The sequence below is a fragment of the Physcomitrium patens genome, chromosome 21, assembly GCF_059467195.1.
Source record: "Physcomitrium patens ecotype Gransden chromosome 21, ASM5946719v1, whole genome shotgun sequence".
Lineage (NCBI taxonomy): Eukaryota > Viridiplantae > Streptophyta > Bryopsida > Funariales > Funariaceae > Physcomitrium > Physcomitrium patens.
In genome coordinates this window covers 8,949,821-9,013,161 of record NC_143430.1, presented here as the reverse complement: position 1 = coordinate 9,013,161, position 63,341 = coordinate 8,949,821, and the positions used below count along the sequence as shown (strand labels likewise).

General features: G+C 34.1%; 2 protein-coding genes across 4 annotated transcripts; one reads left to right on the top strand and one right to left on the bottom strand.

Moving 5' to 3' along the window:
* Window positions 1-28,207: 28,207 nt before the first annotated feature.
* LOC112274515 (putative AC transposase) lies at window positions 28,208-33,118 on the bottom strand. Of its 2 annotated transcripts, XM_024504128.3 has the most exons (4): window positions 32,856-33,118; window positions 31,613-32,333; window positions 31,046-31,234; window positions 28,208-30,637 (listed from the first exon to the last, which is right to left on the bottom strand). In XM_024504128.3, the coding sequence occupies exons 2-4, from the start codon at window positions 32,325-32,327 to the stop codon at window positions 28,350-28,352; spliced, it is 3,192 nt and encodes a 1,063-aa protein (XP_024359896.3). In that variant the 5' UTR covers window positions 32,328-32,333; window positions 32,856-33,118; the 3' UTR covers window positions 28,208-28,349. The 2 variants fall into 2 exon arrangements, with proteins under 2 accessions (XP_024359896.3, XP_090101922.1); XM_090245796.1 differs by lacking the exon at window positions 32,856-33,118 and having other exon boundaries at window positions 31,613-32,849.
* Window positions 33,119-37,487: 4,369 nt separating this feature from the next.
* LOC112273969 (uncharacterized) lies at window positions 37,488-42,170 on the top strand. Of its 2 annotated transcripts, none has more exons than XM_024503082.3 (10): window positions 37,488-38,238; window positions 38,977-39,097; window positions 39,300-39,377; window positions 39,568-39,648; window positions 39,858-39,972; window positions 40,119-40,259; window positions 40,381-40,442; window positions 40,540-40,981; window positions 41,149-41,625; window positions 41,796-42,170. In XM_024503082.3, the coding sequence occupies exons 1-10, from the start codon at window positions 37,868-37,870 to the stop codon at window positions 41,927-41,929; spliced, it is 2,022 nt and encodes a 673-aa protein (XP_024358850.1). In that variant the 5' UTR covers window positions 37,488-37,867; the 3' UTR covers window positions 41,930-42,170. The 2 variants fall into 2 exon arrangements, with proteins under 2 accessions (XP_024358850.1, XP_024358851.1); XM_024503083.3 differs by having other exon boundaries at window positions 37,569-38,238; window positions 41,152-41,625.
* The last annotated feature ends 21,171 nt before the right edge of the window (window positions 42,171-63,341 follow it).

Here is a 63,341-nt window from a genome sequence, read left to right as displayed (position 1 = left end):
GTTGATCTATTTCTTCAAGCTGCTGATGGAGAATTGCAAGAGAAATTAGAACCCCTTCTTGAAGACAAAGAAGAAGATGAAGGATTGACAACGAAGTGGAAGAACGTTGAAGATGCGGTGGGGTTGCTTACAAAAAAAAGAAAGGAGGAAGGATAGGAGTAATATTCCGAAAACAGTACAAGCACCCAAAGCTCCAGTACGTACTACACCACCGACAATGCCTACAGTTCAACCTTCGACATCCTTGTCAAAGAAAACAGATATGGGTATGGAAGAAATTATACAAGGAATGCGAGATCTTCAAATCAAATTGGCAAGACTTGAAGAGAATACTTCTATAAACAATTCGAAGAATGTTTCAAAACAAGGATATGTACAAAGATGCATTTGGTGTGATGATGCTTCACACACTAGAAAAGATTGCAATGAATTTAATAATATGATACGGCAGGGAATTATTTGCTGGAAAGATGGGAAGATAGCATTGAAAGATAGGGAGGATCTTCTTCAAACCAATTTTGGCAAGGGAGGAATGAGAGCATTGGTTCAAGATTACTTAAAAGGGCATGAAACAATAGCACGAGAAAGTACAAGTTATGGTGCTAGAGTAGATGATGAAATTGGTGGAAGTACGGAAACTAGTGAGTTTTGGGCTTCTGCCGTTTCTACAATGCAAGAAGGGAAATTACCTCGAGAAGCGTTATTGAGAACTGCAGCTACAATACGAGGAAGAACAGGTTGGGAGGATCCTGTTGAGTCTCTTTCAGTTCATGCATATATTGCTAAGAGCCAACATGAAGCTTTGATGGAAGAAAAAAGACGAGGAAATTTTGATGATACTAGAGAAGGAAATTTTTCTAAGAGGCAAACTCGAGGAGACAAGGCTCGGGAGGCAGCTTCACAAGAATTGCCTGTAAAGGATACCTCAGCATCATTGGGAGAAAAAACAACGGAGACAAAAGATAAGGGCAAATCAATTGCTTATAAGCTACTTTCTGACATTGAAGCAGCAACAAATTTGAAAGGGGTGTTGGAAGAACGTATATTAAACGCTAAGGTGGAATTCACATTGAAAGAAGTCTTGAGAATTGCAAAGAAAGAGTTTCATGATGTTATCATTGACAGCATTAAGCGAAAGAGGCAATTAATGAGCGAAACTGGAATGAGTCATGCTATTGACGCAAGAATATGTAGAGATGAAGAAGAGGTTGATATTGGTTACAAGCAACCAACAAATGAAAAGAATGGGTATAATCAGCGAGTACATTTCGAAGATTCTAGTGACAAGGAAATAGAAACTTTGAGCCATTATACTCGAAAGCATTGGGCAAGGGCAACTACTGAGGTATTGGTGAAGGTAGGAGATATAGAAGAACCAATAGTTGCTTTGGTGGACCATGGTTCTGAAATAAATCTCATGTCTAAAGATCTTTATAAGAAGCAAAAATGGCCAATTGATATGGAACATGGATGGGCAATACGAGCAGCTAATAACACACGAGGCGAATTATATGGAGCTTGTCCAGATGTCAAAATTCGGATTGGAGATGTTGCTACGGAGCAACATTTCTTCGTTCAAGATACAACGTCTTATCCGTTGATTTTAAGACAACCTTATATCACGGCAACACGGATGGAAACAAAGGTATTTGACGATGGTTCTGCTTATGCAAGGGTATGGAGCGAAGATGGGAGGAAAGCTGTACAATTTCTAACAGTACCTCCTAACCATGAACGGAATCGAGATAGGTTGAGGGAGAAACCATTGCCAAAGATTGTTGAAGGATTTAAGGATTTTGGGGAGGTACCACTGTAAAGCGAGATTATGGAGGTACAAAAGAGGAGGTACTCTCGCGAGATGAAGGTGCCTTTGATGCGAGTTTTATTGGTATATTGGAGAATGGAAATATTATGTATAAGAAAGTTGAAGATTTTAAAAGAAAAGAAAGAAAAAGATTATATGATATTGAAGGACAGTTACGCAAGATAGGTACATTCCAAGATGATGAGAGGATTTTGGGTGTTTATGAAGAAAATGGGCTGGAAGATTCATTGGAATTGATTACATCTATTGGGTTAGGGGATAATGATAAGATTGTTGAGATTCATTCGAGAGAGGTTTATACCATGCTTGAATCTTTTCAAGCACCAGAAGTCACAATAGAGACGAGATATAAAACGGCAGATAAGAAGGTAAAGCCTGTTGCCAGACCATTACCACAGGATTCTAAAGAACAAATGGGAGAAGCATCAAAAGAAGCAAGTTTAAGAGATCCAATGAGTATTGGACATCAGTTTACTAAAGAGACTTTTGAAGAATTGAAGATTGGTTCTGATGGTTCTTTATTGCCGGAGGAAATTACTTGCTTCAAAAAGATGTTGGCTAAACAAGGTAGATCGTTTGCCTTCGAATCTCATGAAATTGGGTGTGTGGATCCAAATATTATAACACCTATGGTTATCTTCACTGTACCGCATGTACCTTGGAATCTAAGGCCGATTCCAGTACCGAGGGCACATTTACCTAAATTGGTCGAACTATTGAAAGAAAAGATAAAGATGAAAATATTAGAACCTTCATTTGCGCCGTATTCTAGTCGATGGTTTACGGTACCTAAGAAGAATGGGTCACTGCGGTTTATTCAAGATATGCAGCCGGTGAATGCTGTAACTGTCAGGAATGCAGGAATTGGACCTATTGTGGATGAATTTACTGAGGCGTTTGCTGGAAGGGCGATCTATTCAATGGGTGATTTGTATTCAGGTTATGATCAATTTCAACTTGCCGAAGGAAGTAGAGATATGACAACGATGAGGACACCGCTTGGATTGGTTAGAATGTGCACTCTTCCTCAAGGCGCGACCAACTCGGTTGCGCATATGATGAATGGGATGAATAAGGTATTGAGAGATTTTATCTCGGAAAAGACTATGCCTTTTCTGGATGATGTTTTTATAAAAGGGTGCAAAGAAGGAGACAAGGATGAAACTTTAGATACGAGGGGGTGTCGCAGATATGTTGTTGATCATATACAAGATTGTGAAAAGATTTTAACTCGGCTTGGAGAAGTTCATCTTACATTATCGGGTATGAAGTCCGTATTTGGAGTGCGAGAGGTTGTAATTGTTGGACATTTATGCGGATCTTATGGAAGAAAACCAGATCCGACTAAAGTTGATGCAATTGGAAGGATGAAAGAGGATTGTGGTTCTTTAACAGAGGTTCGCAGGTTTTTGGGTGCATGTATATTTTATCGAATCTGGATCCCTCATTTTGCTCACATAGCGGATCCATTATATGAACTGTTACGCAAGGGTTACCGATTTGAATGGGAAGAAAGGCATATTCAGGCAATGCAAAGATTGAAGAAATTATTGATGTCACCTCCAATATTGAGGAAGGTTGATTATAAGTGCAATAGACCAGTGATTCTTACTGTAGACGCTAGTCCAATTGCCGTTGGATGGGCTGTGGGTCAAGATGATTCGAATGGGAATAGATTTGCAGTTCGATTTGGAGCTAAAGTTTTAAGTATTCGTCAACGTGCATATTCGCAAGTCAAAAGAGAACTTTGGGAAGTCGTTTCGGCTATGAAAGCTGAAAAAGACTATTTGATTGGGGCAGTAGTAGTAATTGAAACAGATTGCTTGCCATTGCTTGGAATGATTATTAACTGTTCAACGCCAGATATTGCAATGTTGAGATGGATTGCTTATATTAAGTCACTAAATCCAGAATTTAAGCATATCACTGGAAAGGACAATTTAGTAGCAGACATGCTATCTCGAGCAAGATACGAGAAGGAAGACGAAATGGTTGAAGACATTGATGATGTCGGATTGAAATTCTATTCAATATCAAATCTCAACAGAGAAGACAAGCTATTTCTTGAAGAATCTTATGAAGGAGAATTATTGGATATTGGTCATTATTTGAATACCTTGTCTAAGCAGGGGAATTGGTCTACAGAAAAATTCAAACAAATAAGAAAAAAAGCATATGGATTTTTACTTCGAGATGGATTCTTATGGAAGAGACCGAAGAAAGGAATTGGGATGCCACAACAAGTGATAGGCAAAAGGGAAGAAAAACTAAAATTATTAAAGGAGTTTCATGATAGTTTATGGGCAGGCCATAGAAGAATCTGGGCTACTTTTGCTAAACTCAAGGAACGATATTGGTGGAAAAATATGTATCGAGATGTGCTCTCATTTGTAGAGTCATGTGAAATCTGTCAATCGTATTCTAATATCCGACATCGAGATGGTCTTCATCCTACGTATCCTCTAGCTATTCATTTTAAATGGGTTGTTGATTTGGTTATTATGCCGGTTGGGTTATGGCAGATGAGATATTTGGTTTTAGCTCGTGAAGATTTATCAAATCAAGTAGAAGGAAGAGCATTGAGGACAAAATCTACAGAGGGGATTTGTAGGTTTTTGCTTGAAGATGTCATTTGCCGTTACGGGTGCGTAGGAAAAATCACTGCAGATCGTGGAGAATTAAATGCACAAGAAGCTCGTAAGTTCTTTGAAAAATGTGGAGTTAAACTATCACTTACTACTGCTTATAATCCGGAAGGGAATGCGAAAAGCAAACGCGGTCACCCGCCGATTGTGAAAGCATTGGTTAAAGCTTGTAATGGGAAGGTTAAAGAGTGGCCACGGCTTTTGTCATTTGCATTATGGGCTGATCGAACAACACATAGTTCGGTGACAGGATATATGCCAGTAGAACTTATGACAGGTCAAAAACCAATTATGCTGATTGAAGAAAAGGTACTTACTTGGAGTATGCTACCATGGGAAGATGGATTGACAAGAGAAGAACTTCTGGCTATTAGGATTCGACAATTGGAGCAAAGAACGGAAGATGTCCAGATAGCATTGGAAAGGTTAAAAAGAGCAAGATTACTAAACAAGGCGCGATTCGATAAGCAACATCGATTGAGACCAAAAGCAATCGAGGAAGGTGACTGGGTACTTGTTTATGACAATAGTCTGGATAATCAACATAGTACTTTGCGGAAATTTTCAAAACGTTGGTTTGGACCATATGTTGTAACAACTGTTCATGATAATGCGACTTACTCATTACGGGAGTTAGATGGTACAAAATTGAAAATACCAATTGCAGGGAAGAGAGTAAAAATATTTAAACGAAGACACGCAGAGATGGATATGGAAGACCTTAATGAAGATACAGAGATTCCGCAGCAAGAAGATGAAAGTGATATGGATAATGAAGGTGACGAAGACGAACTGGACAAAGACGTAGGGGATATATTCTGAATCAAACAGCAATTGGGTAAATTGGTGCATACCGGAGGATGCACAGGTTCAGAGGGGGTGGATGTCGTGTTGTAACACGAGTATACAGTGAAAATAAAAAGAAAGGGGAATTTTATTAATATTCAGTTACCTCGAATATTGGGAGCATCGACCAACTCCAGTACAAATACTGAGTGGTCAGGTTCAGTGACTCCGTTACAGTCAGTCGGGGCATACTGGAATGCCCCATTCGATTCCAATAACGGGAGTCAGCAGGAAGAAAAGGACCAATTCACACGACGGGTTTGAGGAGCCAATTGGATCCAATTTCGATAATCCAATCCGGGTCCTCTTACCCAATATGAGACCTGTATTGGTGGGGCAACCCAATGCAGTCTAGTTACGGGAAATCCAGGTCTTACTACGGGTCTTAGCCAATCTGACGCGAGGACCAATTGGACCCAATTACGGGAACATCCAGGTTACTACGGGCATCCTTCCCAATATAGGACCTGAATTGGTCGGGCGACTCAATGTGGTCCCGATTACGGGGTTCGATTCTGTTTCAGGCTGTCCTGTTCTCTGTGCCGTCTCAAGGAACGTTGTTTTCGGTAAATGGATTTCTTAAAGGTAAAAACGGAGGAGAAAGCTTGGCGGTGAGAGCCAATTTCGGATCCAAGCTTGAGGTGGGAGCCAATTCCGGATCTAAGACGGAAGATTGAAGAAATTCAGAGGATAAGGTTAGGGGGGAGGCGAGTTTTTTTTTTCAAGCTTCTGCAAGGTTACCAGTTCGGGTTTTCATGGGGGGTTTTTTTTTTTGAAGATCAAGGAAATTAGAGAGAGGAGCTTCATGCTTCGGGTCGGGGAAGGAAAGACATAGAATTTGGATTTTTCTTCTTCATAGAGTTTTGAGAAGACTGAGGCAATCGCGGCTGAAGTCAGTGTTGTAATGGTGAATCGGGATTTTTAAATAAAGTGGGTTTGAATACTCTTGACTGTTTTGTAAAATCGAATTACGTCTGTGATTGAAGGATTAAAGGGGTGTCTATAGGATTGAGTATGCGGAGTGAATGAAATTTATTGGGTTAATCTAACAGGACAGTCAGTGGATACAAGATCGTAAGTACAAAGGGGTATTGAAGATTAACAGTTTGGGTTGTTCGGAGTTCTCTGTAACGTCTAGAGACCTATCGGTTGGGAAAAAAAAAAAAAAAAAAAAAAAAAAAAAAGACTTCGACAAGCAGTCGAAGAGCATCCGTATAGATTTACGGTGCATTGTTGCAGTCGTTTATATTCCAGCAGTCAAAAACTGATAGACTGCTTGACTATCGGCGAATCTCCATACTACCTTCTACAGCCAGACGCCCGGCGCATTCTCGAGCAGGAAAGCACGTAATACGACAACGTAAATGTGCTTCTCTTTCTGGAATATATAAGCGTCCTTCAAAATAGAGTAGGTTGTTCTTGAATTCAAATTTAGAGGGATCATGAGATTTAGAAGAATTATTCTTGATATCATAAACAAGAGGGTCAGAAGACATACTTAATTGGACTTTCTTAAGAAAAGTTAAATCAATAGTCAATATTGATTTTATTGCTCGAAGATGAAATTGCTCCGGCTTCAAGAGAACCATTTTTTATTGCTCAAAAGCTGCATCTCCTTCTTTTGGTGTAAGATAAGAACGTCTAGAGAAGGCATCGGACAAACCTTGTTGTTTTTCTGGCCGATAAGTGATGATGAACTTGAATCTTGATATAGACATTCTCCAACGAGCTTACAGTAATTTAATACACGTGTTGATATAAAATATTCGAGGTTCTTAAGATCCGTATACATGGTGATTGGACAGGAAGCGCCTTCTAGACAATGATGTCATTCTTGAAAAGAATCCACAATTGCAAGAAGTTCTTTATCATAGATCTCATAATTGATTTTTACTACTGAGAATTTTCTTGAATGAAAGGCTACTGGATGAAGTTTGTCATCTGTTCCCATTTGAGATAAAACCACACCTAGAAGAAAGTCTGATGCATCTATTTCCATAAAGAATGCTTTAGAAAAATCAACACGATACAAGATTGATGCAGAAACAAATGCTGTCTTGAAAGATTCAAAAGCAACTTCCGCTTCTTGATTCCATTGGAGTTTGTTTTTACAAGTCAAATGTGTAAGTAGAGCTGCAACTCGAGAGAAGTCTTTGATGAAGATCCAATAGTAGTTGACAAATCCCAAAAAACATTGGATATCTCTTACCATTTTTGAGATCTTTCAATCTATAATAATTTGAACTTTCTTAGAATCCATCATAAGTCCATCATTTGAAATGATGTAACCTAAGAAATCGACTTGAGTAGTGTGAAATACACACTTTTTTATCTTGGCATAGAGTCCTGCATCTCTTAATTTTTGTAACACACAATGAACATAAAATTCATGTTCTTCTTGATTCTTAGAATAGATCAAGATGTCATCTAGATAACATACCACAAAATCGTCCAAAAACTCTCAAAAAACATCATTCATTAGATGTTGAAAAGCTGCTGGTGCATTTGTAAGTCCAAAAGGCATGACGTTGTATTCAAAATATCCATACCTAGTTCGAAACGCAGTCTTCTATTCATCTCCTTCTTTGATGCGTACTAGATTGTATGCTTCTCGAAGATCTATTATTGTATAGATCTTAGCTTGATTCAGCTGATCAAGAAGTCCAAATATTAAAAGTAGTGGATACCTGTTCTTAATGGTAATCTTGTTGAGTCCTCGATAATCAATACACATCCGCAATGATCCATCTTTTTTCTTCACAAATAGAATTGGAGCTCATGCTGGAGATTTAGAATGGCGTATGAAATTCTTGGCTAGATTTTCTTCAATATACTCCTTGAATTCAGTCAACTCATTTTGTGATAAACTATAAATTGGTCCGAATGGTGGTTGTGCTCCTTCTTCAAGGTCAATTGAGCAATCATAGAGACGATGTTCTTGGAGTGTATCCGCATTCTTTTTTTTGAATACATCTTAAAATTCTTGATATTGGCTTCGAATACCACTTGAAGTCTTTTCACTAGTAGAAACAGGTGTGGCATAAATAATATATGGTGATTCTTTCATAGCAGCATGCAAGAAAGATTTTGCACCTATAAATATGGGTTTAATTGAACGGGACTTATGACTCTCTACTTGATTAACTACACTGTTAGTTATACTTTTAGAGAAAATAAGAATTCAAAAAATCCACTCTATTTGAGGGTTGTATTTTTTTAACCACGATAAACCTAAAATGACTGGATTAGAGGGAGATCTAATGATATTAAATACTACAAAACTATTATGACCATTGATTATTACTTCTATAGGAAGAGTTTTGTGAGTAATATCTCCAGAAGATAATGGAAGACCATCTATGACTTCTACATGAATAAGTTTAGTTTTCTTTACTAAAGATATGCTATGTCTTTTAGTAAATTCTTCATCTAAAAAACACGCTGAGGCTCCTGAATCTAACAAGGCAGAGACTTTGTAATGTTTAGGTCCTAAAATAATATTTAATGTAAAATAAGGAGAAAGCTCTGAGGAGAGAATAGGACCTTTACTAGATGTTGTGCAAGGTTCCAACCGCACGGTCCCTATTGTAGCTAGACAAACTCGTTTTCTGACATATTATCTTCTTTCACAGCCATACTCCTCATTTTGTGATTGCGTCATTTCTTTGGACAATATTGAGCAGTGTGCTTTGATTCTCCACAATATAAACATAATCCTTCTTGACGACGATGAGTCTTTTCTTGCTCAGTAAGAGGTTTGAAATGTACTGCATCAATTTCCATATCCTCTACTTCCGAATGTATGTGTTGAAGAGGTGTTGGTGTTGCCATTGAATTATAGTAATGTTGAGGTCCACTTGTACGATTCTCAAATCGGAATTCAAAAAGGCGATTGTCACACTTCACAACAAAGTCAATTGCTTGACTCAATATTTGAGGATCAGATAAGTTGAGCATTAATTTTTTTACCTCATATTGTAATCCATAGAAAAATTGGCTAGTAAGTGCTGCATCATTCCACTTGATATCAATTATAAGTTGTCAAAATTATGAAGCATACAACATTACTGATCGATTGCTTTATCGTAAAATACGGATCTTATTGGTTGCAACATGAATTGCATTATGTTCTCTATACATGGATTGAAACTCCGCCAAAAAAGCCTCTAGATTATCCAATATTAGATCTCGTCGTTCAAGAAAAGATGAAAACCACGATAGTGCTGAACCTGAAAGAAGCGTACCAATGAATCTAACTTGCGATCCTAAAGTTGGATAGCTTTAGAGTTCAAGTTCAATCACAAGTTGCACTTGATTGATAAATCCTCAAAACTTAGATCTGGTGCCATCAAACTTCTTGGGTAGGGCAATTCTTGATTCTCTAACATTTGAAGGACGTTCCACCATAGAAAGAAGGACATGGTTTGGTGCAGATGTTGAAGCAGCTCCAACTATTTCTATATCTTCACTTCCTGCCAATCTTGTTGCTCTTTGTGGTGGTAAATTGAGTTGATGCATCACAAGCATTAACTCCCTCAAGTAATCTTGCATTTGTATCATTGCACTCTTCATTTCAACAAGTTCTGTCATGATAAGACTTAGAAAAGAGAAGATGTCTAATATCGCTCAAGATAAATAGAAAAAAGGACTTGGAAACAAAGAAAATACTAAGGACAATATCAGTTTAGAAGAGGGTAATCCATAACTTCTAATATGCTTATATCTTATCAAGAAAAAGAGGTAATCCACTCTTAATCAAGATTAGACAAAGCTCTGATATTGTAGGTATATTCTTGTCAATCTGTCAAGGATAAGAACTCGATGAAAAAGCAATTCAAACAAGTGAGCCTTCACTGAAAGAAAGGTAAAAAAATATAAATAAATAAGTATATATATTGAAAGAGAAACTAGAATGGCTATTGCCAAAAGACAAGAAAATTAGAGACCCTTCAAACTAGACTGGAAGCAAGAAAAGAGTTGACAAGAGTGAAGAAGGCTTCACTCTTGTCTCTATATATACTATCTAACTAAGGGCTATGTGGCGACATTCTATAGAACCTCCAATATGTGTTGACTTTGTAGGACACATGCCTTGACTTATAAGGCAAGTTTTTCTACGTGAGGGCCACATAGTTAGCTTAATCTTCAAGCTAACAACATATGTGGTACATGGCTAACTTGTTGACCATGTTTCTAATCCAAAAAGTCAATTAAAGATACCTATGAAGTCAAAGCAGCGTCTATGAAGCTTCTAGAAAGCTTCCATATTAAATACTATAAAATTAACTTACTTTTACCTACTTTTACTTACTTCCACTTATTTGTATATGTAATTATTAGCTTACATGAGTATGTCCGTGACACTATAAGGGCTTGTCCGATTTATCTTAAATTGGATTGTTTGTTTTGTGAGTCCATGGATTTTGTAAAAGCACTTTGTGTCTCAAATCACAATTGTATGTTATTAAATGGATTATCAGCCATGAAGGATTTGGGTTAGAGCGAGTGTTTTTTTGGTTTGGTGTTCTTGCCAATTAGGGAGTGGGCAATTGAACTTGTGGTGAAACACATAAAAATGGAGTATACAACTTGAGGAAGAATTTAATAAGCGTAGTATGTAGTTTATTGAATCTTTTCCACTCACCATTTTTCAAGTTTAGGACAAATTCACCTTTTGGTACAGGTTGCTTTTGCTGTATTATTTACTTTTTATACATTACCTCTTTGTTATTTACTATTTGAATTAATCAAGGTCAAAGCTGAGACACAATTTCCTATGGTGATTAGGCACAATATCAATAAGTGGGTTGAGAATGTGTGTTTATACAGAATATATTTCATTGGTTGATTTGATAATATAAGATCAAAAAGCATGTCATGCAATGTTGTAACAATATGGTGTAAACTAAATATAAATATTCAATAGGGCTCTATCATGTAAAAGTTTAGAGACTAAGAAGAATAAAATTGAAATGAGAATAAGTGATGATGGTTAAAGATTGACATTGTAATAAAGGTTCCAATAGAAATAATTGTTGTGATAGTGGATATTCTTTGAGATGACATGTTTTTTATAAAAGAATATGTATTAGTTTTTTAGTGGCTTGATGGTAGTATTATAGGTTTTTTTTTTTTTTTTTTTTTTTTTTTTTTGTATGTGAGTGAAACCTAATTCAACACAATATAAGAGAGTAGTAGATAAGGTTTTTTGCTAATTCACGTGCTTAAAAAGAAGGTTAAATGAAAACAAGCATGGATAAGATAGAAATTAAATATTTAAAAGATGTAATCTAATACTAACCATGTATTGAATATCTCATTAAGAATTTTGTTAATTATTTAATATTTGTAATAGAGTACAAGAACTATTGTTGAATTATATATATATATATATATATATATATATATATGGACTTATAATGTAAAAATCACAAAATTGAGTAATAATTTTTATATTGATATTATTAAAATATAAAACCTAAATAAACATATAAATAAAAATATCCTTTAATAAGTAGCAAATATTCTTTGAAATAAGGATTTGAATTTTATTAGACAAAAAAAAAACAAAAAAACAAAAAAAAAATACAATAATGAAATAAGATTTGTTCATATAAAGACTTTTTTAAGGAATTTTGGTAATTTAAAAAAAAATGTGGTAGAATACTATGAAATTTAATTTATAACAATATATGTATCAATTTATATTTTTTACATTTAATATGCAAGTATTTTGTGTGACATTCTAAATATTTGATATATTGATATAATTACTAATACAATCCTACAAATAAATTGATCAAAGTTATTATTCTAATAAATAATATTATATTTTTTATAAAGAAATATTATTTCAAAGCGATTATCATCTATTTTATTAAAGGTGTTAAGGACTAAAGCTTGAAGAATATAATTTAACATCTGAGATATGTCTCAAAGAAAGTTAATATAAAGGAATTGAAAAAGTATAATCATTCAAGAAGAATTTGAAATGGCTATTGCCAAAGATAAGAAAGCTATAGACTTTCGAAATTAGACTAGAAGCAAGAAAAGAGATGATAAGAGTAAAGAAGGCATCATGCTTATATCTATATATACTATTTAAGAAATTATGTGATAATTTTTTATATGTTTTTTTGATATGTGTTGAACTTGTGGGACATGTGTCAAACTTGGAATGCAAGTTTTCAACATGTATGCCACATAGCCAACTTGTATGTCAAGTAGCCAATATGTGTGGCATGTGACCAACTTGTTGGTCAAGTTTTTAACTTATCAATCTCCTACAAATACTTGGAAAGTCAAATCAATGTTTATAAAGCTTCTAAGAAGCTTTTTTACAAGATAATATTAAATTTATCTACTTCTATGTAACTCCTCTTATATAAGTAAATACTAATATTAATATGTATATCTGTGATAAAAGATCAAAGGATAGAAAAAAACTTTAATGATACATAAACACAAATATATGAAGGTGGATTATATTAATTGATTCTACTTGATCAAATTTTTTTTTCTTATATAGATAATATAGAATATTTTATTAACAAATATAAATATGTTGATTTTAGAATATATCTTCAAATGCCTTCAAAAATTATAAGATTTATTAAGAATATATTAGGTTTTTGTTGCTTTATTGATTACAATCTTGAATTTCAATTGGTAATAGATTTTGGTATGGAAGCATATATCTTATTACAATATTAGTATTCTAAATAAAAATCCTTTTTAAGTCTTTTTGGTCTTAATTTGATTTTCGACCAATCTCTAATATTTTATCAACTTGGTAGTAGCACCTTTGAGAAGAAAGCTATAAAAAGATTCACTACTCAAGACTAGGGCTTTCTCATGGCCATTCGTATTTATTTTAATAATTATCTATATAATATGATTAAGTAGAAGTATATAAAAATAAATAAATTTGATACTATCTTATAGAGAAGCTTCTTAGAAGCTTTATAAACTTGACTTTGACTTTATATGTGTTTATAGTTGATTGATAGATTAAAGACTTGGCCAAAAAATTGGCCATATATTGCATATATTGATAGCTTGTAGTATAAACTAACCATGTGGCATACATATAAGAAACTTATCTTAAAATTTAAACAAGTATCATGTGAGTTAGAGACATATTAGAGGTCCTATAGAGCATTGCCATACAACTCCTAGTTAGATTGTATATATAAAGATAAGAATCAAGCCTTCTTCACTCTTGTCAATTTCTTTCTTATTTTTAATCTAGTTTCAAGGATCTCTAGTCTTCTTGTTTTTGGCAATAGCCATTTCAATTTCTTCTTGAGTATACATACTTTCTTATTTTTATTTTGTCATCTCTCTTTGATACATATTCTACTTATTTATGTATATTCTTTGAGTTCTTATCCTTAATAGATTGATAAGAATACACTTACAATATAAGAGTTTTTATTTTATTTGATTAAAAATAGATTACTTTTTTTTAAAATAAAACATAAGCATATTATAAATTGAAAATTATCCACTTCTAAACTATTATTATTTTAGAATTTTTATTTTTTTTGAGACTTCTTTTTATCATAAATAAACATAATTTCTTTGATAAGAAGTACTAAATAGAATATAAATGTAGGTAGATTTGATAATATCTTATAGCAAAGCTTCTTATAAGCTTCATAGATATGAATATGACTTAAAATGTGTTTGTAATTGATTGGTAGATTAGAAACCTGATTAAAAAATTAGCCATATATTGTACATATTAGTAGCTTGTGATATAAGCTAAAAATTTAACATACATATAAAAAAAATTATCTTACAAGTTAAACACATGTCAAAGGATCTTTAGAATATTGCCACATAGCTTCTAATTGAATAGTATATATAGAGGCAAAAGTGAAGTCTTTTTCATTCTTATCAACGCATTTCTAGTCCTTAATCTTATTTCAAGATTCTATAGTATTCTTATTTTTTACAATAGCCATTCTAATTTAATATTATACTATCTTTGAATGATTATCTACTCTTTTTGAGTGATACAAGAATTTGTTGACGTTTTGGTTCTTTGAGATTAATGTCCTTGAAAATTTGATAAATGTACTAACTTATTGTTCTTATTTTGTTTTAGAAGTGAGTGAGTTACTTCACTTCTATTGTTTTGTTTTAAATTTTATAGACTATCCATCTTTAAACTAACATATAAGTTTTTTAACATTGATTTTTTTTTAAAGAAAGTGAAGTACCTTCTTTTTTAGAAATTTTTATTTGACATTAGAAATTACAGATTATCTTCTGCTAATTTGACTTCTAAATTTGTTTGAATTGTCTTTAGAAGAAAAAATTATGAATGCCACTATTGGCAGAAGTGTGAATAGATTTGCAACTATTGAAGTTTTTTATGAGCTTATTAATATTCTTAGGGTGAAAATCTCATATTTTTCTAACATCAACTGTGGAAATATTATTTCTATGCCTATGGAAGAAGTCATTGAGGTATAAAGTCTAAGCCAAAAAATTGTGCAATTAGAAGAAGTATGTAAATCAAGTTCACAATTAAATCTAAAAAAAAAATTAACTACAAATATAAAAGAAGCAAGGATTAGTATGTTGGAAAAGTTTGATGGAAGAAGATCAAAGTTTTAAAGACCTCTATAACAAGTGAAGTTCTATCAAAGGTTGCATCTTTTCTAATATCCTCATAGATTTATTCAAGTTGGATTCATAAATATACTATTATTAAGGAGTGCTTTCTCTTGGTTTACATCTTTGATAGAAAAATATTTATAACTCTTTTATGATTTAAATTTATTCTAAGAAGTATTTATATCCATTGTAGAATAGATATTAATTTGTTTTTGAAAGATATTGGTAAAATATATTAATAGTCTATATAATAGGAAATTCAGGAGGACAGATGAGTGATTTAGTTATTAAAAGTGATTAATTATAGAATTACGGTTAGAATCTGGAAAATCAAGGAAAAGTATATAGGAGTTGTAGAAGTTAATTAAGGTGCCAGACTGTGAGAGTTATGAGCCGGGGTAAGCTTGATGCTATCTCTTTTCTTTTGTTTGTTATTTTCTTTGAATAAGAGGATTTAAAGTTTTTGAATATTGTGAAGTGAATTATGGAATGGAAATGTGATTGGTATTATTTGAGAAGAAGAAAGATTGAATGTTGAAATCTGATTGTAGTTCAATAGAGAGAATGAATCTGTGTTTGTGTGAAACACTGTAATGTAAATGGGAGTTCTGTATGAAGAATTCCAGTGATTGGAACGAGGGTAATTGTGTGCTGAAAGCTGTGAGGGCACAGTATTACAGTTGGAGATTATGAAGGTGAATATATTGGTAGAAATAGCAGTTATTGGTATGACTGAATTGATGTAAGGAAGAGACCGATAAGGTGAAGGAGGAGATTATAGTTTCTTTGTATTTTCAGATATTAGAAATAGAGACAATGCATTCAGGAGGTAATTGATTGTGTGACTCTAACATGAATGCTTAAGCAACTAGTCATTCCCCGTGTTTGAATCCCCCTATACAAGTTTATGCTAGAAAGTTTCTTCGGGAATAAATAAAACGAGCAATCAAATTTTGGCACTGCTGTCGGAGAGTGATAATAGCTTTGAGTGTTAGGAATTAATTATCAAACGTGTGAGAAAATTGGCAATGAAAGACGATTTTAATAGTGTTTAAAGCAAGATTATGGTTAATAAAAATGAGAGCATTGCATCGAGGAAAATAAATCAGTTGAGAGAAAGATAGGAAAGAACGCAAGGAAAGAACGCAAGGAAAGAACTTGCTTAGAAAGGAGCAAGAATGTAATCTTAAAAAGAAGCATCGAAAGAATTGGATTAAACCATGGTTGCAAGCTTGTCGACGCATCCGAACATATTAAAAACCGGACAGACTGTTAATTTTGTAGTCGTATGTACCGTTAGAAAAACTACCAAGAACACTCGTGGGAAATTTTGTTAACATTCCAGTAGAAATCTTGAAGCCGTTAACTGAAAGAGAAGGAGGCGTAGAAGAATTTGGTACTCCATTGGGTATTTTTTCAGTATGAGGTACTGTTGAAACGAGCAATAGTGGCTCTTCAGATTGGCACAAATTGGTCGCCAATAAAGATAACTATATTGTATTTCAAAATTCGACGTTTTCACCTACAATTCAACCAATAAAATTAATTGTAAAAAATAACAGTAAATCGAGGAGCACTGAGAGCTCGAAAATTAAAATAAGAGAAAGCAGAGATTATTTTAAAATGGAGTTTAGCGGAACAAGAAATTCAATGATGTTAGGAGGACCAACCATTCCGATTGCAGTACAAATGGATGCAGTAGGTGATTGTATGACTAATATCGCACCACTACCTACTTTTCGGGGATTTTCGGGTGTGGATCTCGATCAACATTTGTCTCAGTTTCTTACAACATGTGTAGCTAATAATGGCAGAATTGAAGATATTTGGTTGCAATGGTTGCCAGTGACCTTACAAGACACGGCGTTTGAATGGTATAACAGCCAACTAGTGGGTCAATTTTTGAATTGGAAAGCATTGAAGAATGTATTTTTATCTCATTTTCGGCCAATTGGTTTTGAAGACCGCCTTCGAGAGAGGTTAATGAACAGCAGAATGGTACCAGGGGAAGCGGTACAATCATATTATAGTTGCGTAGCAGATATACTTCAAAAATGGCCAAATAACCAAATGTCGGAATCGTTTGTGTTGTCCATATTGGTTCATGGACTACACCCACCAGAATTGAAGATGTTTGTAAAGGAGGCCCAATCAGCCACGATTGCATCATCTCTTGAGCAAGCAAAAGTTTGGAAAGAATGCCATTATGATCAATTTTTAACTGCGGGAGCCACGATGATTCCAGTTTAAGGTAGATATCAAAATCCGACTTGGAACGAATCAGAGGGTAGTTATCTACAGATGTTAGAAACAGGGGCTAATTCCAATACCAATATTCAGGGACCAATTAATGTCACCCCATTGTAAGTTATACCACCGAACGTGACAACAGCGTATGCTCCATATTTTTCGTATCAACAACAAGCGTTAACTACGACAGAGATACCAATAATGTCAGCCCTAAAAGATTCCAATGAAACCTTGATATTGAATTTGACGAAGAAAATGGAAGAAATTACTGTCAATATGGCCAAAGATAAGGAGAAGAGGCAAAAGCCTACCAATACTATGACCAATATATGGTGCAATAATTGTAAGGGCCACGGTCATTCTGTAACAGATTGCCCTTCACCCTCACAAATAATGGGTCAATATATATTTTACGGAGAAAAATACCTAACAGTAAATTGTTGGAATTGGCAAAGACAACAACAACAATTTAGTAATCAGACCATGATCCCACCAACCCAGTGGGACGTCAATCAAGTGCAAATGAAAAATACGTTTGGATGGAATGGAAATCGATTTAATCGACAAAATTGAGCATTCAATAACTTTCAAAGTTCCAATTTTAATCAGGGGTCTGCATCGAACCCCCAAAACTACAGTAAGGAGCAGCAGAGGTATCAGCAATATGCTCCACTGATGTCATCAAACTAAGTTTCCTCAGTACCAACGGGACAACCAAGATCATTTTCCAACCCTACATGGAACAAGCCTAGTAGGTATACACCGGTGGAGGTACCCAATATGCCTGATGGAGGTGCAAGAAGACCACTTTGTTGTTTCCATTATAGACAGATTGGTGATTATGCCAATGAATGTCTAAATCCCAGAGCCAGTGACAATTATGCACCAGTTTGTGGAAATTGTAAGCAGTCGGGGCATATGTATCAGTAATGTAATGTTCCATTCAATGTCAATAATCGGGATCAGCAGATCCAAAGCCAAGGAAAATTTGAGGAGATAAATTGAGGTCTTCAAGATTCTCTGATAAATCGGGTGGAATGTGTCCAAGCCGTTCTTATCCGAAGTGAACAAAAGAAAAAAAGACCAATTCAACATTTGGGTAATCCCGAAGCGAAAGACCAATTTGACCCAATTAAGAGACCATCCAATTCAGGTCCTGTTACGGGCTTTGTACCCAGTATGAGACCTGACTCGGTGGTACAATCCAATGAGGTCCCAATTACGGAGGCTTCAGTTCCGTTCCAAGCAGTTCTGATCTCTATGCAGTTCCAAGAAACGTCCTATCCGTTAAAAGATCCTCTCAAGGGTAGGAATTCCAAGGAAGTCTCGGCTGTTGTTCTAATTCCGAGTCCAGGGCGGAAGAATATCTTACCTCACAGAGTTAAACTCAAACCAATGAAAAGAAAGAGGGCATTGGAAATTATTCTAAATATGGAACCCTATGATATTTTGAAGGATTTGGATGTTATTCAGCCTTTAATTACAATGAAGTAACTTTTGGCTATAGCATCGAAATGTCGATCTACCTTGAATTCAGCGTTAATACGACAAAAATCTCATACTAAAGAAATTCATGAAGTTAGCTTAAATCCAGATCCGGGAGCACCAACAATCCATGTATCAATCGATGGCATTTTAATTCCAGGGGTACAAGTTGATGGTGGCTCCAGTGTGAATTTAATGAATGTGGATACAATGGAGGACTTGGATCTAAAACAATTGCTACCTACGACATTGGTATTGCGAATGGCAGATCATAGTCAAGTAAAGTCAATGGAAATCTTACGCAATATTGCCACTGTAATTGCGGGATTAACATACAAAATCAATTATATTGTATTTCGATTACAGAGTTCTACATTATCGTATCCCATTTTATTGGGTAGACCTTGGCTTTATCAAGCCAAAGCTAAGAACGATTGGGGCCGAGGCACATTGACAATTAGAAAAGTCCGGGACCAAAATGTTCTATAAATGTACTCGGTACAATATCATGGAGAATTTTAATTGCCAAAATCAGAATTTACATTGGACAGCGAGAGTCAATTGATTGAGGCAGATGACGATGCTATAGATTCACCACAATTTGGGGTAAGAAAAAATACTTCAACAGCAAAGGCAGGAGTCTACCAATATGAAAGTTCCAGCAAATATTTATTGCATCAGGAGAATGCGACTAACTCGAATCATGCTATTGCCAAATAGATGAACAATTCCGCAGTCAATAGAGTCAACACATTGGAACCAGATTTGGATGGTTTCCATATGTCAGATAATACAAGATATTCAGATCAGGAGAAGACAATTAAATCAGAGGTTGTTGAAGACCCTGTATGTCAATCTATTAACTTGGGCACCAACGAAATGCCACAGCTAATTAAAATATATGTCGGTATTATCAGTACAGAATTGGATGCTTAAAAATAGTTTTTCGTCCATCACAAATCTACCTTTGCGTGATTGTATGCGGATTTGAAAGGGATTCTAGTCAACATGTGTGAACACCAGATTATTCTGGATGAGGGAGTTATGCCAGTTCGTCAAAGACAACACGAGCTTAACCCAAAATATTTCCTTTAAGTGAAAGAAGAATTGGATAAACTTCTCGACATGGATTTTATTTATTTTGTACCGCATAGTGCATGGATGTTGCCAATTGTGAGGGTACGGAAGAAAAATGGGAAAATCAAGATATGTCAAGATTTTTGAAAGTTAAATGTCGCCACCAAAATAGATTACTTCTCATTACCTTTCACGGACAGTATGGGTAACATATTGTTATTATCACCACTAGGTAAAAGAATAGGAGTGGGGCACCAGTTAAAGTCATTTTGTGGTGTTGTTTTGGATTGGCTGGAGTGCCATTTTCTTATATTTTTTGTGTTTTCGAGAGTAGTAGTTCTAGTTAAGACATAACAGTGAGGAGCCAGTTACAAGAAAGAGAATGCATGGTGGAGACCCACAGGCTAGAACTATTCCGGACTCGCAGTTATTTAATTTTGGAACTGAAAAAAGTAAAGGATCGGTTGGTAATGGAACGAAAAAAAGGCCGAGTTATTGGCGCAAGAGAAATTGGTATTGAGTGACCAATACAAATGTGAAACGGAACGGTTAAGGGCTGAAATTGAGGCCTTGAATGCCGAGGTGACAAGATTGGCAGAGGATTTAGTCAATATTGGTCAAGCACAAGTATCGACGTTGCCAGTTTCCGAAGTTCCAGAAGAGATGAGTCACTTTCAGCGCCAGTTGGAATTGAGAGATGCCCAAATCCTGAAATTGGAAGCTCAAGTCCTTGAACTGGGCAAATACAATGAAGACCTTTCAGCTTAGTTGAGACAGGAACTGATGGAAGGATTGGAGGAGGATGAAGATTTGCAGTTGGAATCGAAATCGATGGAACCAATAACAGATACTGAGGCAATTGATTAATTAGATAGGCCAGAGGGATCGCAATTTTTGAGAGTTTTGTTAGATAATTTTTAGATAGGTATCAATTGAGTGTTTACGAAGACGCTGCACAGATAGGAGTGGGGCTATGTAGAATAGATATTAATTTGTTTTTTAAAGATATTGATAAAATATATTAATAGTCCATATAATAAGAAATTCAAGAAGACGGATGAGTGATTTAGTTATTAAAAGTGATTAATTATAGAATTACAGTTAGAATCTGGAAAATCAAGGGAAAGTATATAGGAGTTGTAGAAGTTAATTAAGGTGCCAGACTGTGAGAGTTGTGAGCCGGGATAAGCTTGATGCTATCTCTTTTTTTTTGTTTGTTATTTTCTTTGAATAAGAGGATTTAAAGTTTCTGAATATTGTGAAGTGAATTATGGAATGGAAATGTGATTGATATTATTTGAGAAGAAGAAAGATTGAATGTTGAAATGTGATTGTAGTTCAATAGAGAGAATGAATTTGTGTTTGTGTGAAACACTGTAATGTGAATGGGAGTTCTGTATGAAGAATTCCAGTGATTGGAATGAGGGTAATTGTGTGCTGAAAGCTGTGAAGGCACAGTATTACAGTTGGAGATTATGAAGGTGAATATATTGGTAGAAATAGCAATTATTGGTATGATTGAATTTCTGTAAAGAAGAGACCGATAAGGTAAAGGAGGAGATTATAGTTTCTTTGTGTATTCAGATATTGGAAATAGAGACGATGCATTCATGAGGTAATTGATTGTGTGACCGTAACATGAACGCTTAAGCAACTAGTCATTCCCCATGTTCGAATCTCCATATATGGGTTTATGCTGGGAGGTTTCTTCTGGAATAAGTAAAATGAGCAATCACATCCATATTTAGAAAAAATAAAAAAAATAAGATAGCAAAGATCAAATTCCTATCTTTACAACAAAGATCACTTTCAGCCACTATATATAGTGTTAAATTCCAAAGCCTTATTTATGATGTGGATTGAAATGAAAAAGACTTTATCAATCAATTTTAATATAAGTTTAAAGATAACATTAAAGATTTATTATTGATAGTATCAAAAGCTAATTCATTAGAATAATTTATTATTTAAGCTATTGCATGCAATAATTGATTCTTTGTAAGATGCTAAGAATAAAGATTTGATTGAAAAAATTTAAGTCAAATAATAGCATCAATTTCTAAATTTTTAGAACCTTATTTATCAAAGCCAAAACCTTTGCAAATTGATATGATACTCTTCAAACATCTTATTGAGTAAGAAAAGACTTAATATTTTCAAGAAGGTTTGTGTTTATATTATGGAGATTCTAAGCACATTGCTTAATATTATTTAAAGGAATAATATATTCACAAAATAAAGAGCATGGTTACCAAAGAAGACAATGCATTGAAAAACAAGTTTCTTTAGCTACAACAAGGACCATGCGACTAAAATCTTATGTAATACTTAATAAAAGTCTTATTCTCTTTTTAAATCCTTCATTCTATTTTATAATAGAAATTTGTTTATAATCAAAAAATCAAAAAGTCTTTACATTGTTAGGTTTAAGAGCCTCGATTTATTTTATAGATGAAGACTTTGTCAAAAATAATAAATATTTTTAGTTAAAAAAACCAAATTCATACATATATAAGTAATAAATAGTTATTTTTTGTCTTTTGGATATATTATCTATAAAATTATTTTTTTAGATGTAACAATTAATGATCATAATAGTTTAATAATATTTAATATTATTATATCTTCTTTCAATTTATATTTTAGAATTATCATGGCTAAAAAAATATAATCTTTAAATAGATTAGATTTCTTATAACCTTAATTTTTTTATATTTTAATTTAAAATTTTATTAATCAAGTAGAAATTTATGAATCTAGTACAATCAAACTCTTATAAATAGATGCAAGAGCTTTGATGTATACTACAAAAGAAGAGACATTTTTTGTTATATATGCCACATCTATTTTTGATGATAGAAAGACTATAAGCCGAATTCTAAATTAGTATCAAGAATATAAAGATATTCTTGAAAAAAATAATGTATTTATCTTTTCAAAGTATTCTTTATGTGATTTTTTAATTGGTCTTTAAGAAAGAATTCAATTATAAATTGGGCCAATCTAGAGCTTATTGCAAAATGAATTGGCAAAACTTAAAGAATTCATTGACAAGAATTTAGCTAAAAATTTCATATGCTATTTAAAATCTCTACCAAGAGCTCTTATCTTATTTATAAAGAAAACAAATGGATGACCATAGAAATATGTAGACTATCTTGAACTTAACAAAATCACTACAAAAAGTATGTATCTTTTATTTTTAATTTTAAAACTTTGTAATAAATTCAATCAAGCAAAAATCTATACTAAAATAGATCTATAAGGAATATAAAATTTAATACATATCAAGGAAAGAGATGAATAGAAGATTGTATTTTGATCAATTATTAGCATTTCAAATATAATGTCATGCCTTTTGAACTCACATATGCATCAGTTATTTCTTAATATCATATAAATGATGTCTTTTGAGAGTTTTTAGATGATTTTATTATTTATTACTTAGATAATATTTTAATTTACTTTAAGAATACAAAAAAGCATGAATTTCATATTTGTCATATATTACAAAATCTTAAAAATACAAGACTATGTGCCAAGATGAAAAAGTGTATATTTTATACTACTCAAGTTGACTTATGATACATCATTTCATATGTTGGCCTTATGATAGATCCTAAAAAAATCTAAACTATCATAAATTAGATAATTCTAAAAATAATAAAAAAATATAGAATATTTTTTAGAATTTTTTAATTACTACTAAATCTTTGTGAAGAATTTTTTCAAATTATGACTTCTCTAATATATGTGATATGTAAAGACAAACTAGAATAAAATAAAAAAAACTAAAGAATTTTTTGAAGCTTTAAAGATAACTTTTATTTTTGTGCCAATCTTATATTGCATCAATTTTTGTAAGATATTCTTCATGAAAATAGATATATTGGACTTTACTTTAAACTTAGTATTATTACAAATGGAAATAAATGACAAAATCTATGTAATAGCTTTCTATTCCAAAAATATTTTAATATCCAAATTCAACTACAAGATCTATAATAAAGAGCTTCTTGTAATTGTAGATTTATTATAAAAATAGCATCATTATCTAAAAGGTGCTTCTAGTTCAATCATTATATATATAAATCATAAGAATCTTAAATATTTTATATTAGCAATATATTTTAAATTATTGCCAAGCTTGTTGAAATATGTCTTCATCAAGATTTGATTTTAATATTATTTATTGATTAGATAAATAACAAGGTTTGTGAAATGTCTTTTTTAGATGTTCTTATCTTCCATGAAAAAATAGAGCTGTAGATTTTTATCAACAAAGAAAAATTATCTTGAAGCTAGAGCATTTTCATCTTTGAGCAATGAAATCAACATTAATTATTGATTCAACTTTTTTTGAAGTAAATTCAATTGAGTATGTTTTTTGAACTTCTTATTTATAATATTGAGAGAAATTCTTCTAAGTTTCATGATATTTCTAAGTTTTAATTTAAAAATAATCTATTCTATTTTAAGAAAAAATTACATATTATAGAGGGTGAAGTATGATCATGTATTCTTCAAATTTGTGACAACTTTTCAATAATAAGACATTTTGGATACAAAAAGACTTTAGAACTAATATCTAAAGATTTTTAGTGACTTCAAATGTAAAAGATAGTTAAAGACTTTGTACAATCATGTGATATTTTTTTAAGATCAAAAACTCCTCATCATCAATCTTTTAGACTTTTTCAGCCATTACCAATATGTAAACAAGCATAGTCTTCTATTTCTATGGATTTTATCACAATTCTTTCAATTTCATGTTCATATGATTCTATATTTATAATAATAGATTATTTCATCAAAGTATCATATTTTATACTATATACAAAATCTATCACAAATAAAAAAATACTTAAGTTTTTTTTTGACAAAAATTATTATTATCATGGATTATTAATAGATATTATATCAGATAGAAGAATTTAATTTGTATTAAGATTTTGAAGAACTCTTTTCAAGATTCTAAAGGTAGATATATAACTAATTTTGACTTTTCAGCTTAAAATTCATAGACAAATGAAGCAAAATAAAGCTCAAGAATGCCAAAAGATCAACATAAATGCCTATTATAAGGAATAATCTTAATTCCATATTGACAAAAATATATGGTTATTTTATCATAATTTCAAGAGTATTTTTCTTTATAATAAGTTAAATTATTATAAACTTACATTATTTCCTATTAATGAACAAATTAATCCAATTACATATTGATTATACCTACCAAAGTCTATGAAGATTCATTCTGTGTTTCACATGTCTCTCTTTGAACTATATAAGACAATAAATATCCTTAAAAGAAGAAAAATGTTACTTCTTCTAATAGAAATCAATAATAATAAAAAATTTAAGATAAAAAAAGTCTTGTAATTAAGGTGGCATTAAAATAGATTAAAATATCTTATTTATTAGCATAGATATAATATTAATAAATATACATAAAATCCAACTAAGAATCTTATAAATAGAATAAAAAATATAAAAGCTTTTTCATCAACATCTGTCAAAATGAAGATAAAGAGGAAAGCAATTTTTTGTTATAAAAGAAATGAAATTTAATAAAGATTGCATTCTATCTTCTATCCTTACTTGTGGTTTTCTTTTGTGTTACTAAAAATATAAACAACCAACAATCAATAAATTTAATTCAAAAACTATTATTTATGGAATTATCAAATGAAATATTGCAAATGTGATAACATTTAAGATGATGTAATAGAGATGAAGACCTTCAAAAATAACATATTTTTTTATTGAATAGATGGCAAGATATAATGCATTTGATATCATGATCTTAAAAGAGACTTTTGATATTTGGTGATATTATTGGAAGTAAGAATGACTTTTGATGGTGTTCTAAATATTTTATTTGAAAGAAGTTATGAAGGTCTTAATAATAATCAAATATTAGGATAGTCTTTATGCATTAATATGGAACACTATTGATGGCTTAGAAGACCTATCAACTACCTTTAAATAGAACAAAGATTAAAATATGTGGCAAATATGATTTAATGCATCTTGAACTTTCTTATCATATGATTTCTACTCCTTGTGGAACTTGTTCTTAAAAAAGAGGATAATGTCATAAACATCTATATTTAAATAATTACCTAAATAATATGAGTATATAGAAGTAAAAAAAAAAAAAAAAAATTAATAATATCTTATAGAGAAGCTTCTTAGAAGTTTTATAGACTTAGCTTTGAATTTATATATGTTTATAGTTGATTAATAGGTTAAAAATTTTGCCAACAAGATAGCCACATATCACATATATTGATAGCTTGTGGTACAAGTTAAACATGTGGAGCACATACAAGAAACTTATTTTGTAAGTTAAATACATACCATGTGAGTTGGACACATATTAGAGGTTCTATAGAGCATTGCTACTTATTTCCTTATTAGATAGTATATATAGAGGCAAGAGTCAAGCCTTCTTTAGTCTTGTTAATTCCTTTCTTGCTTCTAGTTTAGTTTCAAGGATCTTTAGTTTTTTATCTTTTGCAATAGTTATTCTAATTTCTTCTTGAATATACGTATTTTTTTATTTCCATTTTGTTATCAATTTTTGATACATATTCCACTTATTTATATATCTTCTTTGAGTTCTTATCCTTGACAAACTTTGATCAATTTCTATTTTGAAGGATCTACATCAATTTTTTTCGTGATTAAAAGCAATGCACTATATGATTCATTCTAACAACAAACAACTATAATAGAGGGGCAAAGGTAAGGTCCTATAAAGTTTGTTACAAGTAATACTTTGATACCAAGTTATGATTTATTAAGTATTTCCTAGATATGTTGTTCCAAGGATACTACAACAAACAATTTTGAGTCTCTAGAACAAGTTTTGATAAATAGTATTGCTTGGGATATTCAAAGTTGACCATTGCAAGTACCTTACTTTTTATTCTAAAAAAAGAAATGTGATTTTGTCTAGATTAAAATCAATTCTTTATTTATATTCTCTAATACTATTAGGGTGAGATTTTTATGTCATTTTTCTTTAGCCAACGGAGTAGATAAGCTCTTTCTACCTTACTACAAACAAAATCAATTAGCAAGTTCCAATATTTTTACCTTTGTATTCCCAACTTGCTTCTGATAAGACTAGATCATTAAAAGATGTACAACTTCATCCACAACCTAAAACTCTTTATTGTGATCTTTTCTCACTTCACTCTTTTTTAAAACACATGACTTCATTGAGTCTTCAATCGGATGCTTGCCAAACTTGAGCACAAGTTGCATCTATTGTAGGCCTCTATCTCTTCTTTTTAGTAAGATGGACCTTCAAAGTCATTAATTAATAGCCTTCTATGATCCAAATCGATGACTTTTTCTTACTACACTATCATCTTTAGACATGGTTTTTTGACTTTGATAGCTAGTCCTCAAACCTCCTAAGTATGCACTTTGTAATTAAAGACCAATATAAAAAAAATCAGTTTTTTCAACATTCATACAAATTCAAGACTTTAGATTGGAAACAAAATGAGAGCTTGACTTTAAAATTGGAATAATGAAAAAAATAAGTTAGATGGTACTCAAATTAAAACCAACCAAATACCTAAGTATAAAGAACCAAGAGAAAAATCTTTAATCCCATTGAATGGACTTCTAGGTACATCCTCTTAGGGTCCTTGATCTCTTAAGTTACCCTTGAAATTTTGAATATGTAAAATATTTAAAATAGATCTAATTATGTCACATTATCATATAATTTTAAAATACATATACATGGTTTTGGAAGGAAAATCTTATTTTATTATAAATATCTTTTTTTCAGATAATATGTAATATTTAGGAAATTTTGTCAAATTATATGTAATGTATCTTGATTGTTTATACTTCAATCAATTTAAAATTACAATTAAATATATAAATAAACTATCATCACCTCTACTATTACATTTATCAGTTTTGGTCTTTCTAAGGTGATGAGCCTAAGTGTTAAAAGTTTACATATTAAATAGCTTTACATTATAAAATCCAAAATAATTAAATTCAAGACAATGTAAACTAGTAAGCAGTCACAATTTATAATGGAATGCAATTTAATATATGAACTGATTTGTTGTCCTTCAAATTTAAGTCATAAATTTAATGTAAGTTCTGTTTTTCCATTGTACGGCATATGAACCACATCTGTTCTCAATTCATGGTAATTAAAGTAATAAACAAAAATCTACTAATATTACAGGCACCACACGCAGGCACAGAGGGTCCATGAGCGAAAACACAAATACTGGGGTTCAGACTTATCTGTGATGGTGTGAAATTTTCCAACTCAACACGATTCCGGCTTAGATTCTAAACATTTGACTCATCAAATTTGAATTTTTCGCAACTTCAGAAACAGCGAGGCTAGAATGTCAGAATATGTCCGTAGAAAACAATAAAAAAATGGCTCAAGGAAAACCTTAAGTAAAATAAAATGAAATAAAAAGAAAAGAGAAACTACCAAGGAAATAAAAATGGGAATGTACATCTGCCGTCCAGAGCTTGGGATTGCGAAGGTCGGCTGGTCAGAATTAGATGTTCTTAGTGAACATTGCTAGCAGTGACATCTAGTCATCAAACAAAACTGCCTCCATTAGCAGGTCTTCATGCTCGTCTAAGATGTTTTCCTCGCCCAGGAGGTAGTTTTCTAGCACTGAATCCACCATTTTGTGACCTGCTGCTGGATACTCTGAACCTGCTCTAGAATCATCTTTCCAATTCTCACGAATCAGAACCAACTTGTCGAGATTGTCTGTACCTAGATGGCGGCGGTGTATCTCTGTGATCACCCCCACAATACTAAATATCCTTTCTGTTTCAACTTGAGACCCTACGATCCCCAAAATCTGCCTTGCAAGAAAACCAACGTTTGGAAACTGAACCTCCCTGTCCTTCCACCATGCCAATGGGTTCTCACATTCCTTGGAATCAATACGTAGCCTCCTAAATAAAGACAGCTCTGCTTTCAAATGACCGACTATTGCCTCATCATGTGAGGCTGATGATCCAAACAAGGAATTCTCATCAAAGAAATCCTTAGAAGTGGGGCTCAGTGCTGAAACGTTTTCCACACTGGACGGATTCAATTGCTTAAAAACAGTTACCAAACAGGGAAGAAGGGCCCGGTTGTCAACCTCAGCCACAACCGCCAAAGCCATATCCCTGCCCACATAATCTTTCAGCAGACTGAGCCCCTTGTAACGTGGATCCAACATTAACGCCAGCATGTTGTGCGAATGCTTGGCTGAATAATCAAGCGTAAAATTAAGGGAAAGTGATAGAGTACTCATCACCTCTTGCACCAACCGAACCTGTAGAACTTCCAGTTCGGACTCAAAATGTGGATCTAATTTTGGGTCGGGCAAGCTCCTGTTGATCGTTTCCTTATGCAGTTGTAAATACAAACTAAGCGCAGCAGCTATGGCATCAGATAACAACCAGTAACCTTTACTCCGGTTCATAACACATTGTTGAAGCACAGGATTAAGAGCAACAGTGACAGCCTTTGCAATAGCCCACGTCTCCACGCTAGGAACATCGAAGAACATGCCGTCGCTCTGGGAAGCGGAACACAACTGTAATACAGGCTGGTAATCCAAAGCCTCCTGACAAAGAATCACTTTAGAAGCGAACCTTCCCTTTACAGGTGCTCTTAACTTGCGAGGCCGAAGACCAACATCAGCACAGGCTTTCATCCATTCAAGCCTTCTCTTCGCTGACCTAGAGGTCGAAGAAATACTCCTTCTCAAAGAGGATATAGCCGCTTCAATGCTAACTGCCCTCAAACCATCACATGCCTTCTCGTCAGTCGTAGTGTTTTCACATGCTTTAGACAGCACGTTTCCAAAGCAAGTCCCTGTGTATGGCTCAGATAACTGGAGCGGAGAACATACTACCTTCTTTGAAAGTGCCTCGGCGAGTGAAGTGAGCCTTGAATCATCGTCTTTTACCACAAAGGCAATGATCTTGTCCATCAAGTTAAAGGAACTTAGGAGATCTTTCACTTCCATGACAAGCTCTTCTCCGGCGATAACAGACGCCTCCAACACACCTATAGTTACATGGCAGGTCTCCCATGACTCGTTGATGAAATGAACTACCGTAGCGATGCTGTTGACGCCTCTTCGTGACATCCACAGATCAAAAGTTACCGTAGCAGACACACAACCACGTAATGAAGGCAAGATATTCTTCTCTATAATTTGAGAAACCACACGAGGAATGACTTCATCAGTTAATTGACGGCTAGAGGGAAAACTCACACGGCCAAATTGCCTGTTCATGACCAACTTTTTCAACCAGACATTCTCAACCACAGACATGGGATGGCAACCTTTTGCCACATACAGAACCAGATCCTCCAGAAGTCTTTCCTGCGCCGGGTCGAATTTCTTGTTGGAATTTTGATTGTACAAAATATCGGATATTATAGAAGGCAAAGGATCATTCTTCATCCTCCTTGAATGTTGGAATTCTGCCCGTGTAGTAGCATTTGACATGCGCGTTGCCTTGTACTTGGTAAAAATATCCCCATGTTCTTGTGCTACATGTTTTTTCATAGACGTTGTCCCGTGCTGTTTGTTGTAAGTTACAACACCCTTCCTCACTCGCGTAGCACTATTTGGTCGGTGCTCTTGTTGAGCAGGATGGCAAATAGCACAACGCATTTGCTGAGGACGTGCAGAGTCGGGTTCAGAATTATCGTTCACAACATAAAAGGCCCATGTTGCAGAAGCTCGTCCATGCGGGGCCCAAAAGTTTTGATTGGCACGAAGTTGAGAAAATTGAGCGTTCCAAACTACATCGTCCTCCGATGGAAGTATTTCTTGCGGTGTCTCGACGAGTGCAAGTGAACCTGTTCCATCATCATCCACACCCACAATACAATCGTAGTCAGTTTCTGAGAGTCCAAATATATGTGAATCCACTCTTGCAAGCTGTAACAATTTGCAATATCAAATATTTCAAAGAGGAGGCAACGTGTGTTCCAATTACACTCCTCGACTTCAACAGTGTTTACCAGACCAAATGCTAATATCATAAACTGACAAAGTTTGTAAAAAGTAGTGAGATGAACACTAGTGAACCGAAACAGGGTAGCTGTTCAGAAAAGCAATTTAAAACTTGAGGCTCAAATTTATCGCTCATGAATGAGTCATTGCAGGAAGGATTCTAAACTGCAAACCGCATCCAAGTGCGTAGAAGCACGGGAATGCCGATCTATTAGAAAAAAGAGAGTTTAAAAAAATGCATGAATGCATACTTTGCTGATTATCAAGCATCAGTAGCTGGGAACCAAGAAATGACGGCTCTATGCTACCCTCCCCTCGAGAGACTTTTCGAGAAACTTGATATTCTCCACGATCTGACCGTTTTCTTGTTCGTACAATCGAACCAAATGATGATCGTTCTTTAATAATATTGATCTCGTCTTCTAGGATTACAGGAGCCCCTGTATCACAAGAGAAACGTCAATGACTTGTACTCAAGTTACCGCACATGAATATGGTACACAAACACTCAAAAATATCTCAAGCCTGGACCTCATCTAACAGAAATATATATATATATATATATATATATACTTTTTTTCTTTTTTTTTTCTTTTTTTTTTTGGTTATGTGAAGATTAGGAGGATTAAACAATGCGGAAGGTCTGAAGCACAAACGCTGTTCCTTCATCCTTACATTAACATTAAAACCGAATGGTTCTAGAACCACGCTGAAAAGAGAGCCTACATCACCCTCGCAAAGATAACATATAGTCCACTAAAACAAACTACATGAATTGCATGAGTGAATTAGCAGGGGAAAATATGAGCCTCGCATACCTATTTCACCGATTCGGTCCCTATCATCCCAATGCCACAGCGCATTATAAACCTCCTGCGAAAAATCGCCTGGAAGATGGAAATTACGCCGTTCATCATAAGTCATTTCCCAATAGGATATCTGATCCTGCACCATGTTACTTTCGAAGTCTTTGATCCTTTTAAACTCAACACTCAAGCACGCCCACTTCTCACTACAATCTAAAGCACTGCGTAGCACAAGTTGACCCAAACAGTAACTTTCTATGGAATGCCACTTCTCCTGTTCACTAATGTGGTCTTCCAGAGGGTGGTCACCCACCGTCTCTGCGTATTCCTTCATCGCAGATACCAACACAAGCATCTCCAATACATCCCAAGGGCCCTCCTTGTAATGTTTATCAACTTGCCCTTTGCTTGTTTCAATCCCATCTATCCGCGTATCCTCGTCAAATCCCATATGATCCTCCTCCCCTTCCATCACCCCAGATTCTTGATGCTCGGCACCAATGCCTCCCCTGGTCTCCTCCAGCATCATCGCATCATGAACAGAATTTTCAACATGATCATCATCACGCTCGAACTGTTCGTGTCTGCCATTGCCAAGCTCTTGAACTTCATGCATCTTGTCACTCCTCACGTCCATCTCCAGCTCTTCAGTCGTCCCAATGACGTCCACCAGTCCCCCGCTGAGGTGATCATTTGTTATCGCCTCCGCATCAACCCCATTCTCCATCAGCTGCTGCAATGATCCAAAAATCGCGATGAACCCCAACACCCAACCTTCCCCACATAACTTCATCCTCGCCACTCTTTCCTCCTCTCCCCAACAAACGAGAACCCATGCTCCCCATACCCGCCATCTTCTCAAACACTAAACCCTAAACCTCACCAACCCAACTACACTCAAACTTTTCAACTCTCAACCCTCAATCCTCCCTTCCCTCTCTCCCTCCGAAAAATCGATCCGACCTTTGATCACGATCTTAGTTCACCACCATTTCAGAAACTCCAGAGGAAGAAAACAATATCAATACAGTAAGAACAGGAACACGGAGAACAAAATAAAAAATCAAAAATAAAAATAACAAACACATCCCCCCCCCCAATACAGCGTGTGAATGCAGCGATTCTCACGAAGATTAATAAACCCTGACTCCATCAACAAATGCGAGAAGAATTGGGAAATTGGCTCTGAGCTTGCGATGATGCCCCAGAGTTAGAAAATTGTTCCTACAGCGCAGATAAAACGTAGGAATGATACCTGGGTGGGAATGATCGACGTTGACAAACGCCCCTCAGGGGAGACAATGGATATACAGAAAAAAGTGAGGAGTTGGTCAATTGCTTCCCCGGGTATCAGCAATCCTGGCAGAGTCGGGTTGAGTTGGTGTTGCGGGATGATGCTACGGAATTGTAGAGAGAAATAGGAGGGGATCGATGAGGACAGCTGAGAGACCTCAACCGCAACCGAGGACCGGCCGCTCCATCACCAGCAATACCCACAGCAGCTCCAACCGCGACAACTGCAACCGCAGCCAAGCGAAGCCATCGCTCGCCCGCCTTTTTCTCTTCAGTTCCCTTTTCACACCTGAGAGCAGCTCTTACTCCTTTTCACACTTGGCTATTCCTCGTTTCCCTTTTCACACGTCGGAACAGCGTGAGTTTCTTTTCACACATGGCCGTTCCTTTATGAGACTTTTCACATCTGGGTGTGGCTTGGATTCCATTTTGCACGTGCATCTGAGGAGAACGAAGATCCTTCTCTTTGTGGGTAATGTTTGTCGATTCAAAATTATTCATTTACAATAATAGGTTTTACTTATTTATTTGTTTGTTTGGTTGTTTTTTCAATGAGAAATTTCGTTCATGAATTTGACTTTGTGACCACAATATGCCATTACTTTGATCAAGATAGAAATGTGTTTGGTGATCCTCATGCATTGAAGAACAATAATAATCATAGTAATTTTTTAAATAAAAACTCAATGTTTCATTTTTGATATCTATCAAATTCTAAATAATTAATATCTTTCTGATTTTAAATTCAAACATGTTTAGTCTTGATAATATAAATTTAAATTGAATTTTCTATTATTCAAAGTAAAGCACTTAAATCTATACATTGCTTGTTATCATTTAGAGTAATAGTTAATGCCTTGGGACTCTGGAAAGTAACAAAGGAGAAGCAAAATATTATTTAATATACAGCAATGCATCAATTCAGTAATTTAATGGTCCCAGCGACTGTCATTGGATTCAAATCCACATCCTATTGGAATATGGTCAAAATCATTGTAATTGTTCAGCCAAACCATCACATTAACATTCACATTTTCTTTCTAACCTATTTTATTATCTACATCATGGCAATGCAAAATCATAAAAATCAAGAAGATGAGATTATATATACATATATATATATATATATATATACATACATATATAGTATTATATTGACCCATTGAATTCGCAAGGGAATGAACTTTGTTTTGCTACACTTGTTTTGGGAGAATCTTGGCCACCTTCTCATTACCAAATCACTTCGTTGTGTACAATATTTTGCATTAAAGAATCTTGATTGTATTTTAGGGGAGAGCATTGTAAAATGGTAATATATGTTTTTTACATAGTGAAAGAACATATGTTTTTAGTGATTTTGGTATAATATTTTTAGTTATTTTACCAAATGGACATAATTCTATCATATTACAAACATACTAGCAGAAACTCGTGTCATAGGGCACAAAAACAAATTGTCACAAAATAAGGCAACACGTGTGATAAGAGCAACATCTGATTTTACACTATGAAAGGGCAACACTGAAAAATATTTTGACACAAAATAAGGGCAACATACAATGAGAAAGGGCAACACAAATTTTTACATTGTGAAAGAACTATATCCCCTTTTTTACATTATGAAAGAGTGAGTTAGAATAATACAATTTTTGCTTTAGGCCCTATCAAGAAATAGATACTTAATTAGTACTGTGCTTCATCCTTGCACGAATCTATTCATCTAAAGTACGAAAGTCCGTTCTGCACAGCCTGTTGTGCGACCACTGTCCATGGGCAACAGGCAGTTGCAGGGCTGTGCAAAATCCAGATTGATATAAAATTTGTCAATTTCAAATGAAACGTCATCAGTTTAGAAGGCTGTGTGTTGGTGGTTGAAGGATTAATCCACCTTTGACAGGTTTCAAGTTTCACTTGTGTCTTTGATATGGCTATCTTTTATGAGTTTTGTTTATATTTTGACCCCTCCTTGGTACTTGCACTTTGTCCTAGTCCCTTTGGTCTAAGTTTCAAAGTTCTTGGGTGGGCAGGCAGGGGCAAGGGGCAGGTATATTAGAAAATATATATATATATATAATTGCCAAATATCTACACATGGATGAAGAAAGACTTTTACCATGGTACAAGCTACGTACTTAATCCAATGTGGCTTGCTTTGAGTGCTATACATGAAAGGGCAAGGTACTTTTTTACTCTGTTAAAGAACTTTTTTTAAAAAAATTTAGCAGTTTTGACATAATTTTTAATTTTATTTCTAGACAACATTTCTATTATATTATAGATACATAATTTTCTCTTGATTTGTTTATTTCCTGTTTTTTTTTACATATGGCATTCTAGAAATATATTTTATGAGATTGACATTTTGCAATATATTTGTAATTAACATAATATAATGTATTATTTTAATAATGCTACTCTAAATTGTGTGTGTTTTTGTTTGATCAACGTTGGTTTTGAAATTGATCTTAAGATTTTTGCTGTGAGAGCTGTAAATAATTCATAAACCCGCAAAATTTGCACTGTGAAGTCGACTTGATACATACTACCTCAAATCAACACCAATGCACGATAGAATTTGATTTGTTTATTTTAATAATATTTTGCAAAAATAGTGCAAATAGTTTAGATTTTAAATTAAGTAAATTGTCAGTCACATCAATTGTGGTTTTCCACACTGATGCTTTAATCTTAGTTACTTCCAAAACAAAAATTCCAAAATCATGCAGAGAAACTTAATCAGATTATTAAAATTATTATTATTCATAGACACACGCATAGAGAGAAGGATTGCATAACTTCAGATTTTACATAGAATATTACATTGTATTTAATTTCTTTATTAATTCATTGATTTTGATTGTATCTTCAACTTTTTGAAATGTTTTAGATTCCGACTTAAATAAATAAATAAATACGCTCCCCAGCAGATCATTTTAATTTTAAAACAACAATTTGAGCATTTTTAATTTAAAAATTTTGATTGCCTTATTTTATATCTATTCAATCTACAGCTGTTTAAAAATAATGTAAACACACTAATCTACATATATATATATATATATATATATACATGTACTTTTCACAATTCTATTGCAACCATTCTATTGTCCCCATTAAAACGTGGGTGACCCATCTTGAAAGCAGAGCCCCCCGTGTGTAAAAAGAGACAAACAACGTGAGCTGGCACCCAGATGAAAGTAATAATAAAACCCTCACACGATTTTACACAGTGAAGAATCACATTTGTTAGGGGAAGGTACCAACCAGAGTTAGTTTCGGGGTAGTAAATGAGAGCAAGCGAGCACGGGTGCAGCAGAGACACTGAGACAGACGAACAGAGACTTCCGTTCATAATCATCCACATCCTCATCCATCACTTCCACTGTCAAATATTCGGAAGGGTGGGGTGTGTGTGTGAACCCAACCCCATTTGTCCATGTTACCTTCCGCCAAGAGAGATGAAATTGTAGGTTGCCGCGAATTAGCGCCCTTTCAAAGCCAACTTGATAGTGACTAAATATTTCCTCATGTTGAAAATTCAATTCAATAGGTTTCCCTCCAAAATTTCAATACCGGGCCAAAAACAGAAAACTGAACCTTCGTAATAAAATAAGAAAGGGGAACCGAATCCACGGTGGTGTTAAAGAGGGAGGGAGATACGGGACCATTGATTGAGCTTTGTCTGGCCGGCCCGGCTCGCCCCATGTGACCCCCCCATCCCACCTGTCTGAGCCCGGCCCAGCCCGTCTTCGCCGATTCCACCCGTGCGATGCTGCCATGTCAGACAGAACTCCACACTCCTGACGAATGAAAGTGGAGTACGTACGGATGAATTGTGTGATGGGAAGAACAGAACCTGGCTGCTGCTGCGCGGGGAGGGGGTCGTCGTCGTCGTCGACGTCGTCAATGGAAGTTTGAAATTCGGAACCAGAATTTGAGCGCCATACACGATGTCCACATTCATGAAGGGAGGGGCTTTTGTGATGGCCTTCTTCTTCTTCATCGAGCTCGACAACTAATGTACACAATTTTCTTCCCTTCCGTTTTGTTCGTTCATTGTCCGTCATTTGGCTTCGCGGGGAGATCACGAACTCTGGTGTACACTTGCCGCCATCGCCACCAACTCCCGCCATACCGTCCCAAGTCTAAACTCAAACCTTTCCCTTGTATTCTCTTGGAAGGAGTGTCCGCAAATACCCTACTCTGCTGCTCCCCTCCTCTGCAGTGTACTTCACGCCCTTCCGAATTCTGAGTTGAAAGTGGAGTGTTATTGTGTTGGAGTTCGTTTCAGGAGTCGTTAGAAGTCGTATGAGTTCTCTGTGAGCCACCGGGGTGGAGAAGAATTCGTGACCAGTAGAGAATATTAAGGCTGTATTGGGAGTGCCTGAGTGTGTGTGTGTACATTTTGTTTTGTTTTGTTTTGTTTTTTTTGATTTTTTCCCACCTCACGAGCATTGAGAGAATTCGGGTGAGGAAGGTTGGTGGGAGGGAATGATTAAGTCGCGAGAGGTGTGGGAAGAATGAGACCAGGCGTTGGGTGGGTTTTGTTTGGAAGGAGTGAGCGGTACGGGAATTGTGTACAATTGACTTGGGGGTGTGTCGAGCTATTTATGATCGTGGGCGGTTGATTCGTATGGCGTGCATAGAATTTTCAACAAGTGTATGTGAATTCAGTGAGGGCTGAAGGGGGGGACGGGAGCGGTTTGAGCGCTGGAAATGTTGTGGCTGGAGGTAGAGTGTGCGAGAGTGGTGGAACTTGGAGAAATTTACAACGGTTAGGATACGTGTTAGTGTACAGAATCACTCATGCCCTCATTACCAGGACTTATCATGAGCTTCAAAGCCCAAATTTATGAGGAGTTGGGGTAGGTTCATGAGACGTATTGAACCGGTCCTCAGGAGGAGGGAAAATGTACAGGGATTGGAATGTATAGCTCTTTCAAATTGGCAGTGGGTTAGTGAGTATCAGCCTCGATGAATTCGCCACTCACAAAGCAGCCTCGGCAGAGTCCGATACAGAGCCGGACTTTTGCAAATAGAGATAGAATGCCCCCGCTTACACCAAACACACGAAGCGACGTGAATACTGCTAGAGGAAGGGTGTCTCTCAATTCGGAACCAAGCATTACCGACAGTGAGAAGGAAAATCGAGTGCACAGACCTGGGGGTAGCATCAAGAGGTCTACGAACAGTTCATCTTTAATCAAATATGAAGTATTGAATGAGTCCACTCGGAGCGCATCGCCATCCATTGGCACTGTGAATCACCATCAATCGGATGCCGATACACGAGCCCATTCATCTTACAACCGGAAGGATAAATCCTTGGGACTTCTTTGTGAAAAGTGATTTCCTCACCCGAGCTGATGCACGTGCACTACATTCATAATCGTTGGCAGCACTACTTGTGTCTACTTGGTCTGAGATCGTAGTAGTATGTGCATGCACATGTAGTCTACGCCACATGAAGGGTTTTTAGATAATTCTGTGTCAACTTATTTGGTGTTTCTGATGAGGGATAGATCCAGTTACGTTATGAACATTGGCTACATTGGATAGCAAGTAGCTGCATTGCTTCTGTGATTTGTTCTAGAATCTTGGCATTAGACTTACAAGCATCGATAGTACTGGTGTTACGTATCTTATTAAATTAGATTGTCTCTTCGTGAGACAAAAATGATATATCCTGGAACGCCTGAGTTAGCGCCATTTCAAGCACTGTTAAACGTGCACGTGGCGTTTGACTCTCATTCTTCAGTATAAGTAATGTTATACTGTTTTTTTATTTTCATTTTCATTTTCCATTTTTTTTTTATCATAGCCTGTACTATCAAGGCTACAGTGAAATGCCATGAACCCCTTCTCATTTAAATACCACTCAAGACGATTTTGTTCGATGCGAGTAGCCCAGCAATTTTTGACACGAACTCAAATGTCAATGTGCTTCATTTTTTAGATTTCGTAGAACGCTTCTTCACCTACATTGTTGTGAGGTCATTGCTCTATATGTGACATTTGAGCTTAGGCCGAGGTCGCTATGGTTGTCAAAGTGATGCTAACTTGATCATGATTCGTCGTTGTAGCTTCTTGAACTTATACGGGACTGAAGAAGGAGAATGTATTAGTCTCGATGAGGCTGCAAGCCGTCTAGGTGTTGAAAGGAGGCGTATTTATGACATTGTGAATGTCCTTGAAAGCATAGAGGTATGTTGCTCTTCCTATATCAGTAAAACCATTCATGCACTGTCCTGTAAGAGATGTAGATCTACATTTGATGTGTGATCTGTTACTTTGTTGTTTTATTTCAGTGTAACTGTGGTACTGCGTTATCATATGTTTAATGTGTGTTGTGGGAAGACCTGAGAGCATTTCTTGTGAAAATCACAAATTCATCATATTTGTGCAGGTTCTCATTCGAAAAGCTAAGAACCGGTACACATGGCATGGGTCTACGAGGTTGCCTCAAGCTCTTCAAACCATGAAGGTATTATAATCTCATTCACGTCTACATGCCGTTTTGAAGACTCGATTTCATTTCAAGTGCGCTGATTGAAGAAGCAACTTGCTCTTATGCGATGTTGAGCGTTTAAACCTTATTTGAATTGTAAACCTTATTTGAGGCCCTGGTGTGATATCATTTATTTATTTATTTGTGTCTGCTTTGTCTTGTACAGGAAGCGGCTTTACGCGTTTATGGATTGGGAGAGTTTGCCAATACCTCTGCTGATGAAAGTAGACCAACGATTGTGGCGAGTGTACGTTCTGTCCGAGTTTCACCCGATTGCAGTGTTAGAAATATATTGCTGGATGTCTTTGTAGATCGTGACTTTTGTTGTGTCATATTCTTCAATGGGCGACTATCTGGTGTAGTAAAATTCTGGTCTAGTTGAGAACAACTGCTTCGGTTAATGTTAACACGTGCAAAACAAGGAAGTCTTTGTTCATCTGATTCTTTACTTTGCAGAACTGTGCGTCTTCAGATGATGAGGACGAGGAACGGAAAACCTTGCCTTCACAAGAGTCAGAAGCATGTGCCTCTGTCCAGTCTCAGCAAAGTTCAGCTCCTAAAGCGAAAGCAGGTAACGCCATCGTTTCTTTTAAGTAGCAGTTTCTACCTTATTCAAAAGTCTCGATTGGTCGACGTCAATGTGATTCCTGTGGATAACTTACGACCATATTGCTAGTCCCTTTGTTAATAATATTCACATGAGTTGTGTGTTTCTAGATTGTCGGCGGGAGAAGTCACTGGGGCTCCTAAGCCAGAAGTTTGTTCAGCTTTTCCTAGTCTCCCAGTCGCAAGTCGTCTCTCTTGAAGACGCAGCTCGGCTGCTGCTTGGCGATTGCAAAGATGCTTCCAAACTTAAGAGTATGTATACAAATCTGTTATAGTGACATAAACAAGATAGCAGTGCCTTACTAATAGGTCGTTTGATTGAACTACGTTCACGAGCTTACTTATATTAACATTGTGGTTTCTTCAATGGCAGCTAAGGTGAGGCGATTGTATGATATTGCAAACATCCTTTCATCGTTGCAACTCATTGAGAAGGTAAGTATTTCATTGCCTACATGATTGACGTGTTATCGTGCTGTACAATGCTCCAACGCAAGCAGTTGAACTAAAATTAATTTTTGAAACTGTGCAGACACACATGGCGGAGAACCGCAAACCTGCCTTTAGGTGGCTCGGCACAAAGGATGACCTTGTTGGTCCAGCTACTCGTATGAGGATATCAGGGAACTACGTCCAGAGCCCAACTGTGAACACTATTCCTGCGTGCAGCTCTTTCTCGTTTGATAGGACCAAACGAGGTCTCAAACGGGGTGGTACGGATGCTCCCAGAGTGGAACCGAATTCGGCTAAGAGAACAGCCCTGAAGCCACTGCAGCCTAGAGATCCAAATGTGATGACTCCTTATTCCAGAGATATTATCAATAAACCTGTGCCACTACATCCACGCGCATCTCAGGCTGATTCTTCTGTATCTGACCTCAAAATTTTGAGCGTAGCACCTTCGCCACATAATGCGGCCGACTCTCCAACTGCACCAGCAACCACCGCATTTTCAAGTCCAATAAGAACAACTGGTAAACATGCCCAAGGCTTTCTTTGTGTTTAGTTGCACTTAGTTGAGGGTCTGTTGATGTGTCTATTGGTCTTTTGCTCTTAATATTGCTCTAGAGTTTATGCACTATTCTGCTAGCTATGCCTCGGATCGGTTCTAGTTGTTACTAAGTTGCTGTTCCTGATCCAGTAGGTTGGAGGGAATGGAATGACGGCGTTCAAATTCATGCAACTCCCACCATCACTCCGTGGTCCGCGCAGTGTTGTGATCACGCTGGGTCCTCGAATGCAGCTTGCCCTTCTAGCAACAGCACACTTACTTGCAGTCAAGGCGGATGCACCCCAGTCATTAGCCAGGCCCCAGGAATGGGTTCTCCGGCAGTGATGGCTGGGGGGGGTGTGAGAAACTGTCGCACTTGTCTATCCCGGGTATCGTATGATAATCTCTACCCATTCAGGCCTCCTGGTTCTTTATTTAACCCTTTCCTCCCCTCTCCCCCTTTTCCAATGCATCCTCAGCTAGCTGCTGCTGGATTCAGTCTTGCACCTCCAGGGCTAGCTCCAGAGCAATCTCTTGGATTGGATTCAACCCGGGCGCAGGATTGTTCAGTTCACAGGACAGACAATGGAGTTGCAGCCGCCGCCGTCCTGCAGTACCATAATGAGAGTGAGCCCTTTTATCCTCCTTGATCACTTTCAAATCAATGTAGATTCCCGTGCTCGGGTCACTTTGGCAGCGTCATGATCACTTGATCTTACCTGCAAACCTAATGTGCTGTTTATCGTCTCACCCTATGACTATTGTATCTTTGACTTCTCATATTATTTGAGTTGCAGCTCTAGGTCACATGTTTGCACAATACGTGGAGGCGTGGAAGTCGTGGTATCTACAAGCTGCATCGGTTGCTAATCCTTCAAGTTTTCAAACTCCTCCTCCAGTCCGCCCTGGCACACCACAGAGCCCTTCATAACAGGGACAGAGTTACGGGCTGGAATTCTAAATGGATGTGGCGAGTACAGAATGTGCAAATCTGGTTGAAAGTCCTCATATGCGAATTGAAGCTATAGCAGAATTTTTGACACTTGATTGCCCATTGCAGTCCTTGGAGAATGTAGGCAGTGTATTTGAAAATTGAGAGGTGTTTCAAGATAAATCACCCATTTTCGTGGTGAGCGCTGTAACAGAAATGTCATAAAACATTCTTTCCTATATCCGTCCTTGTTTAAAAGAGTCGAGATGTTCTCAGATCCATCCTCGTCTCTGCTTGGGCTGATTCATCCTGTATCATTGGTGCTTACTGTATTCCATGGAACATTTAATTTTGTTGCGGATCATCTCGTTCTTCTTGTGACTACTTTTAACGGATATTTCAACAGATGCAATTTCATCCGTCGAGTCTTAAAGGTCATGGATCCTTGCAATTTCACGAGTCGACTTGTGGTACTTTGGAGTGTTTGTAAGATCTAAACGCCGAAAGCAAAGATATTTTCAGAACAAACCTTGTCATTGACTAATTATCTTGGCCGAATGTCGGTGCTGGTTTTTTCCTGTGGCTCTGTGATTAGGTCTAGTAAATAAGCTTGCTGTCGATAGGTGAGCCTTCCCACGCTTGACAAACTTTTCACTAATTCATGTGGCCTTTTAAAAAGAAACACTTTTTCCAGTTAATGACAAAATACAAGTGTCAATAGCTAGACTCTCCCTCAGATACGTATTAAACCTCTTCTTTTGAAAAACAATTGTTCAGCATTGGCATGGATCTCACGTGGGTTCATGAGGTATCTAGTAATGCTGTGTCCCTCTTAACAGACCACATGGTAGATCTCATATATTACCTTAGTGATAGAAACATATTCACAGTGATTTTCATGAAGCATGGTAATGTGCTTTCTCTTCATGTGAATGAGAACTAATTCGAAGGGAAGTAAAAAACATTGAAAAACAAAGGCATGCTATCACCATGGACGTTGATTGCTCAGACAATCAGCATAGATTGTGTAACCTCATAGAAACTGACTTTTGTCAAGAATTTTCACTGTCAATGGCACATGCTGTAATGGACACAAGTGTGTATGAACATTTATTGAGTGGTCCTTGGGCTCAGTGTATATGAGCACAAATCACAAAGGAAAAGACGGGCAAGAATGATTCCATGAAACACATGCAATATCTACTTGATAATAGCATGAGTTTTTTTTTATTACTAAAAACATACTTGTGTCTACAACATGCATGTGAATTTTACTACTACATAAAATCATGGCTATTTTTTAAATTCTTAAATTATTTGTTGCAAACACTTATACTACCTAATTACATAGAAAAAAATGAAATAGGTTAGATTAGAAATATTTCCTTTATAAAACATTCAAAAACTTTGATTAAATTTATTAAGTTATTATAGGTGTCTTGCAACTTAAATACATAAATAAATAGCATTATGGTCTTTAGAAAATCTTTGCATTAATTTCTTAGTAGCTAATATAAAGAAATAAGACCACAACTATCTATAGCTTTGTCAATATTTTTCTTATAGTCTAATGAAAATTTAATACTCTTAAATCTCTTTATGCTAAGTACTAGTTGTTTTGATTCATTATTATTTTTAGAAATGTATGTATATGATTTTTTTTGTTTTATTTCCTATATATTGGTATATATGAGATAATTATTTTTAAAAATTATATTACAATCTATATTCCTAATATTATATTTTTATCTCTAATATATAACTTAAAGCTATAAAACTACAATAAAATAAAGTTTAAACAAAAAATTAGACCTTTATATCTTATTTATTACAAACTAAGTACAACATTTTTTTTGATTATCTAAATATCTATTTATACAATATTTATATTTATAATTATCTAAATTTAAATTTAAATTTTATATTAATATTAATTTTAAAATTTTATATTATTTATATTTATATTTATTTAAATATCTATTTATATACATATATTTATATAATATATATAATTTATTTTATTTTATTTTATTTTTTTACTTCTATATTGGTACTAATTAATAATATAATAATTTTTAATATTAATTTTGGTCTATTTCTTTATTTGTTTATCTTCTTATTATTTTATTTAATAATATTATATAAATTTCTTTACTATAGATTCTTTTTAATAATGATATTAGAAAAAATTAAAAATAATTATTTAAACTAAAATATTTTTAATTTCAATCTTTAGATCTAAGTTTAATTATTATTATTTTTTAAAGAATCTATCAAATATTTTTTTTGTTCACATATTTGTATTAGTTTTTAGTTTTTTTAATGATTTATCTCATTAAAATAAGATGCATCAACTTTATTTTGTAAAAGAATACTTTTATCAATTCAATTTTCAAAACAAAGAGGCTACAAAGGACCAACTTGTGACAAGTGGCCTTCATTAATCAAAGGGCCCTATTGGAAGTGATGGACAATCCAATTGAAGACATGCTATTGTTTCAAGGAGTAATTGAATTTAAAACTTCATTTGATTAGGACATTAAATAAAAGAAGTATGACTAAGGTTCCATCTATTTCTATGTTTTGAAACTAAAGACAATGAGATAGCTTGTTGGGCCCACTTTGCCTTAGTTGGAGATAAAAAAGAAAGGAAGTCCTTTAGAGCATATAATTCACTAAGACATCATATTATAAAGGTTTAGCATATATAAATTAGAGTATAGAATATATGTAAGTAGAAGGGATCTAATAGATCAATTTGAATAAATAAAGATGAAAATATCAACAAAGAAGATGGTCAAATTTTCAACTTAAGTAAGGTTGCAAAAAATTAATTTAGCAAACCTTGATAATAAAGTTGGAAGGAAAAAATTGAAAGAAGACCTGATTGCATTAAGTTGTAATATTTCTATCAATATTGTGCTGATTTTGGAATAAAAATATGGTAGAAAAATTAATTTGAGAGAAGTGCCTTTTGAAATGGAAAATATAATCTAAATCAATTCTAATGTATCGGATCTCTCGTTAAATATATAAATATGCTAATAGAAGAATGAAAGAAGTAAACTACTACTAATGAATGAGACAATGTATTAAGGACATGAATATCGAAGAAAAAAATCCTCAATATACTCTTGAGTCACTAAAAAGAACTAGAAATTCACTTAAAGATGATATAGTATTGTAAAAAAAAAAGAAAATTAAAAAGACTTGAAACAAGACTAAGGACTAAAAAGGCACTGATAAGAGTGAAGAAGGCTTCACTTGTGCCTCTATATATACTCTTAACTAGGAACTATATCGTGATATCCTATAAGACTTTTAAAACATGTTGATTTCAGAAGATACATATCTTAACTTGCAAGATAAGTTTTCTATATATGCGCCATATAGTTACTTTGTTTCATAAGCTATCAATATGTGGTTAATTTATTGACTAATTTTCTAACCTACTAATCAATTATAAACAAATATAAAGTTAAAGAAGCATCTATGAAGCTTTTAAGAAGCTTTTCTAGAAGATATTGTAAAATTAATCTACTTTTATTTATTTTTATCTATTTCTATCTAATCATATATATATTTATTAGAGTATATATGAATATCTATGACATTATCTTCCCTTTTAGAGACAAGTTCCACTAGGAGAGATCATCATGTCTTGATGAAATCTAAGATGTAATGAATTGTATTTGCTACATACTTTGAACTTTGTTCCTTTCAAAGATGGTTAATAGGTCTTATCAACCATCGATAGTATTCTATACTAGGACAAGAAAGCCACCCTATTATTTGATTGTTGTTGAGGCCTTTGTAACTTCCTTCAAATAAAACATTTAGAATACCATTAAGAGTTGTTTTTACTTCTAATAAAATCACCAAACATCAAAAGTCTCTTCTAAGGTTGTGATATCAAATATGTTGTATCTTGCCATCTATTCAAGGAAAGATATGTTGTTCTTGATGATCTTCATTTTAATTACGTCATCTTGAAGATTGTGAAAATTGCAATATCTTATTTAGTGAGTGAACAAGAGAAAGTTCTTCAGTTGAATCTACTAATTATTGATTTTCTAACTCCTTAGCATCACAACTACAAAGAAGTTACAAAGAAGGATAGAAGGTAGAATGCTATCTTCCTTGAATCTTGTTTCTTTTACAACAAAGATTTTCTATTCCTTAATTTATTTTTAATAGATTTTATTTATGAAAAGCTTCAATTCTCTTTATTGTATTTGCAAGATTCTTTATTGGCTTGTATATGCATTCACTAATATCATATTTGTACCAATGAAAAAGATATTCTTACCTATTTTGGCACCGCATTAAATTTAAGACTTCTTCTACCTTGAACTCTTAATTATTATCTACTTCTATAAGAAGAAGTGGCATTTGTCTTCTTCTTGAGATATTCAGTGTTTTATATGGCTTAAGAAGAGAAATATGAAATACAAGGTAGATCTTTATAGACTCCAATAGATGTAATCAATAAGCAATAGGATTAATTTGTTTACAAATAGAAAAAAGTTGAAGCCTATGATAGTTCAACTTTTCAAAAGAACAAGTAGTCTTAATATTATAACAAAGTAATCATATCTTGTTACCTACATTGAATTATGGTTATTTCTTGCAATAGGCATCTGCATTTGTCTTTTTTCATTCTTGAGCTCCTTTTAATTACACTTTTATTGTTGCATGTAGCTCTGTCAAATGATTTGCTAAATCTTTTGCTATAGGATTATGAACTTTTGAAAGTCAAAAGTATCAAGTTGTGAATGATAACCATAATTGGTAAAGAAAGATGTTTGTTAGGTGGAAGAATGTACCAAATTATTGTACATAAATTCTATCAATAGTAAAAGAATTGTCTAATCATCTTGATAATAGTTGATGGTACACCTCAAATACTGCTTCAAAACTTGATTTATTCATTCTATTTGTCCATCAATTTGAGGATGAAAAGCCAAAGAGAGCTTCATATCCACCTTTAAAATCTTAAAAAGGATTCTCCAAAATCTTGATATGAATTGAGTCTTTTTATCCAATATAATATCTTTAAGCAATCTATGATAGCGATAGATATTATTAAAAAAAGCTTAGCCATTTCTTTACTAATGATAGATTTTATATATGATACAAAATATGCCATCTTGATAAAATGATCTACTACCATGAATATAAAATCATACAATCTTGAGACTAGAAGACTCGACATAAAATCTACAAAAATCAAAGATCATGATTGTTTTGGAATAGGTAATAATTGAAGAAGTCCATAAGATTGATAGCAAGGATTTTTGGATCTAGAATAAATATCACATGATTTTATAAAGTCTTTGATTGCATTCCATATTTGAGGCCACCAAAAATATCTCTATATTAGCTCCAAAGTCTTGTTGTATCCAAAATGTGCAGTTGTTGGAAAGTCATGACAAGATTAAAGAATACATTGTAATGTTGTAATATGACTATATGGTAAAAGATAACAATATAGATCTTATTATAGAAGAACTAAGTTAAAAGATAAAATAAAAAAAATATGGATAAAAGATAGGAAGGTAGTAAAACTTTTAATAGTAATACTATTATTTTAGAAAAGTCACTTCAATTTACTTTGTAAGACCATAAATAAAACAAAATAAGATAGATTAGAAAAATAAAAGATATAGACATATGTAAGAAGAAGTAAGGAATTGGTTTTAGTAGAATTCATCTCAAAAGGGACAAAAATTGATATCCAAAGAAGACCGGTTACCAATCAGGGTCGAAATCAGACCATGAGGCACAAAACTAAGCCTTGATAATGATTTTGGAGGTTCTTTTAGAGATCTAAGAGTAGAATTAGAGAGAAAACTTGAAAGAGTTGCTATAGGCATTGATTTTGAGAAATATGAGTAGATAATGACTTTGTAAGAGCTTTGAAAAGTTGATGTTGTTTGCAGTGACTTTGATTTTGAAAAATAAAATAGGATTGACATTTTGGGTAATTTTAAGAGTTTGGTAATAGATTTACAAGTGATTTTTTTTGGATTTGTGGGTGTAGTTGTGCTTAATTTGTGTTGTGAATTTGGATTTGATTAAATGATTAGATTGAAAAGCATGAAGGTTTTTGTAGGTTATGTATTTCGGAATTTAAGGTTTTGAAGACTAGTGAGATTTTCTTACATATCTATCAATCCGTCAATTAGATTGAGAAAAAGTTTTTTCATAGAAGTAGTTAGCTTGATTTTTAACAAGTGTGTAAAGTTTGGAAGAAAAATAATAGTTCAATCAAGAGTAATTGGCTTTGAGAGATTGGCATCAAGGTCAAGGAAGGAAGTCGGCCGATACCCAAGTACATTTTTGAGGTTATTGTCTATTTTGATAATTTTGATTCTTTTCAATTATTTTTGTACTTATTTTCAACTTAATTATTAAGAAGTGTACAAAATTTGAATTAAAATCAATAGTTTATTTATCAATTATTGAGGTTTAAATCTGCTATATGAATTACTTGGCATTGATTAGGATTTGGTTTAGGATTTGGTTTAGGATTAGGGTTAGGATTTTGGATTAATTTAAGGTTTGGTTAGGATTAGGAATTGATTTAGATTAGAGATTATTTAGGATTTATTTAAGATTTGAGTAGGATTTATTTAGGATTCATTTAGGATTTGATTAGGATTTATTTAAGATTTGACTAAGATTTATTTAGGATTTGATTAGAATTTGCTTGAGATTTGTTTAGGATTTGATCAAGATTCAATTAGGATTTGACTAGGATTTGTATTGAGTTTGGTTAGGACTTATTTAAGATTTGATTGAGATTTGACTAAGATTTGACTAAGATTTGATCAAAGTTTGACTAGGTTTTGATAAAGATTTGACTAAGATTTGACTAAGATTTGACTAAGATTTGACTAGGTTTTGACTAATATTTGATTAAGGTTTGACTAAAATTTGACTAAGATTTGACTCAATTTTGATTAAGGTTTAATTAAGATTTTTATTTTAATGTTTTATTCAGATTTCTATTTTAATATATATATATATATATATATATATATATATATATTGAATTTCTATGTTATTTTTTATGATTTTTTTAAAGGATCTTTAGGAATTTTTTGTATTTTTTGTATAAATCTTTTGAAATTTTAATTAAATTTCATTGATGTTTGATTATATTTGTTAATATTTAATTATAATTTGTTTAAGAATCTATTAGAGTTGTTAGGACTTGTTGTTGCAATTTTCTTTTTATCTTCCATAATCTGGTATTTGGTGCATTTTCTAGCCAAACTTCACGTAATACGACAACGTAATTATACTTTGCCTTTTGGAATGTATAATTGTCCCTTAAAGTAGAATAGATTATTTTTAAACTTGAAATTAGAAGTATTGTAAAACTTAGAAGAATTATTCTTAATATCATCAAGAAGAGAATTAGAAGATATACTTAATTGAATTTGCTTAACAAATGTTGAATCAATAATTAATATTAATTTTATTGTTCAAAGGTAAAAATGCTTTGACTTCAATTTTTTTTTTTTTTTTTTTTTTTTTTTTTTTGATCAAAAGATGTATTTCCTTCTTTTAGTGTAAGATAAGAATATTTAAAAAGACTGTTCAATAAACCTTACTAATTTTTGAATCGATAATTAATCTTGAAATCAAATCTTCATAAAGACATGCTCCAACAAGCTTGGTAATAATTCAAAATATGTGCTAATATATAGCACTCAAAGTTCTTGTGATCTGTATACATAATGACTGGACTCAAGGCACCTTTTATATAATGATGTCATTCTTGAAATGAATCTACAATTGCATAGAATTCTTTGTCGTGGAGCTCATAATTAATCTTAATTACTGAAAACTTTTGGAATAGAAAGCTAATAGATGGAGTTTGTCATCTGCTCCTATTTATGACAATATTACATCCAAGGCAAAGTCTGATGCATATATTTCCATAAAAAATGCCTTAAAAAATTCAACACAATATAAGATTGGTGTAGAAATAAACTCTTTTTTTAAAGCATCAAATAATTGTTTATCTTCTTTATTTGACTCAAATTTGTCTTTATAAGTCAAACGTGTAAGTGGAGCTGCAACTTAAGAAAAAATCTTGATGAAGATCTGATAGTAATTGGCAAAGCTCAAAAAGCATTATACATATCTTATTATTTTAGGAATCCTTCAATCGATGATTGTTTGGATCTTTTTTGGATCCATCATTAGTTTTTTGTTGGAAATCATGTATCTTAGGAAGTGAACTTGAGTAATGTAGAATATATATATATATATATATATATATATATATATATATATATATTTATATATATATTTTAACTTGGCATATAATCTTATATCTTTAAATTTTTATAACACACAACAAATATGAATTTAATGCTCTTTTGTGTTTGTAGAGTAGATTAAGGTGTTGTTCAAATAATAGACAACAAAATCAATAAGAAACTTAAAAAAGACATCATTCATTAAATGTTGAAAAGTAATTGGTACATTCATGAGTCCAAAAGGCATGATATTACATTCAAAATTCTCATATCTAGTTCAAAACACAATTTTCTATTCATCTTCTTCTTTAATGTACATACTAGATTATATATTTTTTTTAGATTTATTTTTGTATAGATCTTTGATTGATTGAGTTGATCAAGAAGTCTTAAAATCAAAGGTAGAGGATACCTATTTTTAATAGTAATCTTATTAGATTCTTCATAGTCTATATACATTTGCAAACAACCATTTTTTTTCTTCACAAATAAGATAGGAGCCTTCGCTGCAGATTTAAAATGGCATATGAAATTTTTAGCCAAATTCTTATCAATGAATTCCTTAAGTGTAGCGAATTCATTTGGTAATAGGTTATAGATTGGTCCAAATGGTGGTTGAGCTCTTTCATGAAGATCAATGGAACGATCACAAAGACAATGTTTTAGAAGAATATTTATATTTTTATTTTAAAAATATCTTGAAAATCTTCATACTAGCTAAGAATATTACTTGACATCTTTTACCATCAAAAATAGATGTGGCATATATAGCAAAAGGTGACTCTTCTTTTGTGGTATGCATGAAAGTTCTTATACCTACTAGTAAGGATTTGGATGTATTAGATTTATATATTTTTTTCTTGACTAACAAGATTTTGGACTAAACTATGACAAAAATTAAGATTATAAAAAATCCAATCTATCTGTAAATTATACTTTTTTAACTTGAATAATCCTAAAATAACCAAATTAGATGGAGATCTTATTATATTAAATATAACCATGCTATTGTGATTTTTAATTAATATATCTAAAAGAACAATTTTAGTTTTTTTGACTAATAATATCTCTTATTTTTTGACAAAATCTATGTCTATGAAATAGACTAAGGTTCTTAAATCTAACAAAATTAAGACTTTGTGATTTTTTTTCCTAAATAAACTTCTATTATAAAAGAAGGTGAGAGGTTTGAAGAAAGAATAAGACCTTTATTAGGAGCTATGCAAGATTTCAATTGCATAGTCCTTCTTATAGTTGAAAAAACTCATTTTTTAACACATTGTCTTTTTTGGCAACCATGCTTCTCATTTTGTAGTTGCATTGTTTCTTTAGACAATGATGAGTAGTATGTTTAGCTTTTCTACAATATAAACAAAATCCCTCTTGATGTCGTCAAGTCTTTTTCTACTCCATGAGAGATTTAAAATATACTATATCAATTTGTATTGATTTTGGCCTTGATAAATAAGTTTTTGAAAACTTAAAAGTTGCCATCAATATTTGACTTATTCTTCTCCAACCAAATTTTTATTCTTGACATCTTTCAAATAATTGATTATCGCATGCAATAGCTTGAGCAATAAATTATTTCAAAGATTTTATCTTTGATATTATCAATAATAAATCTTTGATATTATCCTTCAATTCATATTAAAATTGATTGATAAGGGCTTTGTCATTTTAGTCCATGACATAAGCCAAGTTTAAGAATTTAATAGCATATATGGTGAATGACTAGGATATTTACCATAATAATAAGAGCTTTGTCTTTGCTATTCTTTTTTGACCATTTTCTCCAAATGTGGATGTAAACACTTCTAAGAATGAATTCAAATTATAAAAGAGTTGTAAATATTTTTTCATTGAGGTGCAAATCAAGAGAGAATACTTCTTCATAGAAGTGTGCCTATGAATCCGACTTGAGTAAATCCATAAGGATATTAAAAAAGATACAACTTTAGATAGAACTTGACTTATTATAGAAATCTTCAAAATTTTGATCTTATTCCATCAAACTTTTCAAGCATATTAATTCTTGTCTTAGTCATACTTGTAAAAGAAAAATTCTATGGATTTAGTTGTGAGGTCAATCCATTTACTTCTTTCAATTATACAACTTCTTGATGTAGACTTTGAACTTCTTCTATAGGAGTAGGAATAATATTTCTATGATTCATGTTGGAAATATGTGAAATTTCTACTCAGAGTATTGACAAGGTCATGAAGATCTACAATAGTTACAAAATCTATATTTATTTCCTTCAAGAATAGCATCAATAATTTTTTTTTTATAGAAATTCAAACAAATTCAAAAAGTTAAATAAGAAGAAGATAATCTGTAATCTATAATATTAAATAAAAATTTCCATAAAAAAGATAGTCTACTTGCTTTAAAAAAAATAAATTTTAAAAAATAAGATTTTTTGTTTAAAAGTAAGTAATTTATAACATTTAAAATATAAAAATAGAAGTGAAATAATCTACTAATTTTTAAAATAAGATAAAAATAGTAAGTTAATATTTTTTTCAAATTATCAAGGATATAAATTTCAAAGAAAGAAATCCTCAATACACTCTTATGTCACTGAAAAGAACTAAAAAGTCACTCAAAGATGATATAGTATCAAACTAGAATGGCTATTATCAAAAACAAGAAGATCAGAAAGTCTTGAAATAAGACTAAAGTCTAGAAAGATATTAATAAGAGTAAAGAAGGCTTTACTGTTATCTTTATATATACTCTTAACTAGGAGCTACATGGAAATATCCTATAAATCTTCTAAAACAAGTTGACTTTGCAAGATATATATTTTAACTTGCAAGGCAAGTTTTCTATATGTACACCACATAGTTAGCTTCTTTTACAAACTACCAATACGTGGTAAACTTATTCACCAAGTTTCTAATCTATATATCAACTACAAATACATGTAAAGTTAAAGCAGCATCTATGAAGATTCTATGAAGTTTTTCTGAAAGATATTATAAAATTAATCTATTTTTATCTATTTTTACCTACTTCTATCTAATCATATAGATATTTATTAAAATATATATGTATATTCATGACATGATAATACTAGAAATTACCTTGATTTTTTAATTCTAATATATTTGACTTGAAGGAAAGATATATGATTAGTGGAATATAAAACATGCAATATCAGAAGGCATTTGAGTTCTTATTTCATATCTTTTATTATTACTTACTCAAAAAATCATATTTGACTATAATATTATTACTTGTCAAAAAATCTTATATTTGAAGCATATAATATCTATTAAAATATTCCAATGATAAAACGTCAAAAAAGTGGTAAGCGATTAGATAAGGCACCATTACAAGGCCATGAAAATTAATAAAGATATAGTACGGTAAAAGAATATTTAAGAATTGAAGAAAGTGCTTAATGGTGTCGTGTTGTAACATGACTATATGGTGAAAGATGATAATATGGATCTTATTATAGAAGAGCGAAGTTAAAAGAAAAGGTAGAAAAATATGGATAAAAGATAGGAAGGTAGTAAAAATTTTAGTAGTAATGCTGTTCTTTTAGAAAAAATAGCTTCTACTTACTTTGTAGGGCCAAAAATAAGGCAAAATAAGATAGATTAGAAAAATAAATGATATAGACATATTTAGGAAGAAGTTAAGACTAAATTCTAGTAAAAATTACTTAAAAAAACTAAATGTTGATACCCGGAGAGGGCCGGTTATGAACCAGGGTCGAAATCAGACCATGAGGCACAAAACTGAGTCTTGACGACGACTCGGGGACTCTTTGGCAGATTAGAGAAAGAGGTTTGATAGAAGATTGGATAGGATTTCTATGGGCATTGATTTTGGATGATTTGGAGTTGATATGACTTTGTAAGAGCTTTGCAAAGTCAAGGTTTGTTTTGGATGACTTGGATTTTATGAAATAAAATAGGATTTATGTTTTGGATGATTTCAAGAGCTTTGTAGCAGATCTACGGATGAAATTTTGTGGGTTTATGGTTATAGTTGTGTTTAATATGTATCATGAATTTGAGCTCGATCTAACGGTTGAATCGAGGAATATTGAGGTTTAAGTGGGTCAAGGTCTCAGAAAGTAGAATTTTAGGTCTAGTGGGGGTTTTTAAGATTTCTTACAATCTACTAGTTGGATTGGAGTGAAACTTGTGTAAGAAGATATTGTTAAAGTAAATGGAGGATAAAATAGAAGGTAAAAGATATTATCTTAGGTAAGTTGCTAATAATCAAAAGATAGCAAAAGGATGAAGGAAAGTTACCAAGGTGGCAGCTAGGATCATAAGTGGCGACTAGGATTATAGGTGGCAGCTAGGATTATAGGTGGCGGCTAGGATTTAAAGTGACAGCTAGGTTAAGAGGATTTTAGGATTTAGTTGGATAAAAGTAAGATGAATACTAGCCAAAATGGATGTAACCTCTACCTATAAGTAAAAGGTGCTGGAAGTGAGAGGCATCTCATTCTACACTTCTCTTGTGTCTAACCTTGCTGATTTCTACTTACTTGTGTCTTGCTTATTGTGTTTGTTCAATAGGTTATGGGCCCACACACACTTTGTTGTGCTATTCAAGTAAGTTGAAGTCATTTATTGGTTGTTGTTCTTGTGTGGAATAGATCTTATGGTGTTTGTTGATGTTAGAGATTTTATGATCTAATCTGGTGTTTTGACTTGTGGAGGTTTTGATTTGGGCCTTATAGATCTCTTACATTAGTTTGAAGGTTCTTAATTCTTAGGATTGAGTGATTAAGATCTTATATAAAGACCTTCATAGTGTCTTTGATTTTGTGGTGAGAAAGTGAGTTTTATGAGTGGAAGAACTTGATGGTGAGGTTGATTGGAGTTCACATACTTGTAAGAAGCTTCAAGAGTTGATTTTGGAGTATTTGGAGTGAAGAAACATTCATTTGTTCACAAGAGGGCATTCTGAGATTTTGCTAGTACAAAATTGTTTTAGTGATTTTAAGCACATAGAGACTCTTTTTTTTGATATTTTTTGATAGACCTCTTCTAAGACATGGATTCAAGTGAGGGTGAAGGTTTGAGAGTGATTGAGAAGTTTAGAGGTGACAATTTCTACCATTGGAAGGTCAAAATGGAGCTTTTGTTGGCGTCTTTGGACCTTTGGGACATTGTAGATGAAAGTGAAGAGCCTCCAAGCACGTATACTGATGCTAAAGAGAGGAAGGACTTCACAAGACGAGAAAAGAAGGCTTTTGGTATGATTGCCACTAATTTGGATGAAGCCAACTTTTCTCACATCATCTCTTGCAAAAGACGAACAAAAGCATGGAAGACTCTTTGCAACATATATGAGAGTAAGAACTTATCTAATATCATCTTCACAAGGAGGAAATTCTTCACTTATAAGATGGAAGAAGGTGAAGACCTCATGGCTCATGTCAATAAGATAAAAGCCCTTGCTAATCAACTTACTATTATTGACAAGCCTTTAAAAGAAAGTGATATTGTCATGACCTTGCTTATGAGCCTTTCCGAGTCCTACAACTATCTCATTGTGGTATTGGAATCCATCAAAGTAAAAGAACTCACAATAGATTATGTGACGGCAAGACTTCTCCATGAAGTGACCAAGAGGAGAAAAAATGAGCCCCAAAGTGAGGATTCGGCTCTGTTTTCAAGGCAAAACAAGAAAAGTCATCCTAACCAATGTGGTAATGTGAAAACTTGCTTCATTTGTGGAAAACCAGGTCACTTTGCTCGAAATTGCTACAAGGCTAAGAAAAGAGATAGAGAAAGTACAAACAATGCTCGTGATGAATATGGAGGTGATGATCATGCATTCATGGCAAGTGAAGGTACTTCTATGGCTGCTATGTCCAAGTGGATCATTGATTCTGATGCCACCAAGCTCATGATTCCATACAAGTATTTATTTGACACTTATGAAGAGATTTCAATAATAAATATCCTCATGGGAGACAATGGCATAGTACAAGCTATTGGAATGGGCTCCATTGTTATAGAGATTGTTGTGAAAGACCAAACCAAGAGGATTAGATTGAAAGACGTCTTACATGTGCCAAAGATGAAGAAAAACCTCCTCTCGGTGAATAAACTTGTTTTACATGGTTGTAAAGTACAATTTGATAAGAATGGGTGTTTTGTGAAGACATTGAAAGGAGATCATATTGCAAAGAGCTTTAGAGATGGCAACCTCTACTTCATCAAGTGTAAGAAGATGAATGGAGTTGAAGTGGCGACATTTGGTGAATTTTCTCAAGATCAAGACAAGTTTGATATTTGACATCGACGCCTTGGTTATTTGAATGCCAAGAGCATAAAAGAGCTCCAATCCATGGTAAGTGGCTTAGATCTTGGTCATATGCAACAATGCTGTGATACTTGCTTGTTGTAGAATAAGTAGTTATTTTCAGAATGTAGATACCTAGTGTATGATATAAACAGGGATAGATAACTGCTGAAAAGGTGGTTCAGTAGGTAGAATGGATGAATAGTGAGGAAAAGTAGTTATCATCTGTAGTATAGGAGTTGGTATCTCAAGGTAGTATAAGGAGGATGGAAGAGGGGAAGAAAATGCCAGACTGCGATAGTATTCAGCCGGGGATAAGCTTGGTGCTATCTCTTCTTCTTAGTTTTTTTGTTTCTTTTGTGTTAGTATTGATTCTAATGAAGAGAATCAATTTAATGAATTAATGTTTGATTTACAAAGTTGTTTATAGATCACTGTTTATCAATTGTTGTGAAAGATTGAGGACGTATAGAAGTTTCCAGTCACTATTTATCGCAAGGTTGTAAGTTTAGTGGAGAGGAATTGTAATCGAAGGAATTGTCTTGATTAGATTCTGTGGATTGGAAGTTGTTCGTTCCAGGGTTCGAGATATGCTTGTGTATTCGTGAATTACACAGGGTACTGAAATCATTATTGTGGATGTTATTATATTGATATGAGAGAGTGGACAGTAGGAGGAATAGTTAAGTGTTCTTCGGTATGGTAAGCATTCAGCAGTAGCAGTTAATTGCATGACCCTAACAATTAGAGCTCATATACATGGTCATTCCCCATGTTCGAATCCTCCTATACAAGTTTATGCTGGGAGGTTTCTTTCGAAATAAGTAAAACGAACAATCACATTTTGGCGCCACTGCCAGGGATTAACAACATTATTGAGTGTTAGGAATTAACTGTCGAAGCAGTAAAGGAGATTAGGAAGCAAACTCAATAGAAATAATGAAAGAGTATGGTTATTAAGAATAAAAATTTAACAGCAAAGAGAATAAAGTAATCAAAGGAAAGAACAGAGCAATCGCAAGCAAGAAATTTGTTGCGTGATGAGCGAGGTCACAAATTAAAAAAGAAGCATCGACAAAGTTGGATTAAGCCATGGTTGCATGCCTGTCGGCATATTCGATCGTACCCAGAAGATGATCGATCTCTAATATTTCAAAAGTACATACCGTTAAAGAAATTACCAAGAGTACTCACGGAAAGTGCTGCTAATAGTTCAGCAAACCTCTTGAAGCCGTTAACGAAAAACGAGGAAGGCACAGAGAAATTAGGTACTCCACTGGGTATCTTCTCAATTGAAAATACGTCCAATCCTAACAAGATTAGTTCTGAAGATCGGCAGAAATCACTTGCCAATAAAGACCAATTCAGAGTATATCAAAACCTATCGTTTTCACCTCATATTCAACCAGTAAAATAATTTGGAGATAATAATAGTCAATCGGGAAGGCTTGGAAGTCCGAAAAAGACTTTTACGGGAGACAATTTTTATTTTAATAAGAAATTAAGTGGAACACCAACATCTTTAATGATGTCCAGAGGACCAGCAGTTCCGATTGCAGTTCAAATGGGTGCAATGGGCAATCAAACGACTAGCGTCGTGCCATTACCTTCTTTTCGGGATTTACCAGGTGCAGATCCAGATCAACATTTGTTTCAATTCTTGATGGAGTGTGTAGCCAATAATGGAAGAATAGAAGATATTTGGCTGAGATGGCTGCCAACGACATTGAAAGATACAGTATTTGAGTGGTATAACCGCCAACCTGTGGGAAAATTTATCAATTGGGAGGCATTGAAAAATACATTTTTAGCCCATTTTTGACCAATTGGTTTTGAAGAACGTCTTACAAAAAAATTAATGAACAACACAATGGTACCAGAGAAAGCAGTATAATCATATTATGGTCGTATAGCAAATATACTTCAAAAATGGCCAAATAACCAAATGCCAGAATCATTTGTGTTGTCCATATTGGTTAATGGACTACACCCACCAGAATTAAAAATGTTTGTAAAAGAGGCCCAATCAGCCACCATTGCATCATCTCTTGAGCGAAAAAAAGTATGGAAGGAATGTCACTATGACCATAACTTAACAGTTGGAGCCACGATGATTCCATCTCAAGGAGGTTATCAAATAACAAATTGGAATGATGCATCGGGAAGTTATCTGGGAAGAAATGATTATGGTACAATTCCACAGGGAATAGTGGATGCCGTTCCAATGCAAGCTGTACCACCATCATCATCACACCCATATGCACCTTATTCCATGTATCAAAAACCAATACCTACAAAGGAATTACCAAATGCATTGGTATCAAGGGATCCCAATGAGTCATTGCTGTTAACATTGACAAAAAAAAATGGATGAATTGGTTGTGAATCTGGCCAAGGATAAAGAAAAAAAGCATAAACCAATCAATATGCGTCCCAATGTCTGGTACATTAATTGTAAGGGGCAAGGTAATTTAGTAACAGAATGTCCTTCACCACCCCAAATGATTGTACAATATACCTTTTGCGGAGGCAAGCATATTACCACCAACTGTTGGAATTTACAGAAGCAACAACAACTCAGTAATCAGATAATGACTCAACCAACTTTGTGGGATGTCAATCAAGTGCAGACGAATAATAAGTTTGGCTGGAATGGAAATCGAGCGAATAAACAAAACAAAAATTATTCTAATTTCTTCAACACTGAATTTCACCAAGAAGGTGTATCCAATATTCACGGATTGGCGATGAACCAACCAGGATACCATCAATATCCACTCATGACGAAGCCAATGCCAGACTCTACAGTAACAATGGGTCAACCAGGATCCTTTACTCATCCGACATGGAACAGACCTAGCCGTTATATACCCATAGAGACACCCAATATCCGTGAAGGAGTTGGCAGGAGACCACTACATTGCTATCATTGCAGACAAATTGGTCATTATGCCAATGAATGTCCTAATCCAAGGATCAATGATGACTATGCTCCAATATGTGGAAATTGTAAGCAGTCTGGTCACACTTATCAGCAATGCAATGCACCCTTTAATTATAATATTCGAGACCAACAAATACAAACAAGCCAACCGACGAAGGACAAAGGCCCTGTTCAATGAGACTCACCAGTACATCGTATCGAGGTGGTGAATGCAGTGCTTACCAGAGGCCAACAAAAAGACAAGAATCTAATTCAAGACATGGATGAACCAATCGCAGGAGAGCAAATAGTGCCGTCCATGGGGCTAAACGAACCAATATCAATATTGGGACGTATCTCAATATTGAGAACTCAACAGATTGAGGAACCCAATTCGGTCCCACGTGCCAATTTGCCAGGACCATCAAGATCGATCCCAACTGACCAAGTACCAATACCTGTACAACCCAATAAAAGATCTTACACATTAAAGGAATCTTTAGTGGTAGACAAGTTGACAAAGTTACCAACGGTAATCTCAATCGTCAGGAAAGAATTGCTGTCGAACGGAGTAAAATCAAAACCAATGAAACACAAAAGAGCATTGGAAATTATTCTCAATATGGAACCCTACGACATTCTGAGGAATTTGGATGTTATTCAGCCTTCAATTACAATGAAGCAACTTTTGGCTGTAGCACCGGAATGTCGATCTACATTGAATTCAGCGTTAATACGACGAAGATCTCGCACTAAAGAAATTCATGAAGTTAGCTTAAACCCAGATCCGGGAGCACCAACAATTGATGTATCAATCGATGGCATTTTAATTCCAGGGATACAAGTCGATGGTAGCTCCAGTGTGAATTTAATGAATGCAGATACAATGGAGGACTTGGATCTAAAGCAATTACTACCTACGACATTGGTCTTGCGAATAACAGATCATAGTCGGATAAAGCCAATAGAAATCTTATGCAATATTGCCATTGTAATCGCGGGATTGACATACAAAATCGATTATATTGTATTCCGATTACAGAGTTCTATGTTATCGTATCCCATTTTATTGGGCAGACCTTGGCTTTATCAAACCAAAGCTAAGAACCATTGGAGCCGAGGCACATTGACAATTTGAAAATGTAGGGATCAGATTGTTCTAGAGATGTATCTAGTACAATATCTTGAAGAATCTCAATTGTCAGAATCAAAATTTACATTGGACAATGAGAGTCAATTGATTGAGGCAAATGACGATGCTATAGGTTCACCATAATTTGGGGTAGGACAAAACACTTCAACAGCAAAGGCAAAGGCTACCAATGTGGAAGTCCCGACAAATATTTACTACATCAGGAGGATGTGACTAACTCAGATTATACTCTTGTCGACTGGATGAACAATTTCGTAGTGAATAGAGTCAGCACATTGGCACCAGATTTGGGTGGTTCCCATATGTCAGATAATACAAGAAATTCAGATCAGGAGAAGACAATTAAATCAGAGGTTGTTGAAGACCCTATGTGTCAATCTATTAACCTGGGCACCAATGAAATACCACAGCTAATTAAAGTATATGTCAATATTATCGATACAGAATTGGATGCTTGAAAATAATTTTTTGTCTATCACAAATCTACCTTTGCGTGGTCGTATGTGGATTTGAAAGGGATTCCAGTCGACGTGTGTGAGCACCAGATTATTCTAGAGGAGGGTGTTATGCCAGTTTGTCAAAGACAATATCGCCTTAATCCAAAATATTCTCTTTTAGTGAAAGAGGAATTGGATAAACTTCTCGATATGGATTTTATTTATCTTTTTCCGCATAGTACATGGGTGTCACCAATCGTGATGGTATCGAAGAAGAATGGAAAAATCAGGATATGTCAAGATTTTTGAAAGTTAAATGCGGCTATTAAGAAGGACTATTTTTCGTTACCATTTACAAATAGTATTTTGGACGCAATGGCCGGACATGAATGTTACTCATTTTTGGACGGATTTTTGGGATATAATCAAATTAAAATTGCTGAAGAAGACTAGTTGAAGACTACGTTTACCACAGATTGGGGCACATTCGCCTATAAAGTAATGCCATTTGGGTTATGTAATGCCCCGGCTACTTTTCAACGGGTAATGACACAAGTGTTTAAAGATTACCTACGTTTATCAATAGAGATATTTCTGGACGATTTTTGCACCTTTAGTACAACGGCTGAACATCTAGCATGCTTGGATAACTGTTTGAATCAATGCGACAAGTATGGGATATCTCTAAATTTGAAGAAGTATCAATTTGGCGTACCATCGGGAAAGCTATTGGGACACATTGTCTTTGTTGAAGGTATCGCTATGGACCCCGATAAAGTTACTCATATATTGGGATTATCAAAGCCAGATACGGTGTTGATCGTGCGTAGTTTCATCGGCCATGTCAGCTACTATCGACATTTTATTGAATTCTTTGCGGTTATCTGTCAACCGTTAACCCACTTGTTAAAGAAACCTCCATCAGATGAGTCTAGCCCAATATGGACTGAAGACTGTACTTTTGCATTCGACGAATTGAAACGGAAATTGGTATCTGTCCCAATTCTTGTAACATCTTGTTGGACAAAACCGTTTCATGTCTACATGGACGTGTCCAATATTGCTATTGAATCCGTTCTCAGTCAAAAGGATGAAAAATGTTTAGATCATCCCATATATTATGCGAGTCGACAATTCGTTGCTACAGAATGAAATTATAATACTACCGAGCGAGAGGCCCTCGGAATGATCTACTCTATTCAAAAATTTTGCCACTATCTACTTGGATACTCATTTGTGTTCTACGTTGATCATGATGTGCTTAAGTACATGATAAATAAACCTCAATTGAATAAACGAATTGCTCGATGGATGTTACTTCTACAAGAATTCAACTTTACAATTAACGTTCGACTCGACAAGAAACATGCCAATGCGGATCACTTATCCAGTTTATCTAATATACTGAATAATGAGCCGATAAATGATGCTCTTTCGGATGCACAACTATTCGTTGTGGATGTCATTACACCCAAATATGGTGAATTGATCCAATATCTAACGTTTTAGATTTTTTCTATTTCTTATAATAAAAAACTAAAGAAGCGTCTGATTTTAAAAAGTGCGCCATATACCATGATTGGAGATGCCTTGTACAAACAAGGACGGGATGGAATTTTACGCCGTTGCAACTTTCAAAGTGAAGTTCGTACAATATTGGAAGGATGTCATTTGGATAGTTGTGGTGGATATTTTGCGGGAGATAGTACTGCTCGCAAGGCTTTAATGGCTGGATATTGATGGCCCACAATGTTTTTTGATGCGCACCAATTTGTTCGTCGTTGTGATCCCTGTCAACGAATTGGTCGATCCACGTGTACTTCAGCGATGCCGTTAGTACCAATCTTGGCACAGGCACCATTTGAGAAATGGGGAATTGATTTTATTGGACCCATTGCACCAGCATCGAGACATGGATAAAAGTAGTATATTTTAGTTGCCACAGACTATGTAACCAAATGGGCGGAGGCTATTGCTACCCGCAATGATAATGTCAGTACGGTGGCCACATTTCTATACAAGAATATTATTACTCAATTTAGATGTCCAAAGAAATTGGTTAGCGATCGCGGCACCCATTTCATAAATGCTACCATAGTAGCCTTGACGAACACATACGAAATCAAGTACAGGAAAACAACACCATATCATCCTTGGGCCAATGGACAGACGGAAAAGACCAATGGTATTCTATGTAAGATTTTAACCAAAATAATTTTGGGTGCAGAAATGGATTGGGATACTAAATTATTTGTGGCATTGTGGACGTATCGTACTCCATATAAAGTGACTACCAATTCCACACCATTCCAATTGGTGTACGGGCAAGAAACAATA

What these genes read in the sequence shown, in the direction of transcription:
- LOC112274515 (XM_090245796.1), bottom strand. Translation starts at nt 32,393, where the DNA reads ATGAAGTTATGTGGGGAAGGTTGGGTGTTGGGGTTCATCGCGATTTTT. An exon ending in GGACCGAATCGGTGAAATAG is followed by an intron (nt 31,235 to 31,612) that starts GTATGCGAGGCT and finishes CTTGTGATACAG; the next exon opens with GGGCTCCTGTAATCCTAGAA. An exon ending in GATGCTTGATAATCAGCAAA is followed by an intron (nt 30,638 to 31,045) that starts GTATGCATTCAT and finishes ATGATGGAACAG; the next exon opens with GTTCACTTGCACTCGTCGAG.
- LOC112273969 (XM_024503082.3), top strand. Translation starts at nt 37,868, where the DNA reads ATGAATTCGCCACTCACAAAGCAGCCTCGGCAGAGTCCGATACAGAGC. An exon ending in ATGTCCTTGAAAGCATAGAG is followed by an intron (nt 39,098 to 39,299) that starts GTATGTTGCTCT and finishes ATATTTGTGCAG; the next exon opens with GTTCTCATTCGAAAAGCTAA. An exon ending in GACCAACGATTGTGGCGAGT is followed by an intron (nt 39,649 to 39,857) that starts GTACGTTCTGTC and finishes TTTACTTTGCAG; the next exon opens with AACTGTGCGTCTTCAGATGA.